The sequence below is a fragment of the Notothenia rossii genome (assembly GCF_949606895.1).
Source record: "Notothenia rossii genome assembly, chromosome: 10".
Taxonomy (NCBI): Eukaryota; Metazoa; Chordata; class Actinopteri; order Perciformes; family Nototheniidae; genus Notothenia; species Notothenia rossii.
In genome coordinates, this window is record NC_136908.1 from 17,469,159 (window position 1) to 17,530,106 (window position 60,948).

Below are 60,948 nucleotides of genomic sequence, written 5' to 3' on the forward strand. Positions count from 1 at the left end.
ATTATTACCCAAATAGCGGAAACACCATAACATTGTGAATATTCTTCTTTGCAAATGTGTTTTGGCGGTTATGTGTTGTGTTGTTTAACCATAGTGTAAATTCCTATTTTAAAGATATTTTTGAGGAAACTACCGTTCTCCTTTGTCAAAAACGAGTCAGTTTTGAAACAGCTATTCCCTAGTGGATTAAGCTGGAATTTAAAATAGCGCACTCTGGTGGTAGTACAGAATTATTACCCAAATAGCGGAAACACCATAACATTGTGATTTTGAACCAAATTCATATTTCAAAGTCAAAACCATACACGGTACAACTTTATTTTAACATTTCATATTTTAATTTTGCATATTTTTTATATATTAATTAACTTTATTAATATTTTACCTTAAACTTAAAAAAAAAAAAAAAAGACATCTATAAAAATAATAAAACTTTGAGCAAAAAAAAAAAAAAAAAAAATGTAAAGTTCGGACGAACAGCAACGACGGTGCTAGTCAGAAGATTAGTGCTTCATCTTTGATAGGTTAATAAATAATTAGAGAACATGTCACCAAAACAAACTAAGTTGAGACTAGACGCAGGGCCAGGCTCAACTGCAGATATCAAGGAAAGGGTAAAAATCAGATCAGATGCTTTAACAGTTTCAAGAATCAGTCTTTATTTATTTATTCTTGAGTAACTTTACTGATTTATAGTGTTGTGCGTAAGGCAATATCTCATTTGAGTGAGGGGCACCAGCCCTTCATGCAGGTCACTCTCTGAGAGAATAGTTCATATTTTCCCTCCAGTTTGGAGAAATATTATTTTATCATATGTTAGTTCAGCAGTGTCAACCAATCCTCTAATCCTAGAGTTATTGAGACGCATTAGCGACACCAGGGGTATTGTTTTTCGCAGCAACGATGACGCATAATACCATTACAAAAGCCATTATTGAAACAAGTAAACTATTAGAAGTGCTAATTGCTGATTTTTTTTTTATAGTGAATATGCATTTATACCATCAGAAAACCATAAATCATACGATATTTTTGTACCCCTTGTGGGTACACGGAGAAGTTATATTTATTTAATGCAACGTTATGAGTTTTACATGTCCTGTACAGAATAGGGTAATCATTGCAATATTAATTGAGCATTTTATGCTCAAAGGAGGGAGTGTCATGATTATACAGAGATGTTGATTTCAGTGACGTTGTAGTTAATAAATAATAACATGTAGTCAACAAGAGGTATGCCGAAGCTCGGGCCTTCTCCAAGGAGGGAGTGGTCCAGTTTTAGATATTAGACAAATAGAAGTGGATGAATATGTCAGAACTCTGAGTAATATTATGCAAGTTTTGTCTACACAGGCTAGGAAAACTACAGAGATACCAGACGAGACACCAGAAGAGACTCCTGTTCGGCCAGGTGATTGGGTGAGGGTGAAAGTTCACAAAAGACAGTGGGCTGATCCCCGGTGGACGGAAGCGTGAAAGGTTGTAACAAACTTCACACGCGCTCCGGTTTAAAGGTAAAGAAAAAGGAGCAAATTGACACCACCTCACACATTGTCACCCTTCACTGGCAACTTCCAGAACATTATTGGGAGTTAGGACTGATTTGGCAGAGCTGGAACAAAACAATAAATAGAAATAAGATAAAGATAGAAACAGCTCAAAAGACAAATTGTCTATAGATTTTTATAGATTGTACATTAATGTGAATACCTATTTTTTGTTTTACATCTGTAAAAAGAGTCCAATTTGTTATGTTATTTTTGTACTCATTATTTAAATTCTGTAACAGACACAACCAGGTTTAAAATAGAGATGATGAGAACAAAGCCAAACCAATTGTGGGGTCCCCTAGGGATAAGAGTCGGAATAGCATTGTTGATTGTGCTCATTACACTTGGCACCTTTCTGGTTGGAAGGGGAGTACAATATTATGTAAGACATGGATCCATTAGTTCACTCATAGAATGCCCACATCACTAACAAGACTCCAGCTGTGTTTCAGAGACTTTCACTTATCCCCAGAGCCAAAAGATCAGCTGAGCAACAAGAGGAGGAGTTAGAAATACTCGGTCCCAAACAAGAGGCGGTTATAATCAAGATGATTCACCCCCTTATATGCAGTTCTTGTATCAAATGATGAGATGGGTTTAAGTGATTGGGATATGTAAGTGATGGGGATTTACAGATTAGGGGAATCTCTAAATACACTGGATCCATGTTTTAGTCTGTACCAGAAACACCCCCTGTTAAGCTATGAACAACCGATCGGTGACCTGAGCACAATTATTGAAAATGATTACAGTTGTCACATGCTACTCACCCACAAGTACAGCTTTGTACGTACAAACTCTATGAACAAGATTCCCCAGCAGATAGTGGCGACATTGCAGATATGTCCAGTCACCAAAGTTACTACGGTTCTAAATAACAGTGAGATTTAAAGTGATGGAGAAAATATGGAGACGTTCTTTTATAGTGTGTGAAATATGTGGTGCTTGAAACATGTAGGTATTTAAATTTATAGAAGAAAATGGTTTCCTGAAAGAGTTAATTGGAATAAACATGTTACAGTGGGTGAAGGCAATGTTTAGGGATATGGTAAAATTATTAGTAGACATGAATTGTGTTTAGATGGCATTTAACAACTAAGATGGATAGTAAGATTAGGAAAATAGAGTGGAAAAGGTTGGATTTATTTTACCTCAGTGTGTTAGAATGTAACTATACGTAATGCCTCCCGAGATCTCTCTCTCTCTCTATCTATCCGCCTGTCAGAACGCTACGACCCCATCGTCCAAGCAGACAAAAGACCTCACCACGGAAGACTCCTCCTCCTCCATAGAACAGACAGAGAACCAGAGCTGAACCAACAACTCCAACGCTGCATCCAGAACCATCTCCACCTGAGGCACCAAGAACCAAAACCAGGTGACATAAAAAGGCACACTCTCATCGGTCCCCCACAGGACATGAAGTTCCAAGCTGAGCCACAAGATTTGGGCACAAGAGCAGAGTGTGGGACATGAGAGCGGAATACGCCCTCCATGCAACAAAGTAGAGACTGTAAAGGAGGAGATGAAAAGCAAAGCAGATGGGACACTGAGAAGAGTTACAGCGGAAGGATCCAAGAGCGGATGGACTGAGGAGAAGGTGGACGGAGGAGAGGAAAGAACGGAGGAGTTGGCATGGTCCGGCAGAATGTGAGGGGGTCGTGGCGACAACCAGAGGGGGAGAGAAGGAAAACGGGAGTGAGTGAGTTTACACATAAACACACTTATTCACCAACGAGAAATACGTAAAGAAAAAGATTTATTAGCCATGAATTAATCAATTGGTGAATTTATAAAGAAAAAAGAGGAAACTATTAAATAACCCTAAAAACACACTGAGGGTAGAACAGATTATTCAATCTTTTCATCATATCAACAAATTATTCTTTAAGAGTTTTTTTATTCATGTGTGAATTTGGGGAAGATTTAATTTGTTACAGTATAGACCTACAGTTTAAAGGGATGGTTTTAGTAACCACTCTATAAAAGCAGACACATCTTTATTAGTATGGAAAATGTTAAAGGTAGAGCTAGTACCAAGCCAAAGATGGTGTTCCAATCTAGAGTATTGATTTCTCCATTGTGGCATGGTTATTACCTCAGGAGGGAAGATTAAGGTGGAAATAACATTTGTTTTTCGTCCAAGATGTAGAGTTTTAAAATGACACTGGGCAAAGAGCGAAAGCAAAGTTTAATTAAAAAAAAAAAAAAACTAATGTAGTTGGGAGTAATACATGCGGGGCCTTGGATCACTCATTGTGATGGTACATATTTGTTACAACAAACATCGTTTAGGGAGAAGGGGCCGCTCAACCCACCCTGCAGATGTTTTAAATCTTACTTGCAGCTTCAGAGGGAGCGCACGGCACCAGAGTATGAGTTTTAAAAGACAAGCGCCACCAGCTCCTAAAGGTCATCCATTCACCAGATGACCTGACTTTTAGAGATGTTATTTAAAGGAGAAACATATCTGCCATAGGTGTAAATTCCTGAATTAAACTGCAAACCATTAATGAAATGACTTCTGTTTTTAAAATCCTTGTTAAAGGAGGGAGTAATTATCACATGCTCGGGCACCCAAGGTTCCACACACTGTAAAAGGGGTTAGCATAGGTATTTAAGTAGACCATAATTGAAAATAAATTAGTATAATGAGTTATTGATATTCCACCGGTTTTCACACCATTTCAGGGACTTTATCACTGCATTAGAACAGACCACCCAAAGGTACTGAGTAGGAACTTTTAAGTGATGAAACTCTACAACTGTTGGAACTGACCAAAATCTTCTCCCAGAAATGACTGTCTAGACTGCCGTACCCCAGAGTAGAACGCACAACGGCCCCTTCTAGAGAACATATTACTTTCATACCTTAAATGGTATGAAAGGAGGGAGGGTAAATTTCTCAGGAGGAGACAGTTACAAATGCTAGCAGAACAAGACGACCCACCCCGTATACAGATGTGGATGACAATGATGAGTTAGTTTAAATGATATGGATGTTCGGAGATGAGATTGATCAATGAATGTCCAGCCGATGTGATTCTTTAAATGATGAAATCATGTGAAGAAGTGAGCAAAATTAAAATGGAGTGAATCCATTTCAATTTACTTCATACTATTCCAAGATAGCATATTTTTAATATTTTTATTATTCCAATTAATTTTACACTATTCTAAGATAGTCCATTTTATTTGACTTTATTACTTTATACTATTCTAATATGGTAGATTTCATGTTGTATAAATCATTGCTATTCTAAAATGGTTTGTTTCTTTTCACTTTGTAAAAACAAGTGCCTTAACACTGAGCGTGGTATGAGAACGGTTTCTGTGAAAGGAGGGAGGAAGAAATGTTCTGATACCAAGCCATTGCTGCTATTTTGAAGAATGATATTGAATGTAAACACTAGAAGTTATGCACAAGGGACAACTTTTATGTTTGAACACAGACAAGAATTTATTTTGTATTTTTGTAAAGCCGGCTGTGAAACCATTCCATTTGATTGTATGTTTGTTAATATGAGATATGTAATATGCAAAGTTCAGATGAAGAACTCATTGATTTCAGTATTATACACACCTTTTAGGTGTGTAAGGAGGGACTGTTAGAAATTAAAATCAATGTTTTGATGGTATAATGTAGCTTAAACATACCGTCAGTTTAAACGCTCTTTTATAGTGAAAAACCAGAAATTCTTGTGCACAAGCAGTTAAGCTTTTATTCTGAAAATCCTTCATCTACGGTTAGCATGTAGCATGTGGCTAATATACGATTTCCTAAAGAGGTGAATTGAGGAGCGAAATGACTTGGTGTGGTGAAAACCGAAACCTACTGATTTAACACTACAACGATAGATGTCGAGATATTACCATGCTGAATATTAAATGAAGGTACAGTTTATTTGAATACATTATTGTTTACAGACGAGTAGCATGTGACAACATCCGGAATGACCGGCAACCAAACGAGCCGAGAAGTATTGTTTAGAGTATTGATTACAGCGTTTAGAATGTGTTAAATGAAAAGTGATGAAAGAGAATATGAGGAGAAACGGCGTGTTAAGCATATATTGAATGTGAAAAGAACCTATCCTCTGTTTAAATGCAATAACGGACATTGGAGACGAGGTGAGCCGGCTGGCGGGGAGGAGCCAGCAGAGGATATATATAGCAGCGCCGGGGGAGAGATCCGCTGTCTTTCTTGCTCAGGAGAACCGGACCACAGCTGTTTGTCTGACGGAACAATATTCTGTCTGTAACACTACCGCGCCTTTTTTAATTAAAGTATCCCATTTGAATCTTTTCAGAGACTCCATTTAGTCTCATTTTAAAGCTTCTCTCCTGGACGCGAGAATAAAGAACACATTTTAACACCCCTCAAACACAGCATAGAAATTAAAAGCAGTTTTAAAGCATAATATTACTGACACCAGAATCCTCACACAGTTATTTGTATTTTTAATACCAAAAGGATCAACACATTTCAGGTCTGTTGGTACTTAATCGTATGACCAAAACAGCTAGCATGCACCTTTGAAGACTCCTGCAGTACGGATTGTATTTTTACACTTTTTATTTTATACATATTAAACAAACTAGCTTTGTTCAATGTAGTGCTGGTTGATGAACTATAATCTAGCACATGCACAGTTGACCTCTGTGTAGATAAGAAATGTTGAGGATATGTTGTTGAGCGAGTTACTGTACTGTATGTATCTGATTTCACATGCCGTCTTCTTCTTTTCATTGAACAGCGCAATGCCTGACCTGCCGTCAGTGCCCTGTTGGTGTTTTTGGGACATGTCTATTTGGAAGCGACACTGTATGTAATAATGGGACTGAGGGCTGCTTTCGTGGGGAAGCACGTAAGGAAAACATATACTGTGACAATTAACAAGGGTTGGAATGTAACTATAACATGTAATAATAAAACTAAACATAATAACTTAGCATCAAAATATTGACTGCAGCTGCTACATGACAACATAGTTTAAAAGGCTTTGGATTTCATCACATTTTCTTAATTTTTGGATTTGCCATGGAACTTTAGATGCTTACAACAATAGCTCAAGGACAACAGAAGTAATGTAGAGTTAATGTAAACATTTCCAAAAATGAACAGCATGAACAATATTAAAAGCTATTACCCCTCTGCCAAGAAGTTTTCATCGTGTATCCATGCATTGATTTGTGTCTGCTCCAAGAATGGACTTTTGGATAGAGTGCTTGCTACTTTCAGTCCAAAAGAGCTGGACACAATCACATTTTGTACACCACATAATGCAGTGTAAATTAAGCCCTATTTTTTAGTGAAAGTGAGGCTTGAACGCAAATAGTGACATTATTACAGTGTGCAATCAACCTTTACTTCATAAGAGAGCACAACACGTGTATTTTGCCACTTTAACAAGTAGATTTGATTTTCATTTGCTGTAATCGTCTTCTGGTTTCTATTTCTCCCAGAGTTCAATGCGACAGGAACTTTTACCCTACACATCCGCGGCTGTGTGGACTTGGATCTGTGTGGGAAGACGTTGTCCGGCAGCATCCTGGGAGCAGGATACACCAGCAGCTTCCAGTGTTGCACGACTAACCTGTGTAACGGAGCTGCGTCTGTCCAGCTGTCTGTGACTGCAGCCCTCTGTGCCGCCGTGCTGTCCTCTCTGTGGGGCTTGTGGTAGCCTAGTTGTAGTTTTACATGACCTGTTTCTTATTATTATCTTATTATTAATATGAATGTGTCCACTCCTTGGTACTATATATTCAAAGATAATTTTCAAACCGAGGCTTCATTAAAAAGCATCATCATGCCATTTTCTTTTTACTGGTGTCCTCATAATTAAATAAAGACTTGAAAAGCCCAAGTGGGAAAGAGACTCTTCTATTCGAAAGTTTGAATTCACCTGCCCAAAAGTTTAATTGGTAATTTTAGAGTTTTACTCTTTATAAAAAAATGTTTGGTTTGAGCAGGAAAATTAGGCGGAACATTTCCAAACTACAGGAATTATTTTCGCTCCAGTGAATCAGATTTTAGGGCCTAAAGTTGCTTCATAACATAAAAAAATCTGATTCTGGTGTAAAAATCACAAATATTGGTTCTTCACATGTGCGTGGCAAAATGGCTTAACGCATGAAAACACAAAAAAACTATATTTGAAATAGGATAAGATAAGATAAGATAAGATAAGATGTTACTTTATTGATCCCAATTTGGGAAATTCTTGATATTGTTAAACCAATAGAAAGTCAGCTATTTCATATTTGACATAGTTTTTTCACATTTGAGGTTCAGATGTTATCTGCTCAATTTAAAATTCGGTCAATACTTTTATTACTTTATGAAGTAGTCCCGGCCTGAAGTTTTAGTCAGAGTAATATCCCCCCCTTCTGGCAACAAGATGTTTGTGCAGCAGTCAAAACCTTTTTGAAGGTTAAACCCAGGGCCGTCCCTCCCTACAGGCCGATCACGCAGACTGCGTGGGGCCTCACCTTGCGGAGAGGGCCTCATCTTGCGGAGGGTGCCTCAACTGAGCCGAAAATGCGACCCACCTATTCGCTTATGCGGCGCAATTAGTGTGGAGCGCCACGGTTTCACCGCTGCGAGGCTCCATTAGCAAGTCGACGCTCGCGAAACAGAGGGCCTCATCATATAACTTTGCGTGGAGCCTCGTGTTGGACAGTGGACGGCCCTGGTTAAACCTTTTCTATCTTTGCACAGACTTCAGAGCGCCCCAAATATAAAGAGATCATTTGCTTGGTTGCAGTTCAAAAATGATAGAAGGCCAATCCTGTTTTTTTAAATTTATCGTAAAAAAACATTGTAGGACAGGTTTGCTGATTTAACCAACCTTGGGGAATTTAACAAGCTACAGTTATTTTGTTCCCAGTAATTTAGAGTAGTTTATTTTTAATTGTATGCAACTAATAGATGCACAATAGGAAATACTTAAATAATTAACGTTACAGAAACACTAGGTTTGCTTGTACTATTGGCTTGTTTGTATGGCGTATCTGGGAAATGTTGTGAACACAGCCCAGCTACAGTCTACATGTGATCTAGTTACTCCTGTTCCACCACTTGACTTTCAATTCTTTCAAAGGCAAGGACACAGTCAAGTGCAGGGCCGGCCCTAGACTTTTGGGGGCCCTAAGCGAGCTTTGGCTTGGGAGCCCCCCCTCACGCGCGTTCTCACTACACACATCACGGAACCAACTTTTGTCTTATGATGTTAGCATAAGCACACATATTGTATAAATAAGCATATAAACACCGTGGACCTAACATCCTCTAGTCCAGGGTTTCCCAAACTTTTCAGCCCGGCGACCCCCGGGGGGGGGTGTGTTGTTAGTGAATTGTCCTACAAATAACGGTGTTTCCCATACATCAACATACAAACAGCACAGATCCTCAACTCCGGTGTGTCTCACTCATTAAGGCGAGACACGGCAGGCAAAAACATAGTTTTCCATGCACTGGTCAATTTTGAGATGTTGTGCTAGGCTATTTTGATTCCATAACATGTTTTATTTCAGGCTTTTGGAAGGAAAACGTACAAAATACACATTTAGGTGTTTATTTTACTATAGTTTGTCTATTTGCGTCCGTAGGTTTCCCCTAAATTCACCAAAAGTTGGCATTCTAACGTAACATAAAGTACCGCGACCGCTGTTTGCACAATGTAATCAGAGGTATCGTTGGAAAGCTCCGTCTCTCCTGCACAATCTCATCGGATCTAAATATGGTCATTTCCTTTGTATCAGCAGCCAATCGTGAAAGTACAAAGGGGTCTTAAACCAAGAAACAAAATCTCATTGGCTGGTGTCAATTTCTGACAACGTGACTCGTTCAGATGCGTCACGTGGTGTGCTAAAACACTTGGTTTAGATTTCGCTGGAAATTTAAATATCAAAATGGCAAAAGAACAGCGATAAAAACGTTCACAGAGAAGACGACAACAATTGTCACTTGCACGAAGCAATGTTAGACAAAAAAAAAAGATCCCGAACACGAAATACCTTCACAGAGTGCGTTGAGGCGCAAGCTGTCATCCAAAAAACAGGAGGGTTTACGTAGCGCCTCACAGCAATCTTTAAAGGTCGTTTTCTCAAAATGAGTTTTTTCTCATGTTTCTGAGTGAGAAATGTCCACTTCAGTCGCATTTACAGACACCAAACCTTCCAGTTATATTCCTATCCATATTCTGAAGGTTTTTACAGTAGGGTTTGTTTATATATCATTCATAGCCTGAATGATATAACATGTTATACCTAAAAACATGGCGAACATTTATATTTTAGAGCTGTTGACAGTATTTTCTGATTTGTGATAAAAAGAAATATCCCGAATCCCTTCTGTAAAAACTTTAAATGCTAATATGACTACAAAATTAAACAAGAATTTTGAACCTGACTTCACCCAATGTTCAGAATTGTGTTCCTTAAATTAAACTTTGCTCATATTTAATGAGATTATGGCTCATTTGCATGGGGGGGGGGGCCCTCGGGGGTCTCGCGACCCCCACTTTGGGAACCCCTGCTCTAGTCTAGGGGGGTCCGGGGGCATGCTCCCCCTGGAAGATTTTGTTTTAAATATTGAGGTTACAAAAAGAGGTTGCACATTTAAATTCAGGTGTTGTTATGGCAACGTCAGTGGCCAAACAGCCACATTTACTGCTGCAAATACGTTCAAACATGCTGTCGACACGTAAAGCAGTGGAAACTATGCCACCATTTGTTGGGGCCGAATCTCTGCTCCGCGCCGTTCTTATATGAGCGGGTTCTCAAAAGAAGGAAAAATTCAAAGCAGCCAGGATAAGGGTTAAACAATAATCTGCTTTAATGGTAAAACATACAAATACATCACCGAATCACGAAGCGCTCTGCAGAGTAGTCCGGGCTCAGGTTCTACCCCCGTGTGAGACACGTCTCAGGAACGGCAAGTCAAAAACAAGAGCGCCGATCTTCAAAATGATCACAACATTTATACACAGAGTTCACTTCTGAGCGAGCTAGACAGTGAGTTGGCAGTGTTCCATTGGTCGGTTTCCCTTCTGGGCGGGATCCCAAGTAGTAAGTCCGCAGTTGTTGATTCCATGTTGCTTCTGTGCGCGCGTGTGTGTGTGTGTGTGTGTTTTCTGTCCCTCTGCCCTCAGGCAGATCCCCCAATCAATGATTTGGAGTCATGACAGAGGACTCTTTGACAGGACACATACTCATTCCCCCTAAACATCTTCAAAACACACAAACATCGTATCATGTATCTTATCACACAACAGCCACCTGTTTTTCTCTATGAAAGCCATATTTGTAAATATCCAAACGCCATCGTCCCATGACAGTCACCGAATCACCCAACATAAGTTAATTGTTCTTGTGGCTTAATGGCTTCCCTGAACTTCCCTTCACCCCAAAGTCAGCTTACTAGGAATGAATACATTTAATTGATAAGTTCAAAAGGACGTTTATCTTGTTTACTGCTGGGTGACCCAAGGCTCAAGGCCTGCAGGATGTGTAGGAGCTAAATCATTAATTCTACAATACTTTAACTGCCTTATATCTGAAAATGTATCCGGGAATTCCCCTGTTAATTGCAAGGACTATTGATAATTAACAGAGAGACCCTAGGGGCCTCTTCTTGGTATCTGCTAGGCGGAAGTCACTCAATGCAGAAATCACAAGTTTAACACACATTCTATATAAGGTGACATTAAAATGAATATACCAGATTGAACTTTCCTGCCATAACACGTTACTTTAATCCTTCAAATAATACTTCACATTTCAGCTGACTTTTTCTCAGAAATACTGTCACATGATAACATCCATATATTTCAGTGCTAGGTTGATGCTTAGCTAAGCTAACTATGAAACACTTTAACTGACAGGACTCAGGATATTCTGTGTACTGTAAGGTAGTTTATGGCTTCATGTCGAACAGTAAGTCAACATTTCCCAGAGAGCTTTCTTTGAAATCACCAGGTAACGCTAAAAAACATAACATTTAGATTGTATAACAAATTGTTTATTTAATATATCTGGCTATATATAGCTACTTGCTAACGGTTTAGCTTACCCCCGCGATTCAAAGTAACGTCAACGTAGCTGTGATTTATGCATTGCTTACATGTTCGCATAACTTGGAAGTTTACTGACATTTACATACCTTGTTCACCTGGCTCAAGTGGTGACTCTGGGGTTGTTGTGTGAGCCACCACTTGAGAATTGTCGTCTTTTTTAAGAACAAATGTTCTTATGTCCATCTTCAAAAACTCTGAGTCCGACTGACAATTTATTTTAAACATTGTCACTGATACGATGGCCTCGTAAGAACTCAGATGCTCAATTCCGTTGCTTGGTAATCTTCTTTATTGTTAAGAAAACCAAAGCTATCAATAATGACTCCTAGGCTCTAATAGGATTCTCCATATAATCACTAGGTTCAACTAGGTAATGTAACATGAATCTCTGGTAAACAGGCATAGAGATAACGACATCACAAGACGAACCGACACCAGACAAAGGGGGCACAGATGGACACAATCAGGGGTGGGAACAACAATCACTCAAGCAGGTGCCACACGGACAGGAAGTGCCGACATCTGGAGAGAGAGTAGAGTAATTAACATCAAAAGACAGATATACAAAACACTAAAACAGGATACTATCGCTAAAACCTTACAGTACCCCTCCTTTTACGGACGACTCCAGACGTCCCTGAAGCCTGAGACGGTAGTCTGTCAAAATCCGTGATAAGGGACTTGTCGACAATAAAGCTGCCCGGGATCCAGCATCTTTCCTCTGGTCCAAACCCTAACCAGTCAACCAGGAACTGTCTCCCTCTACCCCGCTTTCTTTCTGACAGTATTTTTTTCACCGTATAGATCAGTGGTTCCCAACGTTTTTTGAGTACTTTACCCCCAAAGCATTTCAAGCCAACCTAAAGTACCCCCTACTACGCAATCACTCGTGGTGTTCCCCAGGATATATTAATAGTCTATATATTGTGGCAGACCGGCTGTGTGTGTGTGTGTGTGTGTGTGTGTGTGTGTGTGTGTGTGTGTGTGTGTGTGTGTGTGTGTGTGTGTGTGTGTGTGTGTGTGTGTGTGTGTGTGTGTGTGTGTGTGTGTGTGTGTGTGTGTGTAGCTAAGGTGAAACCTGGGAGTGGAAGAAGGAGAGAAGTGACGAGGAGAGATAGAGAAGAGGGGGATATTTTTGTCTACGTGTGTCCCAATGCGACAATTAATGTGACACTTAAATCATATTCAATCATAACTAATCATATACATTATAATAGCCATTGTTTAAAGACTTTATAAAAAAAAGTAAGGTAACTCACCAATTAATGTGACACTTGAGCCTGTTTCTCCCTCATCAGTTTTGTGAGTCTGGGGGAGATTGTTGCAACAGCTGTGACCAGGTTATTCTCCAAGTTGAGTCTGTTCCTGTGTTTAGTCTTGATGTGGGTCATGGCGGAGAATGTCACCTCACACAGGTATGTGGACCCAAAATGCAACAGTTCATTCAGGGCATGTTTCCCCAATTCAGGATACTCCTTCTCCACACCACACCAGAACTGTGTCAGTGGTGTGCTTGAGTACTTCATCTTCAGGCTCCTATCTGAGGACACATCTATGAGGTCTTCTTGCAGTCTGGCGGGAATGCTGCTGTTAATGCACGTCACAAATGGATTACGCACCCAGGCCAGTGTGGATGACTTGTTGTCAATATCAGGGAAGTAGGAGTTGAACTCATTCTTGAGCTTGGACAAATGTGTGTGTACTATTTTCACAATTGGAGCTCTGTCACATTCACCAGTAGCAATGTATGCGTTCAGCTGCAGGAAACAACTTGTATCCCCTTTTTCACATTTGCTCTGCCAGAGCTTGATCTTCTCCATGAATCCAAACACTTTGTCATACAAGCGAAGAACATTTGTGTCTTTACCTTGAAGAGAGATTCAGCTGGTTGAGTTTACTGAAAATATCAGAGAGGTATCCCAGCCGAGCTACCCAGTCAGCGTCGTCGAACATAGCCACAAGTGGGTGTGTGTGCTCCGACAGAAATGCCCTCACTTCATTGCGTAGCTCGAACAGCCGCTGTAACGTCTTCCCTCGGGATAACCAGTGGACGTCAGTGTGAAGCAGGAGCTGTTTATGTTCTGACCCACCGTCTTCACAAAGTGACTGAAACAGTCTATGATTCAAAGGCCTGGATTGTATGAAGTTGATCACTTTTACGGCATCATTCAAAACATCGTTTAACTCTGGACTCATTCTCTTGCTAGCTAATGCTTCTCGTGAATCATGCAGTGCGTCCATGTAACGTCAGGGTTTACCTTTTTTATGTGGGCCATTAATCCATTTACTCTGCCGGTCATCGCCGCAGCGCCGTCTCTGCACACATGAGAGCAGGATTTCCAATCCAGCTTGTGTTGAGAGAAAAAATGGTCAATAACGTTAAAAACGTCCTGTCCGGTAGTTCTCCCTGTGAGTTTCTTGCAAAACAGAATGTGCTCGTTCATCTCCAAAGTGTCTTTGTAACGCACAAACGCAATCAGTTGTGCTTCCCCACTGACATCCGTTGATTCGTCCAACTGCAAAGCGAACGTACCAGACGCTTTACATTTTTCCACCACTTGGTCAATAATGTCAATTCCCATGTCGTCGATCCGATGGCACACAGTATTATTTGACAACGGCACTTTCTTCAGGACATCAGCTGCTTTCTTATCGAGCATAGTTTCTGCGAGAATTATAGCAGCAGGCAAGATTAGCTCTTCGGCTATGGTAAATGGCTTTTTCGATTTAGCAACGAGTAGCGACACGGCATAAGATGCCTCCAAGGCCTTGGTTGAGACCAATGTCGCTTTCTTTAGTTTTTCTTGGCTTCCCTTCAATTCAGCCAGCTTTTGGTGGAAAAACTCTGCAGGCTTACCCACACAGGCGGGATGTCTAGTACTAAGGTGCCGATGTAAATGGGATGGTTTCATGCTATTATTAGAAAGCACGTCGCCACAGATGAATCACATTGGCTGCGGTGGCTCTGTAGTTGTGACCGTAAACCCGGAGAGCACATAATGTTCACCAAACTGACGATTCTTCACCTTCACTGTTTTCATTTTCTTGAGAACGGGTTCTCCTAATTCAGCAGTATCACCTGTGCTGTTGTTTCTGGATGAACCAGCTCGACTCAGCCATTGATCCATAATGATTATGTTAACAGAAATTTTGATCTCAATAAACACCAGCGCATTCACTTGATAGGATGTTGATATTTTGCTAGCTAGTAAGAAAACCAGCGCCCCACTATAATGATGATGATGATGATGATGTAACACCTGACAGTCTGGCGGGAAACTGAACGCCGCGCCAATAATAATATATCGCCAGCAAATTATTACTTCATTTTAATGCCCCCAATTATGGTTACATTATTACAGAATATGCATTATTCCTTATTTGGGTACAGTTTTCCTGTAAAAATGTTAATACAAAAAAATCTAAAATCAAATTTCTTTTTTTTTTTTTTTTTTTTTTTTACTTTTCAAAATCTTTTCACGTACCCCCTGGGGACCACCCACGTACCACTTGGGGTACGCGTACCCCCGGTTGGGAAACACTGGTATAGATGATACCTCCGTCGATGACCCGGGGGGGTGGAGGTGGTGTGGGGGGGGGTACCAGTCTGCTCTCTACAACTGGTTTCAACTTGCTGACATGGAACGTGGGGTGGACCTTGAGGGACTTTGGGAGACATAGGCAAACAGCAACAGGGTTAATAACTTTTGAAATGGGAAATGGACCAACGAACCGGGGAGCCAGTTTCCTGGAGGCGACGTGAAGAGGAAGATCCTTGGTGGACAACCACACTCGTTGACCGACCTTGTATTTAGGAGATGGACGTCGTTTTCGGTCAGCCAAACTTTTCATGCAGGTCGCACTTCTGTGCAACATCTGGCGAACTCCCTTTCATACCCGGCGACAGCGGCGAACCAAAGCATGTGCTGATGGTACAATAACTTCCTGCTCGAGCTCCGGGAACAATGGAGGCTGGTATCGGGGTATTGTGTGCATACTCAACCCAAATCAGATGTTTGCTCCAGGTGGTAGGTTTCTGGGACACCAGACATCTCAAACAGGTCTCCATTTCTTGATTCATCCTCTCCGCTTGGCCGTTTGACTGGGGATGGTATCCGGACGTCAGGCTCACAGTGGCTTGGATCAGGCGACAAATCTCCCTCCAGAAACGTGAAACGAATTGTGGGCCTCGGTCTGAAACGACATCGCTTGGGAAACCATGGATACGAAAAACATGGGACAACATGGCCTGTGCTGTTTCTCTGGCAGTAGGCGATTTGGACATGGGGATGAGATGTACCATCTTGGAAAAACGATCAATGACTGTGAGTACTGTGGTGTAACCTGCCGAAGGTGGAAACCCTGTCACAAAGTCCAACGCAATGTGCGACCATGGTCTGTTGGGAATGGGCAGAGGTTGGAGAAGACCTGCCGCAGCTTGACGAGAAGTCTTGTTCCTAGCACACACAGGACATGCTGCCACATATTCTGCCACATCCTTCCCCATAGCAGGCCACCAGAATCTGTGTTTCACCATAAAGAGGTTCCTCTTGGTTCCAGGATGGCAGGAAAGAACAGATGTATGGGCCCAATGAATCACTTGAGAACGAAGTGTCCCTGGAACAAACAGGCGATTCTGGGGACACTCTTTATGGACAGGATTCCCGCTGTTTGCCTGTTTGACCATGGCTTCAATGGGCCAGGTCACACTCCCTATCACTCGGTCTGGCCGCAGAATGGGGTCTGGACTCTTGGGGACTGGCTCAGGATCATACATTCTGGAGAGTGCATCCGGCTTTCCATTCTGCGAACCAGGTCGATATGACAGAGTGAACCTAAATCTATTAAAGAACAATGCCCATCTGGCCTGTCTAGAGTTCAGGCGTTTGACCTTCCGGATGTATTGCAGGTTTATGTGATCCGTCCAGACCAGGGGCGTCAGCTGACCCAATACTATACAGGGGCACAACAGGGGCACAGAAAAAAAAAATGTTTTGCAGTTATTTCTTTGAAAAAAGCATGGGCACAGATAATTAATGCAAGCACGCGAGCAAACTTTTTTTGCACTTATTTATTATAATAAAGTGTCATAAATAAATAGTACAATCAGATTGTTATTTTCTGCATCATTAAATATCTAGCCTACCTGAACCAAACTGAATTGAATTGGCCTACTTGTGAACTTAACTGTATACAGTATCTCTAAATCACTAACTGATGAAGGCAAAAGAGGCACAATGAATCTTCATGAAATATCTGTCAGCAAACATGGACTTGAAAACTGAAAACTGAAAGAGAACCCCCCATCCTATGATGGTGTGATGGTGACTATCCTATGAGGTGTGTACATGGTCAGAGAGATGGGAGAGGTCTATGTTCATTTTTTTAAAAGTAAACTGTAACGTCTCGGTTTCAGTTTTGCAAAGCTATCAATCAATTGACAGTGGCTTAACTTGGAGAGTGCTCCTCTCTCAACAGACATGATGGCAAGATGGTGGAGTCTGTCTTGCCCCATTGTGCTTCTTAACCACGTGTGGAGGCGTCTCAGCACGCTGAATGTACGTTCACAAGTGCAGCTGGACACTGGAATGGTCAGAGATATCTGAATGACCTGTGTCAATGTTGGGAACATGACATGATCCAGCAAACTGAAAAGACATTGCATGTCAGTGATTGGAAGGCTTTCCTGCTTTCTGGCCAGATAGTTTTTAGCCACCAGCACTTCCTCCTGCTTTAGATCCACATTATAATGATCTGCCAGACCTCTGAGGTCCTCCTCACAGAGAAAGTTGCTAGATCCTGGATTACAGGCCTGAACACCTTTTAGAACTGTGCTGTTGAGAGATGAAAAACGCTGCTCCATCTCAGCAACCATCCTGTCAAGGCAAGGTAGATACACTGCGGTTCTCAACTTCTCGGCATTCCCTAGGTCACTCGCTGCCCCACAACTAGACTCGACTACATACTCCTCCATGCGTCTCTGCTTCTGCCTTTGTCTTGGTACAGCACATGACTCAGGGATTTGGTGTGTTTCGCACAAGGCCTTTGCGCGGTCATAAACCTCAGCTGCTTTGTCATCAGTGCGCATTTCTTGTAGAGTGGCGCACACAGCGCATTTGAACTCCTCAGCTTTTGCCAGGTCCACAGTTTCACTTTGTAGGTATTTGTGTAGACTTTCTGTCACAGACAAAAAAGTCTTGAACATCATCAATAGATAAACTGTGGAGAACCTTGCAAGGTTGGCATGCAGACCCACAGCCGTAGGGTTGCTGATATTGGACAGGCACGTGAGAACTGCTGGGAAATTCTCTATCATAGCGTTGATAGACCTCAGCTGGCAAGACCATCGGGTCTTGGACAGCTGTACAAGCTCAGAAGCTTGTAAGCCAAGCTGTTTCTGAGTCTCCTTAAACTTGTCATGGTTCACAAGGGAGCCAGAAAAGAATGTATAGACATTCTGCAGGAGGTCAAATAACTTCCTGGCCTCTGGTATGGCCAGACATGTGGAACAGAGCACTAAATTCAATTGATGTGCATAGCAGTGCACATAAATGGCCATGGGATGGTTCTCTCGGAACTTTGCTTGGACCCCTCCAACAGCCCCACTCATGACTGAGGCGCCATCATAAGCCTGTGCAACCACCTTCACATGGTCTATGCCATTCAACCTTAGCTGTTGTTCAATGCCAGTTGTAATGGACTCCGCGTCAAAACCCTTCAAATCTACCATAGCTAGTAAATGTTCTTGCACACTCCCCCCAGCAACATATCGGACACACACAGCTAGCTGCTCAGTGCTGCCATCTCTTGCTTCGTCAGCCATCACTGAAAACATTCCAGCCTCCTTAATGTCTTTACTGATAGCTTTTGTTATCTCCTGGGCACAGCACTGAATTACTTCATTTTGTGATGAAGGTGACAAGTATGTAGTGTGTGATGGTGCTGAATATGTCTGAAGGAAAGGGTCGAACTCTTTCAAGAGGTTCATGCATTCCAGAAAGTTCCTCTGGTTGTCGCTGGACATGCCCTCATCATGGCCACGGAATGGGATATTTTGTTTTCCCAAAAACTTGGTAACAGCCACAACCCGGCTGAGGTACTCCCGTCTCTCTTTTATTTCATGCTCACTGGCAGAATCCAAATGGTCGACAACACTGCCATGAGCCTCACTGGCTTTATAACTACACCAAGACTGCATGCTTGCCTTATGTGCTGGTGATTTCTCATGCTCTCTATAGACATCCAGAGCTTTTTTCCAATTTTGAAAGCCAGTGTTTACAAAGGTGTCATTCTTCAAATGTTTCCCAAATATTCTACAGGGAAAACAAAATGCTGCATCTTTAGCCTTGGAATATTCCAGCCATCTAAAGCTTTCAAACCAGTTGGCGTTAAATGATCGATTCTTTGTACCAAAGTTGTGCTGGGGATATTTTGACAACTTAACTTGGTTTGGGCCAGACTCCTTTCCCCCAAGATCACTTGTATGTCCCTCAAGATTGTGGACACTGCTTTTTTCTCTTGCCCCCAGTCTAATGTTCTCTGCCACTGTGGCAACTGTTTTCTCAGTCTCATCTCTGGGGTGTGATCTCTCCGGCCTGTCTGTCTCTTGTTGTCCTTCCTTCTCTCTCTGCCTTTCCCCTGCCTCAACCAGCTCAATCTCTTCTGCCCTCTGACTCTCCTGTCTGGTGCAACGTACAACAAAATCATATGCTCAATAGTTACCTCAGATAACCATTAAAAGTTCAAATAACATTCATCACATCTATAAGTAGGGACATTTACAGTAGCTAACTACATTGTCAGCTGAGTCTCACTCTCACCTGTCAGTGTCATCTCTCAGTGTCATCCCTTCCTGTGTCCCTTCAATCTCCTCCTCTCCTCCTCTGCACTCTGCTGCACTGAGTCTTGAAACAACATGAACATATTACAGTCTAATGTCTGCATTTTCATTATCTACATTTTTACATATGCAGATGTAAGGTTACTTGTGTATAACCTGTTTGCAGTTATTCCTAATTAATATTAAATTAATAGCCATATCACCTCTGCTCGTGCTCATCAACATCCCTCTCTCCTTCACCTCCTCCGACACTCTGCTGCTCCTCTTTGTCTGGACAGATATGTAACTGTTAGGCTAGTGACCAGTGGTGAACTCAACTTGTGGGTTGTTACCTAAAAGTGGTTTGGGTTGACTTGTTACCTAGCTTACCTCTCTCATTTCTCCTTGCTGCTTTATCCCTGCTCCGAGCGAATAACTTTCTGATGTCCATTTACAAGATACTAAATACTAAAATACAGAATACTATCAAATCAATCAAATCGTGAAGTGATAAATAATGGGAAACCAACGCCGGAGCTAAAAGGTATGTTTCAAAAGACGGTTAGGATAACTCCATCGACTACTCACGTTCAAAGCCACATTTCTTTGAAAATGTTTCACCTCAATAATAGATTTCGTGATTTAAGATACTTGGGTTTATATATTTCTAAATCTGACACTGAAACTGTCAGTGCCTCACCAGCCACGAACCTCAGCGCATGTCACTGCTATTCACATCTCCATCCATTTAGCCTAGTCTATTATGTTTTATAAATTATTAAAAAGTGCTATTTATACAAATCACATAACATTTAACAGTGTAGCCTATACGATTAGCTTCCAGGCAAACTCATTAAAATATATAGCCTACTCCTGTGTGACCTTCACTTCTAAAACTAAGATTATGTTCATCGTAAAATTACGTTGCTTACCAGATTGACCGCAAGCTTTATTTCATGGTATCCTGAACTACCAAGGCAAAACACGCATCAACACTACGGGTTATCAGAAGGGACAAAAAACATTCGAATAAACAAATGAAAGCAGCGTGTGCTGAATAGGACTAGTCTTATGCTGTGCAAGAGAGGTTTACAGTAGCAAAATTGAGTTCGCATTGACGGCCACAATGCTTGTAAAAGACGCTCCGTGCAAAGGGGTTATAAAGTTACCAGACACACGGGCAGGCAAGTGCATAGAGTTACTAGTCCGATAGGAAAGTTACTAGACCCGGGCGTGCGGGCGTGTCGCCATTTCGAACCCTGAATAAATAAATAAATTAATAAAAAAATCAGTGACCCAGGCATACCGGGGCACCTCAGATCTACAGGGGGGCACGTGCCCCCGTGAAAAGGGTCTCGCGACGCCGATGGTCCAGACCAGGAAATCCTGCTCCGCTCCCTCCAACCAGTGCCTCCACTCCTCCAAAGCCATCTTCACGGCCAACAGTTCCCGATTTCCCACGTCGTAATTCCTCTCAGCAGAAGATAGCTTAAGGGAGAGATATGCACACGGATGACGTTTTTTGTCCCCCGCTGATTTCTGGGACAGTATAGCTCCAACGCCGTTGTTGGAGGCGTCCACTTCCACCACAAACTGTCGGTGGCGATCAGGTACAGTCAGGATGGGAGCTGTGGTGAACCTCCTCTTCAGTTCCAGGAAAGATTTATCTGCCTGTGGATTCTACACAAACTGAACATGGGGAGAGGTAGGGGCATGGAGAGGAGAGGCAATAGCACTGAAATTGCGTATGAAACGTCTGTAAAAGTTAGCAAACCCCAAGAATTGCTGAACTTTCTTTCTAGTGTCTGGCGTTGGCCATTTAGCCACGTCACTGACCTTAGCTGGGTCCATTTCCACCTTGTTAGGGGAAATCACATAGCCCAAAAATGCCACAGTGTTCAAATGAAACTCACATTTTTCGGCTTTCACAATCAAATGGTTAGCCAGGAGTCTCTGTAGAACAAGGTGAACATGGTTAACATGAGTATTCTCATCTGGAGAAAAAATGAGAATATCATCGATATACACAAAACAGAAAACATTCAGGAAATCTCTTAACACATCATTAATGAGGGCTTGGAAAACAGCAGGTGCATTACAAAGTCCAAAAGGCATCACCAAATATTCGTAATGTCCTGTAGGCGTATTGAAACCTGTTTTCCACTCATCCCCCTCGCGGATGCGCACAAGGTGATAAGCATTCCTTAAGTCGAGCTTGGTGAATATCTTGGCTCCCTGTAACAGTTTGAATGCCGTAGAGATGAGTGGAAGGGGATATCTGTTCTTAACTGTGATCTGATTTAGCGGACTGTAGTCAATACAGGGCCTCAATGTCCCGTCCTTTTTCCCCACGAAAAAGAAACCTGCCGCTGCTGGGGATGAAGACGTCCCAATCAAACCAGCTTTAAGTGAAGAATCGATATATTGCTTCATGGCCTCCCTTTCTGGCCCAGAAAGTGAGTACAACCGTCCCTTGGGAATAGTAGAGCCCGAAAGAAGGTCTATGGGACAATCGTACGGTCTATGGGGTGGCAAAGAAGTAGCTCGTGTTTTATTAAACACCTCCTTGATGTCTAAATAACACGCCGGAACTTTAGCCAAATCAGGAAAGTCAGAAGGCTTAGAAAAACTGTCACTGTTATTGCCTGATCCCTGCTTAAAGTTACTTGATCTGTGCAAATTACTCAACCCTGTTTTACTGGTTAAACAGGAACGAGAGCACTCATCCCCCCACCCTTTAACCCTTCCTGTCCGCCAGTCAACGTGAGGGTTGTGTTTAACAAGCCAAGGGTACCCCAAAATGAGAGGATGTTGAGCAGAGTTAAATAAATGAAAACGTATTTGCTCACGATGTTCCTGATCTATGACTAATTCCATGGGCTCAGTGCGATGAGTAATAGTACATAAAAGGCAGCCGTCTAAAGCAGATCTAAAAGAACAACCTTTAAGTTTAAACTTTTAGCCAACTCCCAGTCTAACAAGCTCTCATCAGCTGACCGCAGTAGAAGCACCGCCGCTCCCGTAGACGGCGCTGACGTTCCTCCGGAGTGAGTCTGGCTCTACCGAGCTGCATCTGCTCCTCCGTGGCGATAGGGGGCGCTGGTCGGTCTGAAGATGAAGACTGGGAATTCCTCTGCCAAACTTAGTATTCCCTTGGTAATTCCTGTCTGAAAGGTGGAGTGGATTCTGTATTCCTTCCTTTTTCCCGCTCTCTTTCAGCTAGACGTTGATCAACCCGGATAGCCATGGCGATGAGTGAGTCCACATCTTCAGGCAGCTGTAATGGAGCCAATTGATCCTTTATGGGATCCGCTAATCCATGCAGGAAAGCATCAAAGAGAGCCGCTGAGTTCCACCCACTGTCCGCTGCCAAAGTACGGAAATCGATTGCGTAATCCGCCACTCTCCTCTGCCGCTGCTTAATATTCACCAGGGCTCTCGCTGACTCTCTCCCGGGTGATGTCAGATCAAAAATCTTGCTCATGGTATCCACGAACAGTCTTAATGACTGACAAACAGGCGAGGACCGGGACCACTCCGCTGTTGCCCAGGCTTCCGCTCTCCCCGTCAGATGAGAAACAATATAGCTACCTTAGCTTGATCGGTGGGAAATGCTGCGGGCTGGTGTTTGAAGTGGAGATCGCACTGCACCAGGAAAGGAAGACAGTTTCCAGATTCTCCGGAGAATTTCTCTGGCGAATCGAGGTGGATCGTAGGCGAATGCACGGGTACTTGAACGGGAATATCGACAGACCCGACCCCCGCTGGACCGGAAAGCTCTGCCGCAGGAACACCAGGATTTGCCACGATGTGAGTGAGTACTTCCCGCATCTTCTCAGCCAGTAGGTTTATTTCCGTGGACACAGTAGCTTGAAAGTTGTCCTGACGAACATTTAAGCCCTGGACCCCTTGGTTAAATGCTGACAGCTGTTCCTCATGTTGGTGAAGGAGTTTACCCTGCAACTGCAGGGCCGTTCTTAGCGTTGTGGAATTGGCTGAGTCCATCTTGTTTGGTCGGTTCGTTCTGATACGATGGCCTCGTAAGAACTCCGATGCTCAATTCCGTTGCTTGGTAATCTTCTTTATTGTTAAGAAAACCAAAGCTATCAATAATGACTCCTAGGCTCTACTAGGATTCTCCATATAATCACTAGGTTCAACAAGGTAATGTAACATGAATCTCTGGTAAACAGGCATAGAGATAACGACATCACAAGACGAACCGACACCAGACAAAGGGAGAGAAGGACTAAATATACACATTAGGCAATGGGGCACAGGTGGACCCAATCAGGGGTGGGAACAACAATCACTCTAGCAGGTCCCACGCGGGCAGGAAGTGCCGACACCTGGAGAGAGAGAATAGAGTAATTAACATCAAAAGACCGAAAACCTTACAGTCACAGCTCACAGGATAGGTACCTGTCACAGTGGCGTTTTCTCCTGGAGGCCAAGGGAAGCCAGGCTTCCCCTGTTTTTTCGGATTGTAATTATAATTTTAATAAATAAATAAAAACACTTTGTTTAGTTTCGGAAATTCTTTGAGTGAAACAGCGCCCCTCTAGATGTTATGGTGAAACAGTAGATTGCATTCTCTGTTGCGAGAGGAGGCCAGCCGAAATTGGCTTCCCTCGCTAATGCTGCTGCTGCTGCTACTTCCACTTTCCCGCAATCTTCAAGTGCAAAGTATAAAGCAATGAAGGAATTCAACTGCTCCTTGAGGGCCTTAGGAAGGCACGTCCTCCAGGCAAGGATAAAGACAGCCTCTTACTATTTCATCAGTACATAAGTTGGTGTCTAAGTTAAGGCAAGGGTGTTTTTCATTATACATTGACACATGTTGGACACAGTTTTGGTAGAGCCTTCTATGGGTTTCTCTGGTTGTGAATATACAACAAGACCTCTCTCCTTTAATCCTCATCATGATCTCACCTTTACTGACTTAACTTTGGAAGATAAAAATGTACACATTGCATTAGATTATATATCGACCTAAAACCTATTAGGGGATGGCTTTTCGGGCTGTTCCCTGGCCTTCACAAAGTAGTTCCACTGGGTTGTATATTCCCCTCAAAGACGCTTTGGGGGAATCTGCACTGGGCCGTTTCGCCGTTTCTAGGCATACACATAGCATTCTCACTAGGTAGTATATTCCCTTAGAAGCTGTGGTGCTTAGGGGCAATAGCCACGTGGCAGCTTTTCCAGGACCTACTAGCTATTTAATCATCACTCAATGTTCTATGTAAATCTGTGGAGTGATGAGGCCCGAGCCTAGACGCCAAACTCAAATAAAATGCTGCTTCTAATAAACATATCAAATAAACATGTGAGTTTTCTGACTATAATGGGGCGAAGCCTGCGAGCTAGTTCAATCAGTCAACTCAAGGACCAATGATACATTTACATGTGACACGCCCAGTCCGTCTTAAAAACAACCAAACTCTCCTAAACCTGGAGCTCTATTTAAGCTGCCAGATCTGCCTGCTGCTGCCCCACCACCACCCGAGCCTCCATCCCAGCTTCCACCTGTAGGCTCTGGGAAAAGTTATTTAATCATCACTCAATGTTCTATGTAAATCTGTGGAGTGATGAGGCCCGAGCGCCAAACTCAGATATGCTGCTTCTGATAAACATATCAAAGAAACATGTGAGTTTTCTGACTAAACAAAAGCTTCAGCAGCAACCTGTAAACATATTATTTTGAAAACTATGAAATAAAAAACAGAATTACCAGTCTGTGTTTTTATTGAATGAATGTTAAAGGTAAAAATATGTTGTACTACCTTGTCATTTTCTTTCATAATTTCAGTTCGTAAACATAAATGTTGAAAAAAACTACCTCGGAGTCAGTTTCAGGTACGTTGCAGAGTGAAAGCAGCGGGTGTGGGTGGAGTTCAGCGAAGCCTTGAAAAAGAGAGACTTTCGGTCGACACCAAAATTGTTCCCCTGTTCAGAAAGGAGGTCAGAGGGTGTGTGCATGGCCGTATCTACCATTGAGGTCACCGAGTTCCGGACCTCGGTAATATATTTCGAGCCGTGTATACAAAACTTGTGAAATAATTGCACTGAATGGTTTGCATAACTGCGTAGCCTCGATTAAAGCAAACAGAAGAAGACGACATGTATCAACAACAAACCACCGCAGCCGAGCAGCCCGGACCTCTACCGGAGCAGCGAAGGAGTGATGAAGTATCTTGAGATCTGAGTCCAGCGGGCTGCTTGTGTTTCTGTTCATCAGGACATCATATGACCGGCAGATCCTGTGTGAACGCTCTACGTTAGTCAGTGGACGTCCGACAACATGCACACTAACTTATATTGCAATTTGCAGCTATACTTTGGTTTAAATTGCGTGAATAAACTAGCTAGAGAGCTAAAGTGAATTACATTCATCCAATGTCAGAAGGATTACCTTTTAACAAACGTTGTAATGTTTTTCTTTCATTTCAATTTGAGTAAAACAATGGAGATATAACATTGTATTGTTTTCTTTTTACACTGACTCAGATGAAAAGACTACGTCAGTCGAAGCTCAGCTTTGGTAAGGAAGAGACAGGACAGGCAGAGAGAGAGAGAGAGAGAGAGAGAGAGAGAGAGAGAGAGAGAGAGAGAGAGAGAGAGAGAGAGAGAGAGAGAGAGAGAGAGAGAGAGAGAGAAAGTGATGGAAGTCAGGGAGGAACTGCAGGTATAGTCACACAAAAATAATGTAGGCTTAATAACCCCATCTATCTATCTACATATATATCTATAACAATAGTCTTAATTTACAATAGGCATAATTGTAAAACAACATAGGCCTACATCTATTGCAGTTATGATGTCATAATAACATACAATTGTATAAAACACAATTTGCTTACACCTTTGTTCTCTTTTGATAATCAAACAAAACAGATTTAAATGACAAAAAGAATGCAAACAAACAAGTGAAATGAACTAAATTGCTGAATTGCTTTTTATTCACTGGCAGGAGCGACAAGTGAGGAGGAGCAAAAAGTGAACAACGAGGGAGAGATTGAACAAAGAGAAAGAGTAGAGGACAGAGAGAGTAATGAACAGGTGGAAGACAGAGAGACTCAAGAAGATGGAAGAGAGGGTGCAGGTTATGGAAAGGAGAGAGACGTGGAAAATGAATGTGGACAATGTGTTGTGATCATTTTAGCCTCTTCTGCATGTCCTGATCATTAATAGTAACAATCAACTGATTCTTATGCATTACACTTTCAAAAATAATTGATGCTGCAGCCCACTGACATGGTTTGAAATCAATATATTATCCAATTTGTGACCCCCCACAGGACTTAAAAAGCACCTAACTAGATCATGAAAATCCCCAAAATCTCGGGGGGTGTCCCCCGAACCCCCCTAACATATTTGGACCTCGGTATTTAGGAAATCCTGGATACGGCCTTGGGTGTGTGCCAATGAGGGCGGCATCGCACTACTTAGCCTCCCAGGGAAGGTTTACTCTTAGGTGTCGGGAAGGAGGGTCCGGTCGATAGTTGAACCTCAGATTGACGAGGAACAATACGGCCTGGTTGTGGAACGATGGAGCAGCTTTTCACTCTTGCAAGGATCCTGAAGGGGGCCAGGGACTATGCTCCTCCAGTCTAAATTGATTTCGTAGATTTGAAGAAGGCTTTTGACCAGGTTCCGGTCCCTAGTGTGAGGTGCTGCAGGAGTATGGGGTGAGGGGGTCACTTCTCAGGCCATCCAATCTTTGTACGCCCAAAGTGAGAGCTGTGTCCGAGTCCTAGGAAGTAAGTAGGACTTGTTTCTGGCGAGGGTTAGCCTCCATAAATAACTGCTTATTGTCACCAATCCTGTCTGTGATTTCAAGGCGTTGTCATGGGGGAGCGATGCTGTGGTTCGGCGGGCTAAGGATTGCATCGCTGCCTTTTCCAAATTAAGTGGTTCTGATTGCGGTCGGTCTGCGACCTTCATCTCTCCTTCGTACGGTTAATAGCCGAGTGTTAAGCAGCTAGGATGAGGGCCAGCACCTCCAAATATGAGGCCATGCAGGCAACCAATGGACTGTCCACTGTGAGTAGAGAATGAGTCCTTACCCCAAAGTATCAAATACCTCTGGTTCTTGATCTCGAGTCGAGAATATCTGAGCAGCAGGACTGGCATTGCAGTCGCATTACCGCACCGTTGTGACAAAGCTATCTCTATATCTTCATGCACAAAAACTCCAGATATATCTTTGGAACCGGGTTCATTCAACGAAGCATACCCTAACCCACTGGTAAATCACCCTCTGATCTACTTGACCCCCCCTCCTATCCCCCTGACTGTGGGATACACCATCACCAGGGCCTGCTGTAGCAAAGACCGCTAATACGGAGCCATATCCATCCATGGTTCAACGTTGTACTGTAATAAAATGTTTCCTCCAGGCTGTTATTGTATGAGTTTTTTTGAAAAATAATTTATTTGTCACGCAGCAGGAACACAAAATATGATGAACAACATTCTTACACATATCCTCTTCTGTACGTTTTCATGAAATATTTGCATTACCTTTATCTAAGCTCACTTGACTAGCACAGGTATTAAGACCACTAGGTTCATTCTTTAAAAAGGAATTTATTCTTATTTTAAACCTCAAGGTATGAAGTGCGTTTGTAAGCATGGAGTCTAAGATAGTAATTAAATGATAACTATAGTATAAATAAATAGCTTGTACTGTTTCTCATTACTTGAGACAAACTAAGAAAAACACTTTTTTTAATGGCCCTTCATGACTAAGTCCCAGGTGATTTCACTGCATTGCAACCTAATTAGATTCAGTGTGGTACACGTGTCTGGTCCAGCACTAATTACCACAGATCTAGCAGAGTATTCCTGCTTTTGTTTTATAAGAATTAGGAGCAGAAACATCTAAAGAAGGATAAATCAATGTTTGTTTATTTACTCACTAAAATGCAAGCCTTAGCTAGTAATTAAAAGCAGAAATGAAATAATTGGTCAATTATGGATCCGTCAAGAACTTTGGATGTCAAATTTAGCGTTTTAAAACTGGCCCCAGAATAGTCAAATAATGATTAATCTTTTCAATTAGATCAATAATATTCAGACCTGAAAACTCAAACTTAAGAACAATAAACCGCAATAAACCGTATTTAATTTTGTCTTTATTTACATTATTTAATTTCCTATTCTGTTCTTTTATAAATCCTATATTCTATTGACATATAGACTTTTTGCAGAACTTTTTATTTTGTATTTTATTACATATGTTGCATTGTTGGAGGAGCTAAGGTCAGAAGAATGTCATTGCCATTTCTACACTGTAGCTTTGTGCATATGACAATAAAACCTTTTAATCTTGAAATGCAATCCAACTACCATCAACTCTAAAGAATCCAGGAAGTGACTGCATCACAGACTGTAAAAGAAACAGATTTGTTTCTCACAAATTAAACAAACCAACTTTGTTCAATGCGGTGCTGGTGCAGGAACTGTTTTCTTATCTGTAAAACTATAAAACTATGTTGTTGAGCGAGTTACTGTTCTGTGTATCTGATGAACAAATTCATCTTCTTCTTTTCATTGAACAGCACAATGCCTGACCTGCTGTCAGTGCCCTGTTGGCATATCTGGGACCTGTCTCTATGGAAAGGACCTCCAATGTGGTAGAAATGCAAAAACGTAAGGAAAACACTCTTAATATACTTTGAATACACAAGGTTCAAATGTAACTACAGCACGTCATAAAATAAAATATCATAAAGCAGCAAAATCATGACTGCAACACGGCTAATTGTTTCAATTGGTTATCACATTTTCTTAATTTTTCCACTTGCCATGGAACTGTTGATGTTTACAACATTTTCACAGAGATTGGATTGAAATCACATAAAAAGGTTAAACAACTACAGTTTTTAACAGCGATTGTGCAAAGTCTGATAGACTCTTTTAATACAATCAATAGCTCAAAACAAAATAAGTCATTGTAGAGTTGATGTAAACACATTTTCCAAAAATCAACAGAGTTCATTTTAAAAAGCTTAAAGCCTTCTGCCGACAGGTTTTTGTCATGTAAAATAGTTGAACACAATCAAATGTTCTATTCTGCATATTTGCAGTGTAAATTCTTTTTGGTTAGATGTGACCTGGAAGCAGACAACATTTAGTGAAGTTAGGTTTATAGGGAACGAATATAAATATCAATTAAATCTAGACCTTCAAAACGTAGGTTAATACACTTCATGTGTCTTGTTTGCTTGCCTGGTTACAGTGCTAATACATAATATAGTTGAGATCTTTTGTCCAAAAATGCTCCTCAGAAATGTCACTAGTCTATCACCCTCTGATCTACGTGTCCTCCCTCCAATCCTTCCTGACTACAGGATACACCATCACCAAGAGCCACATCAATCCTCATCCCTCTCACTGCTGCTTCGGGCGACCTAATTACCGTTTGGGGTACAAAAAACCTTTAGGAAACAAAAGAGATCCTATTCATGACTGGGTGTTTTCTCTGTATGCACTCATGAACTAATAGTTATAATCGACAAACTTGATTAACTAACTCTTTTTGTGATGCTACCATTGTTGTCGTCTCTATGGTTCAAAGATGTAATTTAATAAAATGTTGTGCATTCGATGTCGGAAGTGTGGGTGAAACTTCTGAAGTAATTGGAGTCAGGACTCAGAGGGGGTTTTTACACCAACGCGGTTCCAGGGCCTGTTTGGAGCTAGAGCCTGAAAAGCACTGATTTTTCCTGTTCACACCGCATCGGAGCCGCCTCTAAGCTCCGGAATCCGAGACACGAGGAGAGCTGGTGCTTTGATGGCAAGCACTGACGGTTTATTTGGAGCTTCGGCCGGAGAATTCACAAGACATGTCACGGGCCACGAGTTGACCACACGGTTGAGATGGCACAATCAATTCTGAAGAACCCTCCCGTAGTTCCAGGTTTTAACTAGTTCAGAGTGTAATAATCAACATTCTTCAATAGATAGACTAAACAGCTGAGGACACTGAATCACATTTGTTGTCGCTTATGGCTCTGGGTCATCTACACCCCAAGAAGGATGTGTTCCAGGTGTCCCGCAACAATAACTATCTCTGACCGAAGTTGCCCGATCATAAACTGGCAACAACAACAAAATGCTTGGGCAGCCCCTCCTTAAGGGAGATAGCGGCTGCCCAAGGTTGGGCATCTGCGTCAGAGGGCAAAAGGTAAACATGTATACAGAATTATTCCCTGACAGGAAGTAATTTTTTTGTAATGAAAAATAACTTCCTTATCACGCAGAAGGAACACAAAAAAAGATAAACAAAATTCTTGCACATAATCTCATCAGTGAGTGTAAACGAAATCTTCTCATTACCTTTATGTAGCTCACTTGACTAACACAGGTGTTAAGACCGTTAGCTTCATTCTTTAAAAAGGAATTTGTTCTTCTTTTAAACCTCAAGTATGAAGAGCGTTTGGACAGCAGTGATTGTGCTGAGCGCTATCATCGCCGCAGGTTAGTTGAGAATAACTACAAGTTTTACGACTGCTGCCTTTATTCCTTTATCTATTCGAAACATATTTTTTATTCTGACTTCTGTACCAACTTAGTGTGATTTTCAAGTCTTTGTTAGCACAATCTAACATAGTCATTGAATGATAACTATAGTATAAATAAATAGCTTGTACTGTTTCTCATTAATTGAGACAAACTAAGAAAAACACTTTTTTTAATGGCCCTTAATGACTAAGTCCCAGGTGATTTCACTGCATTGCAGCTTAATTAGACTCAGTGTGGTATAACTGTCTGGTCCAGCACTAATTACCACAGATCTAGCAAAGTACTCTTGCTTATGTTTTATAAGACATACTGTACTAGCAGTAAAATTGATTTAAAGGCAACATAAAGATACACCTCCCTGAATGTATATGAGTATCTGTTTACGTTGTTGTAGTAAAGAAGGAAAATCAATGCTTGTTTATTTACTTGTCTAAAATACAACAATGCAAACCTTAGCTACTAATTAAAATCAGTGATTCGCTAATGGTCAATTATGGTCACATTTTGCATTTTAAAACTGGCCCCAGTCACAGTGAGGATTTTTTTCAATTAGATCAATACAATTCAGACCTGTAAAAAACTCAAACTTAAGAACAAAAGCAAGAGTTTATCGGTTGGAGTAGATGTTCATTTGAAGAAATTGGTTGAAATTTGGTTTAAATATGCTTACTCGCTGAGAGTTAAGTCTCCAGTTAAACTTGCCATGTTGAAGTTAGCTTAGCTTAGCACAAATAGTGGTAACAGGAGGAAACAGCTAGCTTGGCTCCCTCCAGATGTTATCCAAATACCATCACCTCTAAAGACTCCAAGATATCTATCTATCTGTCTGTCTGTAACTTTGTGTGGTATTGTTACCACTGATCAGGTCTCTCTTGAGAATGAGACCCTGTGTCTCAATTAGATTTTACCTGTATAAATAAAGGCTAAATAAAAAATAAAATATCACCTCAGCACAGATTGTAATTTTACACTTTGGAATGTTTAAACACAAACCAGCCTCTTTCAATGCGGTGCTGGTGGAGGAACTATAATCTTATCTATAAAGATAAGGAACATAAAACGATGTTGCTGAGCAAGTTACTGTACTGTGTATCTGATTAACACATGTCTTCTTCCTTTCATTAAACAGCACAATGCCTGACCTGCCGTCAGTGCCCTGTTGGCTCATCTGCGACCTGTCTCTCTGGAAAGGACATCCAATGTGCAGCTAATGAGCTCTGCTTTCAAGGGGAACTAAGTAAGGAAAACACTCTGAATATACTATGAATACACAACGTTGAAATGTTTCTACAGTATGTCGTAAAACTAAACATAATAAATAAGCATCAAAATCATGAATGCCACACAAATTGGTTAAATTGGTTATCACATTTTCTTAATCTGTCGCCTTACCATAGAACTGTTGATGTTTACAAAATGTTCAGAGAGTTTGGATTGGAATCACATCAAAAGGTAAAACAACTACAGTTTTAAATGGCGATTGTACAAAGTCTGATAAATACTTATGTAATTGTAGAGTTGATGGAAACACATTTTCAAAATCCACATCATGAAAATTTTTAAAGGCTCAAAGCCTTCTGCCAAGACGTTTTCATCTTGTGAAAAAGTCGAACATAATCACATTTTATATTCCACATATTTGCGGCGTAAATAATTTTTGGGTCGGTTGTGACCTGGAAGCAGACAAAATGTGTTGAAAGTTAGGGAACGAATATAAATACCAATCAAATCTAATAGTCACATTTTTACATTGTGCAATCAACATTTACTTTATATCAATATAAGAGTAAAAAATGCCCCTTTTGCCCCTTTAACAAGTAGATTTGCTTTTTTATTTTATTTGCTGACATTGTCTTCTGGTTTCCATTTCTCCCAGGGTTCAACGGGACAGGACAGGTGTCGCTGCACAAACGCGGCTGCCTGAGCAGCACTCTGTGTGGGGCAGTACTGAACAGCACCTTGCTCGGTGAAAGATACACTGCGTTCCTCCAGTGTTGTGCATTTAACCTGTGTAACGGAGCTGCATCTGTCCAGCTGTCTGTGACTGCAGCCCTCTCTGTCGCCATGCTGTCCTCTCTGTGGGGCTTGTTGTAGTTTTACATTACCTGTTTGTTTCTACAGCAGTCCCCTGAGTGGATATTTTCACTGTTTGCACTTATTCTGATATGAAGTGATCTTTATAAATCAGAATACTTTATTATTTACTTTGATTTGTCCTATCTGTATTCAAAAGATCATTTTCCAACCTATGAAGCATCAATAAAAAGCATCACTATGATATGTTTTTTTTGTGTTGTCATCATTGAAACTGTATTTGAGGAAATAGGTGATCAGAGGTGTGAAGTGGGGTAAAGAGAAGTCAGAGGTAGAGCAGTGTGACATAAGGTCGAGGAGGTTGCCAGCTTTATGAGTAGATGGAGACAGTTATTCAGAAAATGATTTTAGCAGGAGTAGTAAATCAGACAGCTTCTCTTTTGGGGTGATTTAGTCACCAAGAATTACAAGCTGCAGACCAGTATTAAGGATGTTAGATAGGAGGGCATCTAGCTCCACAAGAAAATCCCCCAATAGGACGGTAGAGGACAACAACAACAACAACAGCATAAACTTAAAAAGAAGGAGAAAATGTGGAAAAACTCAATTGGGAGTTAGGAAGACCAGTGGGTCTGGGTGTGTGGGTTTGTGTGATCCAAGTCTCAGTGACTGTAAGGAAATCCAGGGATTGTTGGAAGGCATAGCCAGAAATGAACCTTGTCTTTTCAGTAGCAGACTGGCAGTTCCCCAGGACGCCTGTGACAAAGCGATGTGTGTAAGTTGAACGAGTTGGATAGATAAGATCCAACAAGTTATGGTGATGAGAAATGTGTGCGAGGCCCTATGAGAAGAAACATGAACAGGAATGGAAAGTAAACACATGTCTGAATAAGGAGAATGAAGAAGAATATAGTATTATTAAGAATTAACAGAAAATTGGCCAAATTAAAAATGGATTTGCCCACACTAGAGTCCTTCGAGACTCCTTTGTCTTTAGTTGTCTTTGTCTGACAGGGCTGATACTTCAAGAAAATGCTGGTTTATGAGGACACATGCTTCATTACCTCGTTGGTTGCAGCTGAGCTGATTACTCAGTTGGCTAGAGCTCCACATCCCCCCCCCCCTCTTGCCTGAAACAGCTCGACTCCTTTGTTTACTTCCTAAATATAATGACATCACTATGTAACACTCACTTCTATATTGGCTAGCGCTCAAACACATTGTACAGGCTAAAGGGTGTGACATCTCTAAGTTGTCGACCAATCACAACAGAGCCGGCCAGATAACCAATCAGAGCAGACTGGGCTCTGGTTTCAGGCAGAGGGGGAAAAGAGGTGCAGCAACACAAGCAGTATGAGAAACACAAAGCTTTTTTTGAACATTAAGGCATGTAATCATTTCACAGTAGAGGCACAAAATACAAATATGAACCTGGAAGTGAGCATATTAGGGCCCTTTCCTGTCGAAATCTTAGAGCTAAAAACATTCTTTAAATGTTGTAATACGTTGCAATTTTACTTCATCACATCCGGTGTTGGTAAAAATAAATGAAGAAAAAAATGATACATCAAATTTCAGTGATATAGAATAATTCGGAAGATGGCCTTGGGAAACAACAACCTCTTATTACAGAAGGTTTTTCTTTATTCGATTGAGTTAATTTGACATTTATTGCCAAATTTCTCAGCGAGAGTGAAACATTTTCCTTTTTGACCAAAGAAAAAGTTTGACAAAGATATCAATAAAATAAAGAAGCAAAACTAATACTGCACTCAAGATCTTGTATGTGGACATTGTGGAGAAAGCTTTTATTAACATTTTCGTTTTTCCTCTGAGAGCAGAAAGCAAAGTGAAGCTCCATACCTCCCTCTACTGGCTCTTTATTATATTGCAGATCACAACACAGAAGTGTGTTGAATTGAGAAGGAATTTTAGCATAAGCATTTGTTACACTGGCTCATTCCTCTGTGATCAGTCATGGCTGCCTGATACATAAACATCCAGCTAAAATAAAACATTGAACTACGAATGTCTTCCTAAAAGTGCTTGACCGACATCTTAATGATCTATCACATATTTAAATTCCATATGACTTTCTTAGCTACATTTTCATTAGAAGACCCGCTCTAATTATGTTTTTTTTTTAAAACCTGTATTTACCTAAGACAAATTGGTCTGATACACAAGGACTGATTGAAGGGTCTTGTTGAAAGAGATTAGGGCTATATATAAACATTTTTTTCTGAATAATGACAATGCAGAAAGTCATCATGGCATTAAAAGCTATTAAAATATATTAAACAAAACACATACGCCAAACGAGACAATTCTTGAAGCAAATGTAAATAGTCACAAAGCATACAGGTCCATAACTGCCACCACTTACCCAATGCGTGTACGTTTCTAGTTTATTCTACCTTACATTTCCATTCTGTGCTTAGTATATGTTATTGCATTTAATAATTATATATTTTTCTATTTTTACTCTCTTACCCTCTTCTTATTTCTTATTGACTTCAGAGCCACTTTTTGTCGTTGTCGCTCTTGAACGCCTCTCCGCCTTTCACGCAGCAGCAGGAAATGGTGGAGCTGCGGTGATAGAGAGAGAGAGAGAGAGAGAGAGAGAGAGAGAGAGAGAGAGAGAGAGAGAGAGAGAGAGAGAGAGAGAGAGAGAGAGAGAGAGAGAGAGCGAGCGAGCGAGAGAGAGAGAGAGAGAGCAGAACAGGGAGGAGAAACCACACACACACAACTACAGGCGACAACTAACTTTAAGCACTTTCTAGGTAGCCCCTGCACACTTAAAATGATCTGAAATGTGTTATTTTGTGCTTTAAACCAGCTAAAGTTTGGTTTGTGTAACGTTTACGCTGCGTTCGTGTTAGCTACAATGTTTAAATGTGTCCTTTACTGACTAGGCTTTGTAGCGGAAGATGGGCTTGGCTGCCCGAGTTTTTGTTTCTCGTTTAGGAAATGTAACTGCTGCCTTATTTTAACCACTTCTTCGTGTCCGCGGTTCTTCTTTTAAAGGGTTTCGTGCATCAGCAGGTGAATATGAGCGACGCGAATCAGCCCAAAGTTGAACTTTTCGTGAAGGTAAGTGATTGAATGACACCCTGCCCCCCTAAAGAATACAGTAAGTTTTGACACGGCGACAACATGTGACATTTATGTATTTAACGGGCTCCAGAAACGGTGTCTTTAAAGTGTCGTATCTTATTTTATAATCTGCATGCTCAGTGTATTGTTATCAAAAGCTAATACGATATCCCTTAGCGCTCGTATGAGTAGACATAAAGTCACCTTGGTCGTTTAAATCAAAATACAGCCTCTTGTTTTAATATTCATGTCAGTCAGACCTCTGCTGACACACCGGGTTTATACATGACAGTAAAGCTAATCTAATTAAATGCTCGTTAACCCAATGGGCTGACGACTTTCATCTATATTTAGTAGGTATGGCAGGCAGGCTAATGCCACTTCCTTTGAGTCAAAAACTCTTAATACAACAAATATGGCTTCCCTTCATGGTCCCACATGTTTAAATAAAGATCTCTCTGTATGAACATGTGAACACCTCCCTCTACGCTTTTTTCCCTTCAGGGGTGAAATATGCTGTTGTAACTTTTCAATGTCACTAGTCTATTCAATGTTGATAACCTTAATTAACAGGAAGTATAGTTTCACATTGGCCACAGTAGCAGAAAGCAGCGCCTTACTGTTTTAAACTGGCTGTTCACACCACAGGACAAACCCTTAATGACTTAACATAAAAGACGTCTTCCTGCAGCCACGCAGAGAACATTTCCAGACTGTATGATCATTTCCTGAGCAGCACACAAGCTCTACGTAAATACAGAAATGAATCTTAGGTCTATTCAATTTTAGTTTTCTTTATGTCTAGGGTCACATCCTCTCAATAGCTTATTTTCTCCAAAGCAGCAATCCAAAACCAAAGCCTCTAAACGTTTTAAAAGACAAAAAGGAACTACTCGAGAAAATGTGTCATATATCTGCTTGAAAGTGATAGTGACATTTTGATTTATTTGTATAGTTCCTGAATGATTTGTATATCAAATGAATGGCGATGTTCATTATTTAGTCTACAAAATGTTAGTTATTTAATTTTGCTATCATATAGAGTTGAAACGCTTAGTCTTTATATCGATTAATTAATGGACAAGAAATTAATTGATAACTGTTTTTACAATCAATTAATTAATGAGGTCACTTTTAAACAAAAACTGACACACTTCAAGCTGTTCAAGCTTCTCAATAATGAGGATTTTGTGCTTCTTTTTATTCTACGTGATGATTAAAAGAGAGACATTTGAAGACTTTAGTTTGAGCTTAGGGGAATTGTGATTTTTAAGTTAAATTCGTATTCTTACCGAGTACGAGACTATGAGACTAAGAAAAGCAGCAATGGATCCAGAGCTTTTTGTCATTTTTGCTTTAAAACATGATATAACATTTTGAGTTCTTTTTGACAAGTCAACTGAATATCTGTGAGTTAAGGACAAAACAAGACATTTGAGGATGTCCTCCTCTCTGCCTTTGGGAATCACTAATAGACATTTTTCTAAACTTTAATCAATTAATTGACACTACATAAAATAACACTCGAAGCCTATTTGAAACAATGGTCTGACCTATTTGAGGTAATATATCAGCACTTTTCTTTTTGTTCTGAGTTGGAATCTTTATGGTTTATTGCACTTATTGTTAGTCTCTTTAGATAGAAGCGTCAGCTAAATGAAATGTAATAAAAATGGTTCGCATTTATTTGTTTTTGTGTCCCAGGCAGGGAGCGATGGTCAGAGCATCGGCAACTGCCCGTTTTCCCAGCGCCTCTTCATGGTGCTGTGGCTGAAAGGAGTCACCTTCGATGTGACAACAGTGGATATGAAGAGGTAAACACACTGGACCGTGTGTGTGTGTGTGTGTGTGTGTGTGTGTGTGTGTGTGTGTGTGTGTGTGTGTGTGTGTGTGTGTGTGTGTGTGTGTGTGTGTGTGTGTGTGTGTGTGTGTGTGTGTGTGTGTGTGTGTGTGTGTGTGTGTGTGTGTGTGTGTGTGTGTGTGTGTGTGTGTGTGTGTGTGTGTGTGTGTGTGTGTGTGTGTGTGTGTGTGTGTGTGTGTGTGTGTGTGTGTGTGTTGACTCAACAGAGAACGCTTTTCTTCTGTTTTGATATAAAACAACAAGACATAAAGCTACACTGACTTTGATTTTCATGACAGCTGTTGAACTTTTGATTTGCAAACATTAGTCATTTCCTTTGTTTTCATATGATTTCCTATCTTGTTTCCCCCACCATCCTTATACCTCTCTCCTGCTGTTTAATCCTCCATCCCTTTTGTTGGATTTCTGTTTGGCTGTTTCTGATGTTTATTTTCTTCCACCTGTCAGGAAGCCGGACATCTTGAAGGATTTGGCTCCAGGTGCCCAGCCTCCCTTCCTGTTGTACGGCAGCGAGGTCAAAACGGACACCAACAAGATTGAGGAGTTTCTGGAGGAAAACCTCTGCCCTCCAAAGTAATCACTTCATATATCTGTTTTACAAAATGTTATATTTTGCTCTTTTCAGACCAGTTTTTCAGCCTCTCCAAAATATACATTTCCCGTTGTTCTTTGTTTTATATCCTATCGAACTGAATTTATTTGGGTTTTTAACAAAAAAAACAAGACATTAAAGACTTCAACTCTGATAAACATGTTATACACCAAAACAACTAATCTTTAAATCTAGAAAACATGTTTTAGTTGCAGCCTTATCTCAAAAATATTATCTTGGTCTTAAGGACATTTCCAAGGTTATTTTTCATTATGTTCATATCTTTTTTTGAACTAAATAATAAAAGCCTAATGTTATTGTTAGTTGCAGCATTCGTATAGCTGGCCTCTTACTTTGACTTCATTTGGTTTTGTGTCATTCTGTTGAAATCTTCTTGTCTAGATTAACATTAAATACACTCACATTACATTTGAGTGAATGTATGTTTGTGATGACTATATTAACCCTCATCAATCTCTCTGTTTAGGTATCCCCGTCTGGCTGCCCGTAACCCAGAGTCCAACACAGCAGGCATGGATGTTTTCTCCAAATTCTCAGCTTACGTCAAGAACTCAAACCCTCAGACCAACGAAAGTAAGTAACTGATACTTCAAAATAAGAGAATAACTTCACTTAACTTTAGTTTGAATTCAAATGTAATCTGGACCTTTTTAAAAGACTCGGTTGTTATCCAAGGTATTTTCTGCTGAGCTTCTCCTGTCTTTCTCTGAAGGACAGAAAACCAGCAGGGAGTTAATACCATTACAGTCTGAGCGTTTCTGCCACAGTTGAAACAGGTTGCCAGCTGCTCTCTGTGTTGTGATCTCATTGGAAATGGCAGTGTTGTTCCATTCAAGCCTTTAACAAAAATAAATAAATCCATCTCTGTTAAAAAGACTTGGATTTGCAGATATCAGAATATGTTCTGTGTGTGCTCAGACTTGGAGAAAGGCCTGCTGAAGGCTCTGAAGAAGCTGGACGACTACCTCGGCTCCCCGCTTCCTGATGAAATTGACGAGAATAGCGTCGATGAGCTCACTTCCTCGTCCCGCCCCTTCCTGGACGGCCAGCAGCTTACTCTGTCTGACTGCAACTTGCTGCCTAAGCTCCACATCATGAAGGTAATCTCCTGCTCTAAGCTGTGCAGCGCGGGGGCCTGGGAAGACTAGATTATTATGTTGTTTTTGCGCTTAAACTGAAGACTTGGGTCCACCATGTTTTGTTGACTGTGTCTTTTATTCTCTCTCCAGGTGGTGTGTTTAAAATACCGAAGCTTCAACATCCCCCAGTCCCTGACAAACCTCTGGAGGTACCTGAACGCAGCGTACATCAGGGAGGAGTTTGCCTCCACCTGCCCAATCGACGACGAGATCCACATCGCCTACTCCTCTGTAGCTAAAGCTCTCAAGTAGGAGGCAGGAGGCACAAGTCATACAACACATACATAGATTACATAGAATACACAAGCACAAAAACACACACTTACCCACTTGCACACACGCTCTGAAGCAACCTGGTAGATCTGTTTCTCAAGAGGCTTTTATTGCGTCTGTTTGTTCACTTTTTTACAGCTTTAAAATATACTAAATAGTTACATGGGGCCTTTTTTAAATCCTTGAACATTTGTGAATTTTAAGAAGAAAAAGAAAAATCTAAAACACTTCTGAGAATAGACATAAATAGACAGGAGCTATTGACACCATATATTTTGCGTAGAAAAAACGTCCTTTGTTATTTATTTACTCAACATTAGTAAATAAGCCAATTTCTTTCTTCAATTGTTGGGTCCTTGAATGTTAGTGAACTGGGACAGTTGTATTGATTGGGAACCCTGTTGATATCACCTTTGTATAATGTTAGTCAATATAGCTGGTCAATTATTGTCAAACTATACTGTTAGTTTTACTTCAGAGGCGTTTGTTCCTGATGTCTTCCTGCTTTTTGTTTGCCACGTGTATCAGTTTACACCATGAGGTAAACAAGGAAGCGCTGGAGGCAGATAAGCTGAGGTTAAAACAAACATAAGCACAAAAAAAGCACTGTGGCAGAATGTATTTACATTTCCTTCACAGCAACCTTGTTTAGGATTTTAACGATTGATCATGTTGCTTGCAGGTCACACACACACACACACACACACACACACACACATACACACACATTTAAAACTACAGCCTGTCTTGTGTCCAGTTTCACCATCAGTAGATACACACTGTAAAGTTGTTTCTCGTTCCCTTACTGATGATGTTTTTTTTACAGTATTTCTTTGTATATTTTTTAGCAGACACAAAGCTGCCTACCACATCAAATTGCCAGCCTCAAACAAAATGCTTCAACTCTTCTTTTCAGTCTTAGTATTAAGGAAGTGGTTTTCTTTTTTTAGGTCAAAATGTGTACCAGCGCCAATTTCTCTTTTGGGGTTTGCCTTTATTTTAGATTATTAAGAATGGATGTATTCATTCATTCCTGAGGGAACAAGGCCTTTTATACTTGACGATTACAACTGTATTTTTTAAATCTACAGTTTCTTATTCTTCACTTCAGAGAGGAAGTGGGGTGCTTTTCCTAAGCGGCATGCAGGCAGGGTCTCGCTTTAGGGAGGCAGAGCTGAGAACAGTTACACAGGAAACTCTTTCTATAGACCCGGGCTTCCCCTTCCCCTTCCCCCCCCCCCCCCCCCAAGAAGGATTATTCAAGATTATAGAGCTTGTTTGCGATCCGCTGTTGCCCTCTTTTTTAATGAAGAATCCTTTTTAGTGTTATATAAAAGAAAGAGATCAGGTTGTTGGCGTTTGAAAGTGTGGCCGAAGGAGCCGTTTACTGCTAATGTGCTGCAATAAAATCACTTGTACTTCCTCCTCTGGTCGCCTTGGGAACCAGACCCGTGCTGTTACATGTTTCTCATCAGGGGAAAACAAGGAAGTTAAATGTAAAGATGCTCAATGTTTAAAATTGAAAATGCACTTAGATTGCCGTCCATTATTAATTGAAAGTAAAGGTTTATCTTATTGTCAATTAGTCCAATACAAACGTTTTTTATGAATTATCCGGCCCAGTCTGTGAATCTTAAGCCATTCATTTAAGAGTGTGTAGAAGTTGCATGGGACTATTTTTAGCCGCGTAATAATACACACTTGCACTAGTCTATATTTTCAGCAGAAAAGTCTCAGAGTGCAGAATCTGGAGGCAACAAGAAAATGGTGTTATAATTTGTAGAATAGAATAAATCTACTCTTGCTAGTCTGAATTCATTTTTGTTAAAGTGATTTGAAATTGATCTGCTTGGAAGAACTGGAAACAATAACCACACGTCTCATCCGAATATAACGGCAGCTTGTGTAGAGTAGACTTTGTCCTTTATTAACTTAACTGCATCTATGCAAATGAACATGTGGGATGTTTGTAATTAAGACTTACACCGTAGGTCTGTTGTGACCTCATCATCTCTCTGGGATTAGAGTGAAGCTCTTAAAAATAACATACAGTATAACCTAAGTGCAATTTAAGACGATTAAAAAGACAATCTTATACACAGACTTTTATTATGTTTTAGTATGAGCACAGTATTTTTCTATATGATTTTAATTACATTCTTCCTTGAGGTGTTATTGAGGACAAGTGTTGATCAAAGAGATTAAAGTGTATATTTGATATTGACTGAAACTTTCTAAAAGTGGACCAACGTTTAAAGGGATAGTGTCTGAATAATTTCAGTGCTCATGTATTATTGTATTAGTATTGAGAAGCTTTTCACTTCTTACCTTGGGACTTCATTTGATTTCATTAAAATGTTACTTTAACTGGTTTGTTCTCACTTTTACTTTGTTTTGAGTCATATTTTGCCACTGTTTGTTTCATACATTCCCGTGCAACCCGGTTAACCTTTAGTTTTGTCCTTTTACATATCATGTAGACAAAAGAGTGTGCACTTAAAAGTCTTAAGACAATGGCGTGGAAACTAAACCAGTAGATTCAAATAATCAATGAAAACAATCAAACTAGTAACACAACTGAAATGTATTTGGATGTTCGAAGCCCTTTACAAGACACGTTTATTAAAATCCCAATAAATAAATACTTTGTTGAAAAATGCACATTTGACTGATGTTTCTTTTTTTAAATCCATTATGTGGGGTAACCACGTGAAGTCAAGAAGAAGACGTTCATAAGATGCACACAACAACTTTTTCAGTTCCATACAAGCAGTAGGCCTACACTCAAAGTGATACTGAGTGGATATTAAATTGAGCACAAATAAGAAGAAAGCATCAATTCAGTGTTTTATTAGTTAAATTATTCAGTCCTCAAAGTCATTTGGAGTTACATGCAAAGGATATTCTCACATTCAAAACATTGCAAATATTTTGAGTTTCACCTAATAGTTGTTTTTAAAATGTAAAGACTGAAAGTTGTATTAGTTTAATGTAAGTCTGACAAATCATCAAATTTATCAATGCACAAGTGTAAATAAAGTTGGGGGTGAGTGATCATAAACCACTAGATGCGGTGAGATTGTTAAAGTAAATAAAGAACTATTATTCAGAAGTAAACAAAACTTTAACTTAAAGATATAGTAATACCACAGTTTACAAATACCCTGTTACCAGTATAAAAGTCCTGCATCGAAACTTTATTTAATTAAAATCACAAAAGTATTAGCATCATATAAAGAACTATTGTTCAGAAGTAAACAAAACTTTAACTTCAAAAAGATGTAGTAATACCAGAGTGTACAAATACTCTGTTACCAGTAGAAGTCCTACAATCAAAACTCTATTTAAGTAAAATCACAAAAAGTATTAGCATCATACGTACCAGAATTATATGTACTCATAATGCAACATAGCCTATTTCTAGATGATGCAGGAGGAGCTTTGTTAAAGGGGTTTGTTTAATCTCTAATAATGCATCTTAATGTATTGTTAATTTATATATTTTGGAGAATTCTATATTTGATTCTAAAATGTAGTGGAGTTAATGTTTTAATAAGCATAAAATGGAAATACTCAAGTAAAGTACAAGTACCTAAATGCTGTTCAAGAGTATATGTACTTCGTTACACTCCACCACTGAGTACATATTTTCCAGGACCCTTGTGCCTTGATATTCAGTGCTAAGGATGACACACACACACACACACACACACACACACACACACACACACACACACACACACACACACACACACACACACACACACACACACACACACACACACACACACACACACACACACACACACACACACACACACACACACACACACACACACACACACACACACACACACACACACACACACACACACACACACACACACACACACACACACACACACACACACACACACACACACACACACACACACACACACACACACACACACACACCCCTCTGTTGTTCAGGCCAGCAGCAGGCAGAGTGCGGGCAGCAGGCAGAGAGCCGCTCCTCTCCAGCTGAGGGCAGTAAAGGTCCCGGCGGCGTTGCACAGGTCGCTGTCGCAGCAGACGTTGGTGTAGTTGAAGCAGAGTCCAGAGGCGTACTTCTGTCCACTCACTCCACACTGGGCCGGGACCGCACAGCTCTTCTCGTACATCGTCACTTCTAGAGAGCCTACGAAAGAAAAGAGAGGACTTTATTTATTGGTGGTGCATTTAGTGATGGGGAGATAATACACAAATATTCCAACAAATCAAAGGAAAAAGAGACCACTAAAAAATAGATTATTACATTAAATATGACTAAATTGATTATATTGCATAATTGTATTTTTAAACCTTCCTATTAATTAATCTGCTTGTATTTCAAAAACATACTTTTCCTAATAAATGACATAAATGTATGAATTGATTAAGAAAAGTCCATTGTTCACAGTGTTAAGTTTCATAGTTTTCCCAACACTGCTACTTTACATTTTTCCTCTTAAGTATTGTAATCTGAATACATTCAATGAAATTGATTTTCAGTTTTTATTTTAGAGATATTCTAAGATCTGAAAATAAGTGCTGGAATATGCAGTATGAACATGTATATATGTATTTCAAAAAGAGGGAAGTGGATGGTTTTCAAAGTAATGCATTTGTATGCTTGGTGTAATGTGAATTTCAAATTCAGTAGTGACTACATATGAATAAGGTGTAGACAGAATGAGTTTTTACGGCTCAAATTGTCTAGGTATACTGATTACAAATATATATATTGTACTGAATACTACAAAAGATTTTGCACAACATTGATGCTATTGACAAAAAAATCATAAGGGAATGTGAGTACGTTTTGGCAGTGTTTCTTATCGACCACATTTGACACCTTAAAGTTATAGTTACATCAAATGATTTTTGGTTCACACTTTGGAGGAACAAGGAGGTAAACAACTAAAAGCCAAGGCTGTTAAATCGCCACTGTCCTTCAGAGGGCCCACAATCAAATCCAGCCCTATGCTTGGCCCCACCCACAGAGCTCAGAGATCTATTTTTAGAGATAATTTGATGGCATCACAGACAAAGTGAACCGACAACCGGCTGGATGAGAAACTGTGCTGAGATCTGATCTATTGAGTCACTGTGTTGTTTTGTTTTTACACCTGTGTTGAGACAGGATCATGCATGAAAGAAGGCCTTAAAAAACGTTTTTATTCTAGTATCCTTTGCAGCAATATCCAAAAATCTTACTGTATATGCGTGGACAATGATTTTTGGCTCTGAAAGAGAAAATTTAAGGATTTATCTGGTTGATTGACTTAAAACAGTTATTTTACACAGGCTTTATTATAGATTGGAGAGTTTCCTGGGTTTTCCTCAGACAAATGATGCAGGTAACTAAATATGGCTGCTTCTTATAAACAGACCTGGTACACAGGATTTTAAACAAAACCACTATAAGAGATTTCAATTCAGCTTTTAGCACCCTCTGCCTACACTGGGAGGGCAGTGTAGAGATTCAACCACAAAAATGACTACTTGACAGTTCTTAAGGTGTGGGTGTGAAACACCTTTAATTATAGATGATAGTCAGCACTTAACTTAATAACCACGATTCTCTTCAAATCCAAAACAACTGTCCTGATACACTGTATATTGACATAGACATATGCACAGACTGCACTGTGAATTTCAGAAATCTGTTCCCAACAATGAGGCTTTGTCTTCCAATTTGTGATCCTCCTGACCTAGATTATTAGATATGATGTCATGCACAGACACAGAAATAAACACACACACACAGGATCTTACCTCGTCTTCCTGTGGCAGTACTGGACAGGCAGCGCTGCCCAGCCTGACACTCCTGAGGGAACTTGAAGCAGTCCAGAGGAGAGATGGCCGGGAACATACAGGTGTAACAGGTCAAACAGGCTGAGGGAAAACAACAGGAACAATTTTTTAAGTTTATTCTGAGACTGATCTCATCAACAATTATGAATTGAGTTTATAACAGTTTTGATATGAATGCTTTCATTTTGTTATTAAGGAAATGGGACCAAGTTATGTACTGAGCAGGACAGTTCACAAAATGAACAGTTACAGTGTAAGCCTTAAGGTATGCTACTACTCAGTGCTTGTTGCAATGCCATTGTAGGATCGTTGACTGATGATTCACTTTTTTCTGTTTGAAGCACACTTCTCTCAGTGGGAATCCTAAAAGATCTTGGATAATATAACATTAAAAAGTAGTGTTGTTATTTTTTTTCTTAAAGTACCACATAGCATCCATTTGCAAAGTTGGATAAACCTCATCTCACCCTGAATGCCGCCCCGTATTTTCGTAGTTTCTTTGAAAAGACTGTCAAATGTAAGCTAATGGCACCAGCTAGTCTTCCTGGAGTATGAAAGGTTTGCCGTGAATTATGCCTGCAGTGGATGCACTAATCAAATTATCCTCTGCAATCGGATTAAGCAATAAGGACATACTCGTGATTTCAGCCGAGAATCACAACTATCATATCCATGAGAATCTGAAGAGACATTTGTATTAATTTTGTCTATTTAGAAGAAATAAAACAACTGATGTGGATGAGGGGATAGCTATGTGCATTAGCAACTGCTATTATTGCTCCTCCTCACCAACTTTTGTGTGAGTCTCTGTTTACCTGCGCCATCAGTGGTGGGATGAGGTTGACCCACCCTAGCAAAGTGAAGCGATGTGGTTGCTGCAAGAAAAAAACACTGTTTTTCCAAAGTTTTTCTCTGAACTTTTATGAATTTAATCTGAACTGAAATACATGTCGGTTTTCTCCTAGATGTACCTATTGAATCCTGTTTTGCCTCAAGAAGATATACACAATTCAGTTGTAAGTCACTGTTAACACATTATCTAATAACATAACAAGTGTTTAAATGTCATCTTGTAATAGTTTGACTTGTAAATACATACCTGCTAAAGGTAGACAGAAGAGGAGTACGATCCCGAGTTGTAAACAAGACATGATGCTTTCAGTAAGAAGTCTTTCAAACTGTTTTCAGATAAATATGAAGCAGATCCAAAATCCCCTCTTGGGACGTTACAGCTCTCTATTCAAACGTACTGCTGATCCGATACGTCCCACAACACATTCCTAAATTGAATTAATTTCCGTCTGTGAAGTCTAAACCCACACCCTCGTCTTTTTCTTCCGCTGTATTTTAAGCAAAGCTGTTTGAGTCTCTCTTTATGTCACTCTTGGTCCTGCCTTGTACGTTTTGCCCATGTTACTCAGTGTCTCCTCCCTAAAACTTCTGATGTAATTTAGAGTGGTTATTAGGATCAGCTGACCTCACAGGAAAGGAGATTCAAGTGAAGACACACCAAAGAAATGTCCTCAGTAATATTAATGTGAATTGGGGGTTTTCATAACAAAGAGAGTTCATATGCTATGATGACACAAGAAGGAAGATTTGGCTTTGACATGATTATTTTCCTCCTGGAATAGTAAATGCAATCTACCCGGGCAATTTGACAGACTAAGAAATAGACCAAGACAAGTATAATTGAGAAGGTTTATTTACAGTACTGATATTCCTTATGTATTTCTGCTGAGTTTGTGTTTATCTTTCGTGAAACAATATGTCTTATATCTAAACTATACTAGTTTTGTGTTTTTTTTAATGCTTTATTTTTTCAGCTTGTCCATAACTATGTTCATCCCATTTTCATTATCACAATATCTTAGAAACAACTTTATTTCAAATGTGGCAAAAACTTCCTCTTGGACTCAAGTAATACAAGTGGTTCAAATGTGGGAGTCAAAGGTGAACCTCAGAAAACTAGTTCTGGGACATATTTTAAGAATTTTACGGGGATTATGACATTTTCAAAGTCAACACATTTTCGACAGACATGGACGTAAACTGCATCATGACTGGTTGGCTGTCTATACAACCAGGAGGTGGTCATTTCAGTTTATATCTATTTGGTAATTTACTGTTTTGGGTTCCTTGTAGCTTTAGGCTTTGTTTAGTTTGACATATAAGGGTTTTAGCGTGGGTTAGGGACAGATGTAAATGTGCTAAACAAACACAAAAGAATATCAAATAGAAAGTCTGCGAGAATTGTGATTTATTTGAGGATTATTACATTAACTTTTACTCTATTTTTTTACGCTATTCAGAACATAATATGAAAAGATGGCATTTTATTGCACCATTCACTAAGAGTTTTGTTGGGGCAGGGGGTAAATTGTAGGTATAATCTCAGTATTTTTACAACTCTAGTGTTGTTCTCTATGATCTTGTACGATTTTTTGACTTGATATATATTTGGTCAGGGGTTTATGTGTTGTGTATGAGGCAGCAGCTGAGCAGTCGGAAGAGACAGAAGGCACTAAAGTCAGCACACTGTAAATGGAGTCAGCATCTCCGAAAGAGGAAGAAAGCAGAGAGAGAAAGAGAGCGTGACAGAGACTCAGTGGAGAGTGAGCAGTTTAAGTGAATTATACTTTAGGGCGTAATGGAAGACATGAGGGCCGGACGGTCTGCTGACAGCAGTCTTGTGATGGAGTGAGTCGAGCAGGCTCAGACTGAATAAGCTGTTTAACAGTCGATTAGTGACACAGCACAGACTCCTGCTAGGTGCAGAACAAAAAGTATTTACAAAGCATTTTCCTTCATTTCTCTTGTAAATCAGGGTTTTTTTTCAGTCCGAAGGTTTTATATGGAAATTATGAGCTGGATATAAGTCATGAAAGTCTTTAAGGATTTATTACTTGTGATTTCGTACCTGTGTCTGTTGATAAAGAAATACATTTTTGAATAGAGTTCGGGTTGTCTCTTTAGCCTGTGTCGTTGACTTTGGATGCACTTTCTCAAGGGGTCCTGCAAATGGAAATCTTAAATATGATCACTTCTGTATCACACATGTATGTGTGTATGTGTATTTTATGTATATATATATGTTGATATGTATGCATATGTACATATGTAGACATTTGCTATTTCAAACAACCCCTGTGTACTTTTTTGTTTTTATTTTATTTTGAATAATTTTGTTTGCTATTTCATTTGTCATTTTCGGGTCTCTGAACTGTACTTTTAATATGATTTGACCCCAAATAAATAAAGAAGAAAAAAAGAAAAATGGAAAAGATTTTAAAACTGTAGTTGCATTGTCCAAAACGTCAACACAATGTGGGAAAAAAATCCCAAAACATTGACTGACCATGAAATGAATTGAGTATTGAGGGGAAACAAATGCAAAAGGGGTCTCAACTGGGGTGTCAGTGTGAGTTCATATTATTAACTTCAGCAAAAACAACTGTTGGGTATTGCCTCTATGACCCAATCCTTAACAAATACAATGTATTTGTCTGCTGTGTTAGAGGAGATGGTTTTCTGAGGACGAGGTTTCATCAATATTTAACTGAATGGGTGTATTTCAGACTGTTTTTGCACAGTGTAGCAAAACTCCTGGTGCTATTTTGGCCTGGGATGTTTTGTGTGCTGGCTGAAGGATCTCAGTGGACAGATGGTGTTCTTTAATCCTGTCTGTGCCCTCTGCCTCCCATCCTCCATCCCCCATCCACTATTACATCAACCTCACATTTCCTGTCTCTTTCTCCTCCTCTGTGTACAGAAATACTCACGTATAATTTGTCCTTCTTTCGTCACGGGTTGCCTCTGTTTCTCCGACTGTCTTTCGAACAACCCTTGGCTGCAGTGACTCAATCTATTCAATAGAAGGGGATAGTGTGCAGCTCATTGAATCAAAAACATGTTTATGCATATTTACACTATTACTGCACTATTAAGAATCTAAATTCCAAAAGTTTGATTAAAAAAATACTACTGGAGTATAAATAATGCCGTCAAGATACAACACTTTTTCTTTAGTGTCTGACTTGTTTATCCAACGATGTCAACAGTTTCCAACACAATTTGACCCACATGGAAAAGCCAGATTATTTGGGCGACACACAATCACAATGGCTAAGTAATACAGAATATAAGCATTTAATCTGTGATGACTTTGATCAGAAGGAGAATTGAAAGACAGCCTGGTGAAATAAATCAACTGTGAACCAGATTAGGTTAACGTCATTAATTTAAAGAAAATTGGGAGAGGTAAAAAATAATCATTTGATTTACAGCACACAGTCAATTTGCATTAAAAAATTCAGCATCAAATCTAAAAGCAATATCTGATGATACAGCATCCAACCTTACCCAAACAATTCTCCAGGATCAAGAGGATAATATTAAGTATGGGTTCTTAATCCTAGAAAATCTCCTTGAACCGTTCCAATCTGTTCCAATTAATTCAGTGTCTAGATACAGGAAAGGGTGTCGGAGTAGGTTTATACTAAGGCTAGCCAAAGTAGGGATTTCATCTGAGAGACACAAACTGTTAATGTGTGAGCCAGCTAATGTGAAAATGTTAGAGGTGTTTAAATTACAAAACAAGACATTTAAATATATTACTTTTGACTTTGATTAATGTAAGAAATGTGCAGATTAGTGGATAGCCTACTGAATAATTGTTATTGGTGGTGATAGTTGAGTCCTAAACAATGCTAATGAGTTAGATTTCCATGAAGCAAATTGTCCAGATAGTGCTCATTATATTAAGGGTATGTTTAATTGTCATGTAAACCAGCCATTTTTGACACCGTTTTGTTTTTACAGCAGAGCCAGATGTACTTTTGAAATTCTATTTATATAGATGTATAAAATCCCATTTTAGTTGTATAAACCTTAGAATCAAAGTAATTAAATCCGAGAGAATAGGTTAATGAACTTGGAGATAGCCTACGACAGAATAGGCCTATCTAAAAGAGTAATTATAAAGTTGACTAACAGGCGCTATGGATCTTTTGCTCACCGTTATCGATTACCTTAATGTGTAGCTACGCTCAACAGTATTGACAGCCGATACAACAGCAGCTGTGGTGACTGAAATCAGCGCTGATTGAATCCGGACAGGACATGTGGGGGATGGGGGGTGCCGGATGAATGGGAGGTAGAGCTGCTGCATCAAGCGCAAATAAAATACGTGAAGAAGACCGGAAGTTAGGCGATGTTGCTTTGAAAAAATAATTGTTTAATTTTCCCTCAAAGAAAAAACGCATTTTAATGATTTAATTTAGGCTGGAACACCATTATTTTAAAGTTGTATTACATTGGCTACTTAAAGTGAGATTTTTTGTTTCAATTGTATCAACCCTATGGAAAATGTGAGATTTTTGTTTCAATTGTATCAACCCTATGGGAAATTAGTTGAAATGTTGACACAACATAGTCATATCTCTCTTTTTCTCCTTAAAATAACACATTTATAGTATACAGTAACATAAAACATAAAAGCTCTGATGTGATAGAAAGCCAAACCATAATTATTTTACAATCGTATCAAAACATGCAAACACAAGTTTAGAGATTCCTGTTCGTATATTTGCCTAATGAAGTAAAATAATTTTGAATTGCAGTGCACATTTTAAATTATTCACAGCTCGTATTTTGTTCAGATAATAATGATATAATTAACTAAAAGATCAATATAACAACCTTGTAGCCATCTTATTTTGAAAACGTAACCGGAACGGTGCGTGTTGACAGTCACCATCTTGACCTGACCTGTAGTTGGTCGGCAGAGAAAGACAAGGCAGAGTAACGGGAACTGGGTCGGTTTGGAAATTAAAACTAACAGAATAAAACACGGCCGAGCGTGAAGTCTGCGACACTCCAAACAGGTAAGATACAACAATATACATGTGTTTGTTATTTGTGCAACTTCTGGGAGTGTTGTGGATAGTTTGCCCTTTAAAAAGATGTGTAACATCATCAGAAGTATTTGAGAAGGAGCAGTGAACTGCTGGGCGGTGCAGTCCTGCAACACTCAAGATGTTTTCTTCTGGGCTGAGGAGGTCCATATTCATTTTGCAGCTGGATAACTCAGAACTGCGTAGTTAGAAACATTGGTTTTATTTAGTACCAAAACAGAAATGAGTGTAGCCTCCTAAATACGGCAAATCATATCAATAAAATACTGTTCCACAAGGTAGCCTAATACTAATCTCAATAGTAGGTAGACTAACACAGGCTTAACATATCCTTAGTTTAGGCACTCTTGGGGATTGAATAGCCTAACATTGCCATTAAGTATTCATAATATACTCCATAAGCTGTTATTATTACAAAATAAGATGCATATCCAAGTCCAGCACTTGTTGCATAAGTTATGATGCAGATTTAGGAAGCATCCTGTGTGGGAGTCCCATGTGCAGCCTCTCAGTGGGCGCCTGCTGTGAGTTACACGGAAGATGATGAAAGGGCAATTGTCCCAAATCCAACCCTCTGCCCAAACATGGAAAGGCTTAGCAGCATGTTGCAGGGGTACTACATAGAGTTTTGTTGTAATCTAACCTTGGACAATGCTCCTCCTGTCCATGTTCAGCTGTTGTATCTCTGTTTGTTATTTCAGCTGCCCTTGAATGTTTTACCAGTGATACTGAGTCCTCCTCTTACAGACTAAAAATCACACATTCTCATTATGAATTCTTTATTGCCACACTTCATTTGAATCATTGGATAGTGTTATAGATATTTACTTTTGCAGCCTTGAAATATTTCCCAAAGAAGGCCCTTGTTCCATTGCATTTGTTAATATTTCCATCTCTGTCTGTGTTAGGCTGGGATCCTCTGTTTCCACTTCCTGGCATCTACAGATGGAGAAGTAGCTGGTGGAGTACTTGTACAGAAGAAGGGGAGAAAAGTGTGACAACTTTGGCTTCTGGCAACAAACTTCCTGGAAATATTTAGAGTTCTAAGTTTATTTAAATCATGGCAAACATGTGCCCATATGGCCGCTTCACCCACGCCGTGGTGCGGGGCATCCCAGAGACCTTTGGGAAGGCAGGGGGAGACAGCCGTAAGAATGGAGAGACCTCGGTGGAGCTGGCCAAGGCTCAGCGTCAGTTCGGCTGCCTGACAGGAGCCCTGAGGCAGAAGGTGGGTCTGCAGCTGATCGAGATCCCCCCCGACCCCGAGCTGCCAGAGAGCTGGAGGATAGAGGATGTGGCCGTCATCCAGGGAGACACTGCGCTCATCACCAGGCCCTTCAAACAGCAGAGACGCAGCGAGGTAACACGGTGGAGAAGAACAAGCCCTGTCTGTACCCTAATCCTCTCAGAATGCACTTAATCTTGCTTTGTGGGATAAACGGCAGTGGCCATTTGTAAAGGTTATATCAGTGTGGTACTAGAGGGAGACTATAGAGACTTCACTTGTTCACCATGACATGTAGTTGTATTAAATGGTGCATTATTAAAATATGGTCAAATAACCATATACATTTGTTAATTCATTTTGGCAACTAAACTATCTTATAACTTAGATATCAGAGATTCCGTCAACACTTCATTAACGGGATCTGTCATTTATAAAATGGCAATAAATATGAGAGAGAATGATGTCACTTTGTCACCGATTATAGTTCTGTAATATTTGAGCAAGTTCAGCTTAAAGACCTGAATTGCGTCCCAATAGTCGATTAAATAGAGATTTCCCATTAGCCACCTGCATTATAACCAAATGATATGAGGAAATGTTCCTGTGCATCTAACCCTCTATAGGCCATACCCTGACAAACCTGTTATTCTAACATTATGATAATACTGTAACAATTATAACACAATGTAGTGAATTGCATCGTTTTTTTCAAGGCAATATGTTAAGAAATGTATTAAATAGAGGAATAGTACAAATGTTTTCAAGGAAACATGGGAACTTATGTTGATCCAGAAAAACATAGTCAAATGTTGAGCCTGAACATTTCTCTTTCCTCTTCATCTCTCCAGGCGGAGGCAGTGAGGAAGGTGGTGTCAGAGCTGAACCTGACCGTGGTGGAGATGGGGGCCGAGGAGGGGGACTCTGGAGGGGCGACGCTGGAGGGCAGCGACGTCCTCTTCACAGGGAGGGAGTTCTTTGTCGGCATCTCCTCACACACCAACCACAGAGGGGCGGAGGTGCTGGCGGACACTTTCAGGGTAAGCGGAGCGAAGAAAGTATATAGTAAGGACTGCATCTCTACGTGAAGCAACAGAGGGTATGTTTTCAAAGACTGTGGTAATAAAGGGTGTTTAGTAAAACAAACAAAAAACACTCCAAACACTGAATCCAGCTGCCAGAGTGAGCAGGTGGCCGTTTGCTGTGTTGTGTTTGGGGATTAAAGGTCTATAAACTGTGATGAATGACGTTGTTCCATTGGCCAAATAATGACCACACAATCAAGCCCCTAATGCTTTACAGAACCCTCCCGTTAATATTGATCCTCCACTTCTCTTAAGTGCATTTTCCGTACTTCTGCTCCTCCTAAAAACACACACACACTTAGCATTCATGTTGAATGTGTGTGAGTGTCTTTTTTTAAATTAACATACGTTGTAGGACTCCTGGTCAGAATGGACTATTTACCTTCAATGCATTTTGATTTAACATTTCTACTCTAGCGTTTTCATGCGGTTTAATTTCCATAAAACAAACGTTTAATACTTGAAAGTGCTTTTTAGATATGTATTGTTGCATATTTGTTATTGTGATATTAACACTAAGTGGTAGTGACAGTACAGCTTTAGCTTTATTCGATTATCTTTGGTCTGTTAGTCGTCCACTTCAGCTATTGACTGACGGATTACCATAAAGTTTGTCACATTCATGACGCCCGGAGTGTTTGCGTTTTTTCAACTGAGGACTTCAACACCCTCTCGTGTCACTTCATATTCCAAAAACCAGATGTTTACAGACATTTGATCAAAACACCTTGTAGCCTATGTTTCTCTTGATTAAATGCAAGTGCATTAAGCCCTACTAAAGGACTATATAGACTAAGAGGTAGCAACTGCACGACTGCCTCTGATCCTGATCAGGAAGCTCCAGAATCACACAGCTGGCTGCTTTGTGTAAAGATAGCAAATGTATAAGTACTTTTCCTGCTAAGATAGAAGTGCCCCCACTAGATAAGAGAACATGTCTCTTTTGTTGTCTAACTGAGAGGGACATTATCTGAACTTAACCTTTCAACTTCCATCTGAGCAGGACTTTGCTGTGTCCACTGTCCCCGTGTGTGGTGGAGCCCGACTGAGAAACATCTGCTCTATGGGGGGGCCAAACACAATCATCATCAGCAACAGTGATGGGGCCAAGAAGACACTCCGGGTAAGTGTTTATGTGTGCATGTGTATTTGGCGTTGACGAGTAAATTGCCATACATTGACTTATGAGGAATTGTTTGAGTGGTTTTATTTTCCGGTTCTATAAGGGAATTTTCCAAAAATATTACTTTTAACCTTAAAGTTATGTGGTCAGTTTCAATAACACTGCGGCTAATACATTAATTTAAGGTGTAACAAAACATAACTTAATATGAAAAAGGACAATTCCAAGCAAAATCCCAACATTAATTTTGTAACTATTTGAAGTTAAATAAGATCACAGAAAGTCCAAGCTTAAACATCTATCTATTCAATATCATCCCTGTTTTCTATGATAGTCTGTGTGTTTCTCTTCTGTCCCTATGTGAACTGCACACTCAATGTATACCCTTACTGCTGAGGTCATATTAATAACATCACTGAAGCCTGTGTGTAATGCTGGGAGCAGTCAGGGTGGTGCACATAGTAATAATAAGTGTGTGTTTGTCTCCAGATGATGGAACAGCTGACTGATCACCATTATGAAGTGCTGACTGTTCCAGAGGACTCAGCAGCAAACTGCATCTACATCAAAGGGCCGTCTAAACATGACTTCCTGCTCCACCGGCCTGCAGAGGAATGTCCTGACAGCGCCTCTGTGAGTACAGCTGATGAGCTTCTTTTTTTAATGCAGTTAAATTAAAGCTTGGGTAGTCGCTATACTTTTGGGCAAAAGATAATCTCCAGCCTAAGCTAACAGTGGCTTGAGTCCCTCTCGCTAGCCAGCAACTTCTTCCCCGAATCACTCGGTCCTATGAGTAATTTGTGCCCTCCCTCCTCTCTGCAGGCCTTCCAGAAGCTCCAGGACTACACCCTCCTGCCTACTGCCTGCAGCGAGGCCTCCAAACTGGGAGCGTCTCTGTCCTCGCTCTGCCTCCTCGTCAACAGAAAGCACACTTATTTCTGAAAACACACTAACCATCAGTACATTAGCTTTACACGTGTTCATTGTGGAGCGAAGTCACAGAAACACTTTCCACAGACTAACATTCTTGTCTATTTATTTCTAGGGGAAAACACTGACTCACAGTATTTGTATGAGATCCAAATGTAACATCTGCTAACTGATTCACTGTCGGCTGATTTCCAGCACATCACCCTGGTTTAATCACTAAAACTTAACTATTCAACGTGTGTCCACTGAGCTGTCAGATCATATTTAATGAAACTGGAACGAGGGTTTGACGTGTCAGCATGTATGAGGCCTAAAGTTCAGTTTTCCAACACCTTGTTTTGACAATTTAGAATTACCTGAACGAGCAGCATAAAATGTATAACAGACAAGTCTAACATGTTGAATGCGGAACCTATATTCATTGTTTAAGACCTGCCGATCCCCCCCCGTGGTACAAATACATTTAGCCAGGTTTGACTGCTGAATAATATGCATTTGTAGCTGCTAATGTAGCGTTTGTAGAGATGCCAATAAAATTAAACTGACAAACTGTCTATTTTTACTTCACTGTCCAATAAGTGAAACAAGTGTGGAAATGCGTAAAAGAAAGGATTTGTGACATCAATGGAATTTCTTCAAATTTATTTGTTTTGGTAGAAAGAAAACATGTTAACGGTTGGACTTGGCAACTCTCTCCAACTCGTCCTTCTTCTTGATGGCGTAGGAGTTAGATGAACCCTGAAATCAGGAGAAGAGGGGTGGTTAGTTTACATCAATATACAAACTGAAGACCAGATGTCAGGCAAAAATAAAAATACACTATTTCTTTAAATTCTGTAACTCCACCTTTAAACAGCCCATATGGGATACAAGAGAAACATTGTCTGACGAATTAAACACTGGTCGGTAGTGTAATGTATCTTTGTTGGTGATTGACTGGGCCACAACAGACTACAGCCAATGAATAAGCAAAGATATTTCTTCTACGAGCACTCTAGCACACCAGGACAACGGGTGTATCCAGGCGTGACTCTAGCCTCGCTTTTGCACAAAATAAAAACAATTACAGCAAATGCAGCATGAAGTAAAACATAATCTGAGGTTCCTCTACAGCAAACATTTATTTCAATCTGCCATGATGGGATGTTGGAGTTGGACAGCCAATTTAATCTGTGGAGACTTTAATCACTGGTTGCCATTTGCTCTATTGCAGCCTCCAAATATTAGTTTAAATCAGCTGTAATCAGAATTACAGACTGCATTGTGTTAAGGTACCGTTTCAACGCTACTTCACAAGAATCAGAAGGGTGCAATAATAGGAATGATATCAAGTTATCTTCAATCAGATAGTGAGCATGCTATAAGTGAATAAACCGTTACCTTCGCGGCATTGATCAGCTCATCAGCCAGGCACTCTGCAATGGTCTTGATGTTCCTGAAGGCAGCTTCTCTTGCGCCTGTGCACAGCAGCCAGATAGCCTACAGGACGAGTAGAGACATTAGTGGCTGACAAATTACATTTGGTGAATTTAACGCTGGTCGGTAGTGTAATGTATCTTTGTTGGTGATTGACTGGGTCACAACAGACTACAGCCAATGAATAAGCAAAGATATTTCCTCTACGAGCACTCTAGCACACCAGGACAACGGGTGTATCCAGGCGTGACTCTAGCCTCGCGTTATGCACATAATACAAACCGTTATTACAGCAAACAAAGCAACTTACAGAAAAGAAAAAACATTGGGTGCCGCCTTGGATTCTGACATTTCTGATTTTAGCTATGTAGTGATGAGTTGAGAAAAATATAAAAATTGGGAGATATTTTGCACAACAGTTTCATGATTACACTGCAGTAGCAATGGAACATCCAATGTGCTTCCTTTTCTCATTAATGGAATTCATCGGCCCACTTTTACAGCAGTATTCATTTTCTTTATGGACTGTACAACTCCTGCCATGTAAACTCTAATTAAATGAAAGGTGAAATTGTAATTTGTCTAATGTGTGTTGCATTAGAAGGAAGAATGCAAAAAAAAGCACATTTTCCAGGTATGTAAAGCACAAGCTCTTTCATTTTCTGGGGTGATTCCATTTTCATATTTAAATCAAAGACTAGCCTTTAAGAAAACCAATGTTTGTTTTATTTGAAATGTTATATTTGAGTGGGTTTACCTGGTTGACCCTGCGGAGGGGTGACACGTCAACAGCCTGCCTCCTGACGGTACCAGCACGCCCAATACGGGTAGAGTCCTCACGTGGACCACTGTTGATGATAGCGTTCACCAGGACCTGGAGGGGGTTCTGTGGACAACATTTTCACCTTAATTTATATAAACTGAAACATGACACAAAAGTATTTTTTTCTTCAAATGTAGTTCCTCAAGGTCTGCTAGCTGCATGTTCTGTGTGTTACATTTAGTTTTTAATTAATATGGGATAAAAGACAAAACATTATTGTCTGACAAATTACATTTGGTGAATTAAACACTGGACGGTAGTGTAATGTATCTTTGTTGGTGATTGACTGGGCCACAACAGACTACAGCCAATGAATAAGCAAAGATATTTCTTCTACGAGCACTCTAGCACACCAGGACAACGGGTGTATCCAGGCGTGACTCTAGCCTCGCTTTTGCACAAAATACAAACAATTACAGCAAATGCAGCATGAAGTAAAACATAATCTGAGGTTCCTCTACAGCAAACATTTATTTCAATCTGCCATGATGGGATGTTGGAGTTGGACAACCAATTCAATCTGTGGAGACTTTAAACTAGCATCACTGTTCACCAGTTGCTCTATTGCCGCCTCCCAAATATTAGTTTAAAAATCGGCCTTAAATATGCTGCACACTACATGCATACCTCTCCTGTCAGCAGGTGGATGATCTCGAAGGCGTGCTTGACGATGCGACATGTCATCAGTTTCTTGCCGTTGTTGCGGCCGTGCATCATCATGGAGTTGGTCAGACGCTCCACAATGGGGCACTGGGCTTTACGGAAACGTTTGGCCGCATAACGTCCTCCAGAGTGAGGCAGGTACTTGGCATACTTCTCTTTCACAGCAATGTAATCCTGTAGTAAAAAAGGAGGAGATTTAAACATGGTCTGTGCAGATCTTACCCAGGCTTTATTAAGGTACAGCATGTATGAAGACTTAGTGTGTCTGAGTTGGTGATTGACTGGGCCACAATAGACTACAGCCAATGAATAAGCAAAGACAATTTCCTCTACGAGCACTCTAGCACACCAGGACAACGGGTGTATCCAGGCGTGACTCTAGCCTCGCTTTAACAATCATATAGCTTTCGATAAATTGTGAATATTGAAACAATTTTAGTTGCCTTATCATATGTTTCTATACAACAGCTACTTTCACTTCACGGTATACCTGCAGGGAGATGTCATTGATCTGGACATCGTCGGTGCTCCACTTGCCAAAGAGTTTGATCTCTGGGGACTCAGCCACAGCTGGGGCAGTTTCCCACTCAGTCACTAAAGGAAAAGGTAAAAAGGCACACGACGGTGGTCAATTCTTGCTGTAAAGTTAAACCAAAGCCCATTACTCTTCAGACAACTATTTGTGAAGCTTAGTGTTCACCTATTAAATTGTACACAGGACTGGGGAATTCTAATCGTTATAGGACATCCATCTTGGGAACATGGATATGCTCCCAATCACAAATGGTAACATGCAGGGTTGATATTGACCACATTATAAAGACAAATGTTATTGTTGCATTACATCCGTATACATTAAATTGATCTAGCGCTAACGTTACGTTGCAACGCTTTTTCCGTTTAAATGTTTACCTTCACGGAGTTACATACGTAGCTAAATAAACTACTACTATGTAGCTTTAACAATGATACGCGAATGTGAAGTTGTGATTGAGTGTAATGGAAGAAGCTTGTTAAAAAGGACAGCCACATTTTCACATCAGGGCCCGAGATGAAGCCTGGTTCTCCTTAATTAACGTAACGTTAGCTTGCCGTCAGCTAACGCGCTAGCGGACATTTGACAAATTGCGTCATTTTACAAGGATATACAGGGGTGATATTTTCGACTGAAGAATAATGTGTCACGTTTTTAAACTATTGCAGTATTAATATAAATAGAGTACTGAATGTGAGATCTATCGATGTGGCTGATCAACATGCCGCATCCACATGTGCTAAGAAGCTAGCCACATGCTAACGCTCACCGTTGTGTGCTCGTAGCAAAACTCTTAGTGCAAATAAAACATCAGAATGGCAAAACTTTGACGTGTATTTCTTATTTTTTGGACAACAGGAGTAAGCATCTTGTCTATTTAACAGAGAAAACTATTTTTAAAGATGTATGGAAGGAGAGAAATATGAATTCTTTACTCACTTGTGTCTGCCGTTCTGTACCACACTTCTCAGAGACGGAAAAGGGCCTTTTCCAGGCGGCGCGTGCAGATATCCGGTGAAATTGCGGGTTACTTCCGGTGCGCAGAGCATGCAGGGAATTGTATTTTTTTGTTTCTAAGAAAGCAACTAACAAGAGGGCTACAAGCCTACTTTTTAAGAATATAAATAAGTTGATAACATGTTTAAGCTGACATTGCACAGGTCGATAGTCCATTTGACTCATAACACGTGAAAACAATGTCATGATAATAAATTATCATTACACCTGGGTAAAACAGAGTCCATTCTCTTCGGTTCGAAACATAATCTCAGCAAATCCGACGACTTCTCAGTTGCAGTGGGTGACATTATTGTCACAAGTAAGAAGGAAATTACATACCTAGGATCTATTCTTGAGGCAAACCTCTCCTGTGACAAAATGGCATCCAATGTAATAAAAAAAG

The 60,948-nt window shown here is 40.3% G+C and overlaps 5 protein-coding genes and 1 long non-coding RNA gene across 8 annotated transcripts in view; 4 read left to right on the forward strand and 2 right to left on the reverse strand.

The window, feature by feature from the left end:
* Window positions 1-7,417, forward strand: part of LOC307023370 (uncharacterized protein) — a 10,091-nt gene extending 2,674 nt beyond the window's left edge. The window contains exons 2-3 of the mRNA XM_079656600.1: window positions 6,308-6,418; window positions 7,017-7,417. Of these exons, the coding sequence (XP_079512726.1) occupies window positions 6,308-6,418; window positions 7,017-7,234 (329 nt within the window). The 3' untranslated portion in view covers window positions 7,235-7,417. The remainder of the gene's footprint in view (window positions 1-6,307; window positions 6,419-7,016) is intronic.
* A 23,384-nt stretch (window positions 7,418-30,801) lies between these two features.
* LOC307023094 lies at window positions 30,802-33,239 on the forward strand. Its single transcript, XR_013803589.1, has 3 exons — window positions 30,802-30,932; window positions 32,107-32,214; window positions 32,854-33,239. It is a non-coding gene; the product is annotated as an uncharacterized lncRNA (long non-coding RNA).
* A 2,463-nt stretch (window positions 33,240-35,702) lies between these two features.
* Window positions 35,703-42,654, forward strand: clic1 (chloride intracellular channel 1). 2 transcript variants are annotated; one of them, XM_079654715.1, is made up of 7 exons: window positions 35,703-35,794; window positions 36,039-36,104; window positions 37,812-37,921; window positions 38,416-38,541; window positions 39,048-39,154; window positions 39,500-39,681; window positions 39,811-42,654. In XM_079654715.1, the coding sequence occupies exons 2-7, from the start codon at window positions 36,063-36,065 to the stop codon at window positions 39,970-39,972; spliced, it is 729 nt and encodes a 242-aa protein (XP_079510841.1). In that variant the 5' UTR covers window positions 35,703-35,794; window positions 36,039-36,062; the 3' UTR covers window positions 39,973-42,654. The 2 variants fall into 2 exon arrangements, with proteins under 2 accessions (XP_079510841.1, XP_079510842.1); XM_079654716.1 differs by lacking the exon at window positions 35,703-35,794 and having other exon boundaries at window positions 35,801-36,104.
* A 173-nt stretch (window positions 42,655-42,827) lies between these two features.
* On the reverse strand, window positions 42,828-47,238 carry LOC307022129 (prostate stem cell antigen-like). Of its 2 annotated transcripts, XM_079654717.1 has the most exons (4): window positions 46,931-47,238; window positions 46,647-46,706; window positions 45,793-45,912; window positions 42,828-44,173 (listed from the first exon to the last, which is right to left on the reverse strand). In XM_079654717.1, the coding sequence occupies exons 1-4, from the start codon at window positions 46,980-46,982 to the stop codon at window positions 43,962-43,964; spliced, it is 444 nt and encodes a 147-aa protein (XP_079510843.1). In that variant the 5' UTR covers window positions 46,983-47,238; the 3' UTR covers window positions 42,828-43,961. The 2 variants fall into 2 exon arrangements, with proteins under 2 accessions (XP_079510843.1, XP_079510844.1); XM_079654718.1 differs by lacking the exon at window positions 46,647-46,706.
* A 4,331-nt stretch (window positions 47,239-51,569) lies between these two features.
* ddah2 (DDAH family member 2, ADMA-independent) lies at window positions 51,570-56,663 on the forward strand. The gene is made up of 6 exons (XM_079656212.1): window positions 51,570-51,716; window positions 52,655-53,106; window positions 53,823-54,011; window positions 55,060-55,179; window positions 55,669-55,812; window positions 56,002-56,663. Exons 2-6 carry the CDS (start codon window positions 52,807-52,809, stop codon window positions 56,119-56,121), a joined length of 873 nt encoding a protein of 290 aa, XP_079512338.1. The 5' UTR covers window positions 51,570-51,716; window positions 52,655-52,806; the 3' UTR covers window positions 56,122-56,663.
* A 71-nt stretch (window positions 56,664-56,734) lies between these two features.
* Window positions 56,735-60,540, reverse strand: rps5 (ribosomal protein S5). The gene is made up of 6 exons (XM_079656213.1): window positions 60,486-60,540; window positions 59,502-59,605; window positions 58,976-59,185; window positions 58,283-58,411; window positions 57,490-57,588; window positions 56,735-56,847 (listed from the first exon to the last, which is right to left on the reverse strand). Coding segments are annotated over exons 1-6 (612 nt in total). The 5' UTR covers window positions 60,487-60,540; the 3' UTR covers window positions 56,735-56,778.
* Window positions 60,541-60,948: the final 408 nt, after the last annotated feature.

Excerpts from the sequence above, each read along its gene's own strand:
- rps5 (XM_079656213.1), bottom strand. Across the intron at positions 58,412-58,975 it reads TCCACCTGCTGACAGGAGAG|AACCCCCTCCAGGTCCTGGT; the intron begins GTATGCATGTAG and ends TGTTGTCCACAG. Across the intron at positions 56,848-57,489 it reads AGCTGATCAATGCCGCGAAG|GGTTCATCTAACTCCTACGC; the intron begins GTAACGGTTTAT and ends TCCTGATTTCAG.
- ddah2 (XM_079656212.1), top strand. The coding sequence starts at position 52,807 with ATGGCAAACATGTGCCCATATGGCCGCTTCACCCACGCCGTGGTGCGG. Across the intron at positions 53,107-53,822 it reads AACAGCAGAGACGCAGCGAG|GCGGAGGCAGTGAGGAAGGT; the intron begins GTAACACGGTGG and ends TCATCTCTCCAG. Across the intron at positions 55,813-56,001 it reads AATGTCCTGACAGCGCCTCT|GCCTTCCAGAAGCTCCAGGA; the intron begins GTGAGTACAGCT and ends TCCTCTCTGCAG.
- LOC307022129 (XM_079654717.1), bottom strand. The coding sequence starts at position 46,982 with ATGTCTTGTTTACAACTCGGGATCGTACTCCTCTTCTGTCTACCTTTA. Across the intron at positions 45,913-46,646 it reads TCCCACCACTGATGGCGCAG|CCTGTTTGACCTGTTACACC; the intron begins GTAAACAGAGAC and ends GTTTTCCCTCAG. Across the intron at positions 44,174-45,792 it reads TACTGCCACAGGAAGACGAG|GCTCTCTAGAAGTGACGATG; the intron begins GTAAGATCCTGT and ends TTTCTTTCGTAG.
- clic1 (XM_079654715.1), top strand. The coding sequence starts at position 36,063 with ATGAGCGACGCGAATCAGCCCAAAGTTGAACTTTTCGTGAAG. Across the intron at positions 38,542-39,047 it reads GAAAACCTCTGCCCTCCAAA|GTATCCCCGTCTGGCTGCCC; the intron begins GTAATCACTTCA and ends CTCTCTGTTTAG. Across the intron at positions 39,155-39,499 it reads AAACCCTCAGACCAACGAAA|ACTTGGAGAAAGGCCTGCTG; the intron begins GTAAGTAACTGA and ends GTGTGTGCTCAG.